The sequence below is a fragment of the Benincasa hispida genome, chromosome 1, assembly GCF_027475165.1.
Source record: "Benincasa hispida cultivar pf3 chromosome 1, pf3_genome.v1.1, whole genome shotgun sequence".
Lineage (NCBI taxonomy): Eukaryota > Viridiplantae > Streptophyta > Magnoliopsida > Cucurbitales > Cucurbitaceae > Benincasa > Benincasa hispida.
Window position 1 is genome coordinate 27,304,695 of NC_143478.1, and position 72,089 is coordinate 27,376,783.

General features: G+C 34.2%; 1 protein-coding gene and 1 non-coding gene across 2 annotated transcripts; one reads left to right on the plus strand and one right to left on the minus strand.

Annotated features, from left to right (window-relative positions):
- The first annotated feature begins 16,258 nt into the window (after positions 1 to 16,258).
- On the plus strand, positions 16,259 to 16,365 carry LOC120070366 (small nucleolar RNA R71). Its single transcript, XR_005479862.1, has one exon. It is a non-coding gene; the product is annotated as a small nucleolar RNA R71 (small nucleolar RNA).
- A 15,756-nt stretch (positions 16,366 to 32,121) lies between these two features.
- On the minus strand, positions 32,122 to 37,136 carry LOC120091296 (uncharacterized). The gene is made up of 2 exons (XM_039049271.2): positions 34,535 to 37,136; positions 32,122 to 32,659 (listed from the first exon to the last, which is right to left on the minus strand). The coding sequence occupies exons 1-2, from the start codon at positions 37,116 to 37,118 to the stop codon at positions 32,352 to 32,354; spliced, it is 2,892 nt and encodes a 963-aa protein (XP_038905199.1). The 5' UTR covers positions 37,119 to 37,136; the 3' UTR covers positions 32,122 to 32,351.
- Positions 37,137 to 72,089: the final 34,953 nt, after the last annotated feature.

Below are 72,089 nucleotides of genomic sequence, written 5' to 3' on the forward strand. Positions count from 1 at the left end.
TGGACAAGTCAGTGCATCTTAGTCAACGAGTTGAGGGTACCTCGATGTAGTGGGAGGAATGTATGACAGCCTAGCCATTATTTGAGTTTAGTGGAAACAAGAAGTTTTGTAAATAAGGTGCATTCCCTATATTGTTTTGAATCGAAGTCCGTTGTATACTAAAATGTTGCTGTATACTAATATGTTTACATCGATCCTCTCGGCTAAAGTGTTTGAGGATCACCTAGTGAGATTTGGACTACGGGTTGTATAACCTAGGGCAAGTGAAAGAAAAACTTATGAGTATGTGATACCTAGGGATGGGTATATGACACCTAAAGGCAAACCATGGGTATGTGATGCCCTAGTTCATTGTATTTCTCCATAGAACTTAAAAACTCAATGTATTCATATGTATGTTACCACTAGAGTTTTAGTCCAAGTGGGAGTTTGTTGGGTTTTATGTCCTAAAACTCATGGTGTGTAAACAATAAACTCATTTTGTAAATCGATAAAGTTTTTATTGAATATATGAATTACTTATTTTGTTTTAGAAATAAATCCAATAAACTAAAACATCCATGACTATTACATGAGTACTTGAACTTTATGTGGAGATATAAAAGTGGATCAAGTACGAGTAAATAGTCAAAATGATCTATAGTATAAGAATAAGGTTGTTCTGGTAACACTCTATAGTTGTTACAAGTAGTAGTAAAGTGCTACAAACGAAGTGATCCTGATTCATTCATGTGGTGACATGAAGAGTGGGGACGTCTGTTAGCTCTAAAAAAAAGCTATGTTTATGGCCTTAACTTTCCTATATTTGGGTAATTTTTGTGCTTTATTTGTCTTATTTTGTAGAAGAATTAACTCGGTGAAGCAAGTACGTTGTAAGGATGAAGAATCAAGTAAAAATGAAGGAAAAATTGGGAGTCAAACGCACCAAATCGAGCTGAGATGAAAAAGAACAATTTTGTCCTATTCTACTGTTGCAATGCTCTTCATAAGCCTAAGTCCAATGCTTATTCGACACTATAAAGCAGTAGCATCAAGTACAGGGCAGCGTTGATGCTGCCCCAAGCGTCACGATGCTCCAGAGTTGGATCATCGCCAGTGTTCCAATGTATCCCAACACTTGAACTTCAACACTAAAGTATATCACACTCAGCGTTGCAACGTCCTTCCAAGCGTTGCAATGCTACAATGATTGACGCAATTTTGTGCTACGCATGGCACAACCAAGCATTGGAGACATCATTGCAATGCCTCCTTGACGCTCTCCAATGTGCATCTCACCGTTGCAACGCTATGCGAAACCTATAAATAAGGTGCTCGGGGTCAACTTTCAAAAGATCTCATTCCTACTGCAATATACCTCCGAATAGAGTGAAATTTGAGAGTTTAGTATGGTTTTAGGAGCCATGGAAGTCAAATTGTTGAGCAATTTTCGCCATAGTCAGCCTCGATTCTCTTTTGATCATTGTAATTCCAATATGCCTTTTAGAGGCTAGGTAATTTTTCTTGGGATAGTTTGTATGTCTTAATTCTTGAAGGTTTACTAGGCTAATTTATTCAATTGTTGTGAACCCTTTGGGTGGATTTGTTTTATTATTAATAGAATTTTGATGAATATTCTGACAAATTAATTTGTTGAATTTCTTGTATGCAAAATCATTCTATCCTATGCATTATTGATTGATTAAGTTGCATGTATTAAGATCACATATTTAGGGTCTAGACTATTTCTAGCCAAATTCATGTATGCTCTAGTATAATCCTTCCCAAATAAATCATTCTATAAGATGTGGCTGTCTGACTTGTAGTATGTCTCAACAATTGAACCCTTTCTCATTGCTTTTTAGTTTTAACTTGTATATCGTTGAGAAAGAAAAGTTTTAAACTGAATTAGTGCTGGTTTGGATTTTTATCAAAATTGGCTAATTGGGCTATTAGAATTTCTAATAGGTTGAGGGGTTCACATAATTAGAGAAATTAATTAATACCTAATGATAGAAAATAAAAATCATACAAACTAATCCCAAGATATTCCCTCAATTTGATTCAACCTTTTTCTGTGCTAACTCCCATTTTCTCTGTTCGTTTGTCAATTTATTTTATAAAACAAAAACAAAAATCATCAAAACCCTTTTTTAAGTGGAATTCATAAATTGCCCTAAGTTGATTCAACAGCTTCTCTGTGGATTCGACCCCGATCTTACCACTTTACTGCTTTATGGTACAAGTCTTGAATCGGTGAAAATAAATTATCTTTGCTCGGGCCGAGGCAGTTACCACAACGCTAGTCCCAGAGTCTAAACAAAATTGGCGCCGTTTCCGAGGAGACTTGGCAATCAACCTAGGAAATTTTTTGGATTCTTTTTAATAATAATAATTAAAAAAAAGTGTTTTAGTTCCCTTTGGTTTATGACCCGCTCATCTGGGAGTGCAGATTTCGTTTTTCTTGTAGATATTGACCAAGAGGAGAGGAGAATCAAAAGGAGACACAGAGAATAAATTCCAGAAGAAGAAAATCCAGAAGTTGTTGACAACACAACAATGGGAGAGGCAGTTCGTGAGAACATCGTAAGGGAGCTGGCAGAACCTGACATGGACCAGCAACCCCTATGCATCGTATTTCCACCTACCACGGTGTTGTTCGAACTCAAACCAAGGTTGATCAATCTATTGAAAACCTTCAAAGGGCATGCAGGGGAGAAGTCCCACAAACACATCAAAGACTCCCATATGGTTTGTGTAGGTATGAGACCCCACGGAGTCACAGAAGATCAATTAAACCTTAGGGCATTTCTTTTTTCACTACAGGATGACGTCGAGGATTGTCTGTACTACTTGGCTTCAGTGTCAATCACTACATGGAATGAGCTTAAAAAAAAGTTCGTGAAAAAGATTTCTGGCTTTTAGAGCCCATTCTATAAGGAAAGATATTTATAGTATAAAACAGTTTGTGGGTGAGTCTTTGTCTGAGTATTGGGAACATTATAAACACTTATGTGCTAGTTTCCCCCATCACCTAATCTCTGACCAATTACTAATTCAATACTTCTATAGTGATTTTCTTACCAATGATAGGAACTCAATTGACTCGGCAACTGGAGGTGCTCTTCCTGACAAGACACCAAGGGAGGCCCAAGAATTGATATCACGCATGGTTGAGAATAACCAGAATTTTGGCACCAGGACCACTGAATCTAATTCAACTAGTAATTTTGAAGTTAAAGAATTAAAAGCTTAAATTACTAACTTAATTTCCCTTGTGACACAGTAGGCCCAAGGAGAAGTCGATCAAGTCAAGGCTTGTGGACCCTGCAGAATATTAGGACACACCTCTGAAGCATGTCCTCAAGCACAAGTCAACGCAATTGACGGTTATCAGAGGATGTATGACCCTCATGGCCCAGTATACAATCCAGGCTGGCGTGATCACCCTAATCTCAAATGGGGAGATCGAGGCCAAGGACAAGGGCATGACAATTTTAATCATTCCAATCGACTGTCGTCATCTTCCTCAGGTATGTCTTTAGAAGACATTGTCAAAACTTTGGCTGATAATTCCCTTAAAATTTCAACAGGAAATTCAGCAGCTGTGAAAGTACTTTTTCTAGCTATCCTAAGACACAAAGGCTTATCAGCAAGGCGAGCATGGCTAATCTAGGGACTCACGTCACACAGTTAGTTACTGCAGTGAGTCGAATAGAGAACAAGGGTTCAACGAAGTTGCTTGCCCAACCAAACCATGCCAATGTTAGTGCCATCACGTGAAGAAGTGGTAAAGAGCTTCCATCAGACAACCTATCTCCATCTGGTAAGTCCAACAAAGAAGCTGAGAACAATGAGGGTAAATCTGAAGCATAACCATCTACCCCCAAGGTAAGTACTCTTCCTTGACCTTCTGTTGAACCTTATATTCCTAAAGCTCCGTTTCCTAGTAGGCTAGCAAGACCAAAACAAGAACATAGGGACGAGAAGTTGATCGAGATGTTCAAAAAGGTTCAGATAGACATTCTTCTCTTGAACACAATACAACAAATCCCCAAGTATGCTAAATTCCGCAAGGAGCTATACACCAAAAAGAGAACAAATAAGGATAAAGAAAAGGTAGTGGTAAGTAAGAATGTATCGACTCTCCTGAAACATAATTTACCTGAAAAATGTCGAGATCAAGGTATGTTCACTTTGCCTTGCATTATTGGTAATAGAGTCGTCTGTCATGCCATGCTAGATCTATGAGCCTCTATTAATGTCATGCCCTATCATGTTTATGAGGATTTAAAGTTGAATGATTTACAAAAAAAATTGTTGTATGCATCCAACTAGTTGATAGATCTTATATCCAACCCTTAGAGATTGTTGAGGATGTACTGTTGCAAGTTAAGGACTTGATTTTCCCAGTCGATTTCTATATGTTAAAAATGGATGAAATTTCTACACCTTCATCTTTTACAATTTTGTTAGGTAGGCCCTTCATGAAAACTGCCAAGACAAAAATAAATATAGACAAGGGCTGTCTATCTATAGAATTTTATGGGGAAGTTATTTATTTTAACATATATGATGCCATGAAATTCCCTAAGGAATATCTGTCCTTGTGTTTGATTGAGGCGCATGATGTTATAGATGATATTGTGTTGCATGATGATGATAATAATTTTAACATGTTGGTTGCTCCATGCATTGATCTGGATTCGCATGATTTCCATGATTTATCTCTTTCTGTTGTTGATGTTACAAATTTAGAGGAACCTTCTTCTAACTTCGATATTCTTGATTTGCAGGTACAAGGGATTGAGCTAAAGGCTCTCTCTAACAATCTGAAATATGTGTACCTAGGAGAATGGAACATTTTTATACTAGGTTGTTCTTTGTTTTTGGACTATGTAATGTATTTAAATTTTATAATGTATGGATATTTCAAAAATCCTAAATAAAAAATGAGTTTAGTTATGTGATTTCCGCTGCGTTAGGGCTTTCATCCCTATAATTGATATCAGAGCCATCTCGTTGTATTAATTTAGACTTCTGAAATTTGCATTGGGCATTTGGTGGGATTATTTGCATTGTGAAAGTCAACTTTTGCGAATGAATGTTTTATGGTAGTTTATAGTCATAGATTTTCATGCTTTGATTCGATCAAATTTATAAAGGCCTCTGCATTTTTGGGCACTTATCATGAAATTTAAAGTCTTCTGTAAGTCCTTGTCTAGAATTAGGGTTGAATTCGATGAAGATCGAGACCAATTTTGGCCAAAACAAAGAACAGTTGAAGAATTGCCCAGAAATACAATATGGTGTTGCAACGTTGCGACGCTGCTCACAGCATTGCAACACTATGAAAATGCGATGCTAGGGCTACATTGCATGCGGTTTAATGGCTGGTTCAATCTAGTTCAGCTGGTTCAAAGTAGTTTGGTCCGGTTTAGCATTGGGTTGGCTCGATTCATGGTTTTAAGGTCTGATTCAAAGCGATTCCGATCGTTTCGAGTTGGTCTGGTCTAGTTCTAGAGCGACAGAAGCTTATTTTAGGATAAAATTTGCATAATTTTGTAATTTATTGCTTTATTTTATACTAGGGGCCAAAATTACCAGTTCATTTGCTATTTAAATGTTTTATGGATGTTATTTAGATAAATCTCACCATAGGTTAAGCATGATTTTTTAATATGTTATAAGTATTATAATGTATGATTTTAATGCATGTTGTGGATATGATTTCATGAGTTATTTAATATATTATGATATGTTAAATATATGAAATTGGAAAAGCATGATGCATGAAGTGACTTAGGTAAATATAAAGAGTTATATTTATTAATCTCTTGTATATGCTTGGTGGATTTTCATGAATTGTTTAATATAAGTGTTATATTAATAGAATTGAAAATCAATTTGCATTGAGCATGACAAATCGATAGTTTAATATAATTGTTATATTAAAGTCATGAAATGCATGTAATATGGTTTTCTAGTTAATTAGAATTTGATTGTTAGTCAAGTAAACCATAGAAAGCATGATTATAGGGCTAATAGTTAATTTTTTAATTGATCCTATTCATGGGGATTCCGTAAATATTCCATTCCAAAAAGAGAAAGTTCGAAACAAGTGGGATTTTTTTGGGAGATTTCTCGGTCACTCTTTGGGACGGAATGGAAGAAGGGAGGAGATTCTCGAACGAGGAAAAGGATCCAATGACTTCGAAAGAATTGAACAAGGAGTTGTATGAGGTGAAACTCTCACGTACGATTCTGTGGAGTGGTAGTAAGGGTGACTTATCTGTCCTTCTTTCTTTCTCACAGCAACAACCTTTACTTTCTTTCTGGCTTGTCATATTATTTGTATTTTCAAAGATAGAATTAGTAGTGATATGTTATCTACTGGTAGAAAGGAATCCTACTCCGACATCGGTTACAAAATTAATATTTAGTAACCTTCAACCTACAATAAAGAGTTCCATGTAAACTTAGGATCTTAGGAAATTAGATTTGATTTTATAATGTTTAAAATTAATCTAGACCTTAATCACATTAATTCAAATAAGATTAGAATTTCATCCTATTTGTTTAATATATTTAAAATACGACTAATAGGACAAACAGAACTTTAGGCTATAAGGGAACTCTACCAATGAAGTTCAGTCTAGGTTGGGAGTTCTTAAGATGACAGTTTACAGAATACCTCCTACCTGGGAACTGACCCGAAACTTGAGTTGAAATATCCTTAATCCTAATGCCACTAGGTTAATTAAATGGTTTAATTCACCTAAAAAATTAGAATAAAGAACTTATTATTAGAGTTATAATAGGCATAGGCTTAGATAGATTCATATCTAGAATTTAACTAAGTATAATAAAACCCTACAATAGTAGAACACTTTAGTGGGAGAACAATGGTACATGCGATATATCAATTTTTAACTCTCACATCCCTAAGAGATACCGTGAGATCCATGCTCGGCATCATGTCGTCCTGGGCACAGCCTCTCTTCAAAAAGTGTTTGCATGGGTTAATACTAAGGTGAATAGGGAAAGTTTTTATAGTAAGTAGGAGAAGGACGAGTGTCAACGTATCCTACTATCTCCTCCATTAGGTTGCACCATGAGATTTCTATGGTCCGCCTGTATGTCGTCCTACAGCGACCATCCCTTCAGAGGGTTTGATCGTAGGATTCAGAACAATGCAAGCTTCAGTAATGGGTAAGGTTTCTTAGGTTATTCCTCACTAGTTGTCTTTCCTTATAATAGCATGTTGAAACATACCATTGGGATCCAAAAATGGTAGGGTCACACTTACCAGATGAATTAAGCTAGTTAATGAATCCTTGACCGAAAAATGGTAGTTAAGAACTTTAGGAATAAGAGTTATTCTGGTATTAGTAATTAGCTGAGATTGTCTCAATCCAGGAGGAAGAGTAGTTGATCACCCTTCGATGGCTGTTGCTCTAAATCTCTGAAATATCGTTGCAAGAACTAAATCAATAGTTTAATTAGGGTGTGATTATTTGTCTTTGCTAAATTGATTGAATACTTATTTTTGTGTAATGAGGTGAGGCAAATATAACTAATATGGTCAATTATTTGTTATTCATTTTAGCACGTCTTCCACGATAATCTCCTTACTTAAGAATGAAAAACTAATTGGTGAAAGTTATGTGATGTGGAAATCTAACATGAATACGTTCTAGTGATAGATGATCTATGGTTCGTTTTAATAAAAAAATGTCCTCCAATCCCTTCTCCTAATGCATCCCAAGCATTAAGGGATGCTTATGACCACTAGATGAAAGCCGATAACAAGGCTTGTGTCTATATCTTGATAAGTCTATTTGACGTTCTTACCAAATAACACGAGGCCATGATCACTACACGTCAGATCATCAAATCCCTCTAATGTTTGGAAAACCATCCTTTAATATCTGGCATGAGGCCCTCAAGTATATAATGCGCGCATGAAGGAAGGTTGGTCAGTGAGAGAAGACGATGTTCTCGACCTAATGGTCCACTTCAATGTTGCTGAGATGAACGATGTGATCATTGATGAGCAAAGTCAAGTGTCCTTTATTTTCGAATCTCTTTCGAAGAATTTCCTCCAATTCTACTGCAATGCAATTATAAATAAAATAGAGTACACCATGACTGTCCTCCTGAATGAGATACAAACTTATCAATTGCTTATGAAATGTAAGGGACCAATATAAGGAGAGGCAAATGTTGCCCATCCCAAGAAGTTTCACAAGAGTTTATCCTCTAAAACTAAGTTTGTGCCCTCATCTTCTGGTTCTAAGAAAATCCAGAAAAAGAAAGGAGGGAAGGGGAAGGCTCCGACTGCTAGGAAAGGCAAGGGTAAGGCCAAGGTGGCAGACAAGAGCAAGAACTTCCACTACAATGCGGATGGTCACTGGAAACACAATTGTATCAAGTATCTCGGCGAGAAGAAGAAAGAGAAGGAAGGTAAATATGATTTACAGGTTCTAGAAACTTGTTTAGTGGAAAATGACCATAATGTCTAGATACTTGATTCGAGAACCACTAATCATGTTTGTTATTCTTTATAGGGAATTAGTTCATTCTAGTATCTCAAGAAGGGTGAAATGGTGCTCAAGGATGGAACGGGAGATGTCATTTCAGCTCGTGCAATGGAAGCTGCTAAGGTTTTTTTTTTTTTTTTTTTTTTTTAAGAAATAGATACTTAATTTTGAAAATTTTGTATATAATTCCCAAAATTAAGAGAAACCTTGTATTTATTTCTTGTTTAACTAAAAAATCTTATTTAGATTCTTTTTCATCTAATGAAGCATTCCTTTGAAAAATGGTATGACTATTTGTTCAACTAAACTAGAAAACAATTTATATGTGTTAGAATCAACTAAATCAAAAGCACTTTTAAATCATGAGATGTTTACTGTTAATACTCAAACAAAAAGGCAAAGAATTTTTCTGAGTAACAATAATACATATCTTTGGCATTTGAGATTAGTGATGTGTGGTTTTATGATGTAAAATTATGGATGAATTGCAATGATGAAAATGCATTGAGCACTCAAGTTTTCTCAGTGGAATCGAAATGTAGACCCCACTGAGTTCCTGGTAAGTCCAGGGTCGAACTCGAGGACTTGGGAAAATAGGTTACGGTGGTAATTTTTAGAAAACTTTACGGTAACCGATAATTCAATTAATTGTCAGTTTGTTTGTTGATTGCAGTAATGAAAAATAAACAAATGCGGTGGATTTGAGAAAAGTCTGATTGTGTGATAGATGCACTGAGTATGCGGATGAATGGATTGAGAAGGTCTTTAGCTAGCGTTACTTGGGAATGTCAGACTATGCGATCATGCTACAACCATGCACAACAAGTCATTTTCCAATGCAAATGTGATGCTCCTAAGTGTAGGACGCATGTGTTGAATATAAAAGTGTCTATAGAGCTTATTCCAAATGCAAATGTGAACAAATATAGAGAAGTAAATTCCATTTCTATAAATGAGTTGAATATAAAACAACAATGGAAGCTAAAGTTAGAGAGCCTAGTAGCAATCCCTTGCTAACCGAGGCTTTTACACTGGCAATCTCTATTCGGTTCAAAAGATATTCCTACTTCCACAGGGGTCGACCCTCTCTCTGATCTTGAAGCTTCTGAAACTCATCTAAGCTTGTTGGAACGATCTGTCGGCACAACCTCCTTCTCTCGCGTCCGCCTTAAAATAAAAGAAAATCTAAGAACAAGGCTAAATCTTCTAAGTTGATGAACAGGTGAACTTGTTAACTGATGGAACCCCTTTTCTGAAGATGCCTTCGGTATTTATAGAGCTTCTGGGGTGAAAGGCGGCTTCTCTCTTATGATTGCACAGATGGAATGGCTTTAATTCCCTGACTGATGCGTCGAATATTTGTCACCGAAAAGCTGAATGTACTTGTTATCGTTAGCGACTGTCAACTTAATTCGGATTCGACCGTCATCAACATTCTGTCTCATCGTGATTAATTATGCCTTTCACCCAGATGCGCCCACCAAGTTGCGCCGACTCTATGCGGCAATCCTTCTTGAGTGGATGTTTGCAAACACAATCACCGCAAAGCCTTGTGGTAATGCTGCGCTCGACCAATGATTTCTTATGATTGCTCTTTTCGCCTTGCGTCAACGCATATTCTGCATAAAAATAAAAAATAAAAAATCAACTATTTCTATGCGATGAACGCATGTGACCACAATCTTATGAATTTGATGCTTTTTGAACGTAATCTAACATATTTTATCAACGCAAGCTAACATTGTTTAAGAACTTAGCATTATGATAACGTGCATTTCTGCCCGTTATCACATCCCCAAATTTAAACAATGCTTGTCCTTAAGCATAAGCTAAAGATTTTCTTTAACAAGTCGACCGCAATGTTCTTTTCCTAGATTTCTCAAGGATACTTCGTTCAAATCCTATATACCAAACTTTCCTTAAGTCTTATTCAAGTCTCTTCTTAAAATATTTCTAAGACCTAGGGATCGCAAGCTTAACCTTCAAAAGTACTTTACTAAATTCTAGGACATCGAATGATTTATTTCAAAAAGAAAACTTTTCCATCGGGGTGTCAAATGATTTTATCCTTGCATATTTCTTAACATTATTATTTTTTTCTGACCTTGCACTGATCCAAGTGTCTTGCCTTCGTTTTGGCCTGTCCCCACGTGTGTCATGCGGACATCCAACTATGAGCAATGCGCTCTTCCTCAGACTAAACTTATACCTACTTGGCAGCGAAGTTGTGGTCATTTATTTATGCGTTGAACCTGGTGACTTACTTTCGTTTTGGCTTTCCCCCACGTGTGTCATGCGGACATCCAACTACGGGTAAGTGCCCTTCACAACTTAACACTTATCAACATGGGTTTCCCATTGCGTTGACAGTGGAGTTGTTATTTTCCTCTTTTCTTCTTTTTTTTCTTTTTTTTTTTCCAAAATAGCAAGGTCAAAAATAAATACCTCATCCCCAAATTAAAAATGTGGCAATGTCCTCATTGCCAAAAGATTGAAATAAGTCATGCGATGTTCTTAGAAAGCTTCGTAAAGAGAGTTTGAACGAAAGCTAGCAAACCCCTAACTTCTAAAAATATTTTATGAGGTGACTATCTTAAAGTTAAGTTGACTCTAGTATATAGGAAAGAAATAAAAGCATGTTTTTCATCATTGAAATCATAATTGGCAAAGAGACAGCATGAGATAACTTACTAAATTTATCAATATTAAATGATTGCGGTAATCAAAGAGGATGCAATGATAAAACTTTTAAGACTAAAATGTGATGCGATAGTGCAAAATTTGAAATAAAGTGAAGGAAGATTACAACCCCCACATTTGCATTGTCGCCTGCATTATGTATTGATGCATCATTCCTTGCAGTGATCTATCTTCTTTGGATTACGGTGATAGAGTAAGATAAGTTGCTTCTTCGTGTAACACCTCCGCAATTCTGTGCCTCGATCGTTGCAAGAAAAATAGTGAGAGGATCAAATGATTTTAAACAAAACAACATTCTTTTACCGCAGTTTTTTTTTTTTTAGAATGAAGTAGTAATAAGTAAAATGCAGATAGATAAATGATGATTAAAGTGTCGAAGAAATGAGATTTCAAGAACCAAACAAAGGATACTCTAGAAGGCTTGTGCCCTAGATGATGTTGCTTGCCAATGCAGGGGCCACTCCATTTTTCTCTATTCTGGGTTTTTCAGATCCATAGAGGTCTTTTCTAGCTGAAAATCACCTCTACAATATGCCTTAGCTCACTATCGATTAACCTTAAATGTAAGACTTCCATCCTCAATGATCAGCTCCATCGTACCATGTTGGAATATTTCTTTGATGATGAAGGGTTTGGACCAGCGCGATTTTAATTTTCCAGGGAAAAGTCGTAGTCATGAGTTGAATTGTAAGACCCTCTGCCCAACTTGGAGGTTGTTACCACATATGTGTTTGTCGTGCCAGTGCTTTGTGCACTCCTTGTAAATCTTTGCGTTCTCATATGCGTTAACCCTTTTTCTAGCTCGACCAGTTGAAGTTTTCTCGCTTATCCTGCTTTCTTAAGATCAAAGTTTAATTTCTTCACCGCCCACAATGCCTTGTATTCCTGCTCCAGAGGCAAATGACACACCTTACCAAAGACCAACGCATATGGGGACATACCTATGGGTGTTTTAAATGCAGTCTGATACGCCCACAATGCATCATCGAGCTTTGCTGCCTAATCTTTTCGTGAAAGGCTAACCACCTTCTCAAGTATCAGATTAATCTTCTGATTGGACACCTTGGCCTGACCATTCGTTTGCGGATGGTAACTGGTGACCACTTTATGGAGAATGTTATATTTGCGCAGTTATTCCTTGACAGTATGATTGACAAAGTGAGACCCCTTATCACTTATTATGGCACGTGGGGTGCCAAAACAAGTGAAAATGTTTTTCTTCAGGAATTGAGAGACTACCGCCGCATTGCTTGTGACGCACGCCACTGCCTCTACCCACTTGGATACATAGTCGACAGCCAGCAAAATATAATTTTTAGCATTCGAAGGAGGGAATGGCCCCATGAAGTCGATACCCTATACATCGAACAACTCAAGCTCCAAGAGGATGTTCACTGGCATTGCATGTTTCCATGAAATGTTACTTGTGCGTTGGCACCAATCACACTTCCTGGCATAGTTAGCTGCATCCTTAAACAATGTTGGCCAAAAGAATCCACTCTGTAAAATCTTGGTTGCGGTCCGCTGTCCTCCAAAGTGCCCACAATATGGTGAGTCGTGACGTTGCGATAATATGCGTTATTGAGCAGCATTTAGTACGCATAGTCACAGAATCTTGTCTTCCCCCTTTTTATACAAATTTGGCTCATCCCAATAATAATATATGCATTCATGTTTGAGCTTCCTCTGTTGGTGGTAGGTATAATCTTCAGGAAATTGCTCGCAAACCAGATAGTTGACCATGTCTGCATACCGCGGTAGTTCTTCAATCTGAAACAGCTACTCATCTGGGAACACCGCACTCACCTCTGACTCATTGTGGTCAACCTCAAGATTTTCCAATCTGGAAAAGTGATCCGCAACTTGTTTCTCCGAACCCTTTCGATCAATTATTTCTATGTCAAATTCTTGAAGGAGGAGAACCCATCTGATCAACCACAGGCGTCCTTCTTTGTCATTAAGTACTTTATCGCTGAATCATCAGTATGGATGAGTACCTTCATCCCCAACAGATATGCTCAAAATTTTTCCAATGCAAAAATTACCCACTTGCATCGTACATTATTTCAAAAGGAAGTGTCCAGTCAGGTGCAATTAACACGGGTGCGGTAATCAGTGCATTCTTCAAAATTCTAAATGCGTTGAGGCAATTATCTTCAAAGTCAAATTTTTTGTCAGCCTCCAACAACGCACTTAGTGGTCGTGCTATTTTCGAAAAGTCTTTGACAAAGCATCCATAGAATCCAACATGCCCCGAGAAACTTCGTACAGCCTTCACGCTTGTTGGAGGTGGAAGTGTTTCAATTGCTTCTATTTTTGCTTTATCCACCACCAACCTGTCCCGAGATACCTTGTGCCCCAACACGATGCCCTCCTTAACCATAAAATGGCATTTTTCCCAATTAAGAACCAGATTCGTCTCTTCGCATCTCTTCAGTATCTTCTCCAGGTTGGCTAGACAGACTTCATAGGTGTGCCCATAAATAGAGAAGTCGCCCATAAAGATTTCAACAAAGTCCTTAAGATAGTCTGAAAAGATAGCCATCATGCACCTCTGGAATGTATTTGGCACATTGCAGGGGCCGAACAACATGCGGCGAAAAGCAAAGGTCCCATATGGGCAGGTGAATGTGGTCTTGTCTTGGTCTTCTGGAGCTATCATAATCTAGTTATGTCGGGCATAGCCATCCAAAAAGCAGTAAAAGTTATTTCCAACAAGACGGTCTAGCATTTGATCAATGAATGGTAGAGGGAATGATCTTTCTTTGTAGCCGTATTCAGCTTGTGGTAGTCCATGCAAATGCGCCACCCAGTGATAGTCCATCGCGGTATTAGCTCAATATTTTCATTCGGGACTACCGTCATGCCACCCTTTTTCAGCACACACTGCACGGGGTTGACCCACGTGCTATCTGCTATAGGATAAATAATGCCCGCATCTAACCATTTAATGATCTCCTTTTTAACAACCTCTTTCATCGCAGGGTTGAGTCTGCCCTGATGTACGATCTTTGCTTTGTGGTCTTCTTCAAGAAGAATTCGGTGCATACAATACGCTGGGCTGATCCCTCGAATGTCAGCGAGCGTCCAGCCAATTTCTCCCATATGTTTCCTCAGAATACTCATCAACGCATTCTTCTTGTCTTCATTAAGTTTGGAGGAAATAATTACTGGCAGCTTCTCGTTCTGCCCCAAAAACGCGTACTTTAAATGATTTGGCAGGGTCTTTAATTCCAATCTTGGTGGTTTTACTAGGGACGGTTGCGTTGTTTTTCTTTCTTCTTTTTCTATTGGCTCTTCTTCTTGGTTTGCGATCATTTCTTCTTCCTTGCTTGTTTTTGTTATGATCGCATTACAGGCAGCAATGGATGTGCTTGCATCCTCTTCTTCATTCTCTTCGTCAAACTTTTCTTCTTCAATTGAATTCTGGTCATCGTCTGAGTCATGCAGGTCTTCTTCGTCAGGAAACTTCATGGCACGAATTATGTTGAACTTGAGCTTCTGTCCATTTATGCTCAAAGTGATCTCCCCTTTATGCACATCAATCTGGGCACGACCTTTTAATAAAAATGGTCGCCCGAAGATGATGGGCACATCTTTGTCGGCCTCGTAATCCAAGATGATGAAGTCGGCTAGTAAGATAAATTTTTTTATTGTAATCAGCACGTTCTTCACCTTCCCATCTGGATGCACCAAAGATCTATCTGCAATTGGAGAGTCACGGTCATGGGTGCAAGTTGCCCCACATTCAGCTGCTTAAAGATCGACAGAGGCAACAAGTTGATGTTGGCTCCAAGGTCACACAAGGTCCATTGTACAATCATCATATGAAGCAGGGTATAGTAAAGCTCCCAGGATCGCTCATCTTCGGTGGAATTATTTATTTCGAACTTTTCGTTAAAGCCACCGTGGCAAACTTAGCAGTACCCCTCTTCTGGTTACCATTTCCTTCAGAAACTTCGCATATGCAGGCATCTCCTCAATCGCTTCACTAAATGGAATATTAATATGTAATTTTTTTAACATAGACAGGAAGTGTTGGCACTGTACCTCTTCATTCTTTTTCTTTCTTAGTCTCTGGGGGAAAAGTGATAATTGCACTCTCATGGTCCCCTTCTCTGTTGGCTTTGAGGTGGACGCAACTTCTGGCTCTATTACTTCTTTTTATCCTTCTTCTTCTTGTGTCACTGCAATTTTAGGTTCCAACGCAATAGGAGTAATCCGGCTGGGCTTCTTTCTTTCTCCCTCCACAGTTTTTCCACTTCGTAACGTTACAACCTGACATTGCTCTTTACCTGATCCCCCCAGGTTGCGTGGGAGTTGTGTTCAACTCGGCAGAGCTCCTTGCGGTCTGTTCTTTAGCTCACTTGTAATCTGGCCCATCTGTAATTCTAGATTGCAGATGGACGTAGCCTGACTTTGAAGCACAGTTTCGTTTTTCTCTATATACTACTTCAATAGGCTCTCCAAGGAGGATGATTGTGGTGGTTGCGAGCTACTAGCTTGATTGCTTTTCTGACCGTTATTACAGGTGGCCCTTCTTTCTGTGTCACAGATTGGAAATTCTGCTGTTGATTCTTCCATACAAAATTGGGGTGGTTTCTCCACCCAGGATTTTAGGTATTCGAAAAGGGATTATTTTTTACAAAGTAAACAGACTGTGGATTCTGCGGGAATTCTTCCATTGCGTGCCCATCACCGTAAGTCGCAACCTTGCGGTGTTTTGACTGATTGCGTTGACTTGCCCATTTTGCGGTATTAGGCTGCTGATCGCAATTCCCTAAATTAAGTTCATCATTGTGGTCATCTGATTCTGTAGTGAAGCAATAGCACCATTACTTGCGTCGTTACCCTTAATTCTCTATCTTTGATCACTCTCTCTACAATCCTCGTGGTTTTTAGAGATGCGATCCAAGATGTTCTTAGCCTCGTCATATGTTGTTTTAGGTAGACCACCAGTGGCTGCCACATTGGCAGTGGTCTGCAAAGCGGGATTTAAACCATGATAAAAGATTTCCATTTAAAGGCAGTCTGGCAAACCATTGTATGGACAGTCCCTGACCAACCTCCTAAATCTCTCCCAAGCATCACTGAACGATTCGTCCATGTCTTGTTCAAAATTAGTTATGAGTTTCCTTCGTTTAGCATTCTCAGTAGGCGGAAAATATTTCTTCATGAACTTCTCTACAACCTGCTCCCATGAAGTGATCTCTCCCTGCTCGACGGAATACGCCCATTTTCTTTCCTGATCACAAGAGAAAATGGGAACAAAGTTAGTCAAACTTCTTCGACAGAGATGTTCGGGAATGAAAAGTATTGCAGATTTCGATAAAGCTACGGAGGTGAGCGTGCAGATCCTCACCATGTCGGCCTCCGAATTGTCTTACAGTTTGGATCATCTGCAGCATCACCGGTTTCATTTCAAATTGGCTTCCATCAAGGGCAGGCCTCATCATTCCTGGGGAGAAATCATAGAGGTTTAACGATGATAGTCCCTTATGGATCTATTGCGATCATTAGCCAGAAGGATTCGATTCGCCATGACGTTGTTTTCGTTTGGTGCTCCGTTTCCAGGTTGCTCCGCCATCTCTTCTTTATCTGACTGTTATTGTTGACAGTCTCTTAATCTCGTTCTGAACGTCCTCTCAATCTTCGGGTCGTAATTCACCAGAGATTTAAAGTCTACAAAGCATTCAGAAAAATTACCGTTAGCACACTATTTTGTCGAAGTCCTTGGCAACGGCGCCAAAAACATGATGTGTGGTTTTATGATGTGAAATTATGGATGAATTGCGATGATGAAAATGCATTGAGCACTCAAGTTTTCTCAGTGGAATTCAATTGTAACCCCACTGAGTTCCTGGTAAGTCTAGGGTCGAACTCAGAGACTTGAGAAAACAGGTTGTGATGGTAATTTTTAGAAAACTTTGCGGTAACCAGTAACTCAATTAATTGTTGGTTGTTTGTTGATTGTGGTAATGAAAAATAAACAAGTGCGGCGGATTTGAGAAAAGTCTTATTGTGTGATAGATGCACTGAGTATGTGGATGAACGAGTTGAGAAGGTCTTTAGCTAGCGTTACTTGGGACTGCGTCAGACTACACGATCATGCTGCAATCATGCACAACAAGTCATTTTCCAATGCAAATGCGATGCTTCTAAGTCTAGGACGCATGTGTTGAATGCAAAAGTGTCCATAGAGCTTATTTCTAAGTCTCTACTCTTTTCCTATGCGATGATGCAAGATGCACAAAGGCAAGGTGACCACACACAATCATATCCTATCTCTAGGATGCATGCGATGTGTTAATAGAAAACAGTACTTATTCCTAAGCTCCTATCTCTTGATTATGCATTCTAATCTGACACTCCCGAGCCTAGATTCTGATCTGACCTTCCCAAGCATAGATCCTTTCCTTAGACTACCCTCCCGAGTATATTTAATGGATGAATGAAGCATACATAATACAAGATAATCGCATAGAATGAAGATCCCTAGTTAAGCTAGCTAAGTGCTTCTCAACCCATTTAGATTTAGCTACTCATGCGTAAATAACAGAGAGTGAACAGATATAGAGAAGTAAATTCCATTTCTATAAATGAGTTGAATACAAAACAACAATGGAAGATAAAGGTAGAGAGTCTGGTAGCCATTCCTTGCTGACCGAGGCTTTTACATTGACAATCTCTATTCGGTTTAAAAGATATTCCTACTTCCGCAGGGGTCGACCCTCTCTCTGATCTTGAAGCTTTCGACGCTCTCCCAAGCTTACTGGAACGATCTTTCGGCACAACCTCCTTCTCTCGCGTCCACCTTAAAATAAAAGAAAATCTAAGAACAAGGCTAAACCTCCTAAGTTGGTGAACAGGTGAACTTATTAACTGGTGGAACCCCTTTTATGAAGGATGCCTTCGGTATTTATAGAGTTTCTGGGGGAAAGGTGGCTTCTCTCTTATGATTGCACAGATGGGATGGCTTTAATTCCCTGACTGATGCGTCAAATATTTGTCACTGAAAAGCTGAATGTACTTGTTATCGTTAGCGGCTGTCAACTTAATTCGGATTCGACCGTCATCAACTTTCTGTCACATCGTGATTAATTATGCCTTTCACCCAAATGCGCCCACCAAGTTGCGCCGACTCTATGCAGCAATCCTTCTTGAGCGGATGTTTGCGAACACAATCATCGCAAAGCCGTACGGTAATGCTACGCTCGACCAATGATTCCTTATGATCGCTCTTTTCGCTTTGCGTCAACGCATATTCTGCATAAAAATAAAAAAATCAACTGTTTCTATACGATGAACGCATGTGACCACAATCTTGTGAATTTGATATTTTTTGGACGCAATCTAACATATTTTATCAATGCAGGCCAGCATTGTTTAAGAACTTAGCACTATGATAACGTGCGTTTCTGCCCGTTGTCAATTAGGTCACATAAATCCCGATGGGATCATGACTAGTAAAGAATGGACTTCTAAGCGAGTTAGAAGATGTTCATTACCTACGTGTGAATCCTTTCTTGAAGGAAAAATGACTAAAAGACCTTTTAGTGGAAAAGGTTATATAGTCACATAGCCCTAAAAGCTCATAATTCAGATCTTTATGATCCAATAAATTTAAAAGTTCAAGGAGGGTACGAATACTTCATCTCCTTCATAGTTGATTAGACAAGTTGATTAGACAAGGTATGGTTACTTATACCTAATGGAATACAAGTCTGAAGCCCTTGAAAAGTTCAAAGAGTATAAAGCTAAAGTTGAAAACCCATTAGGAAAACTATTGAAACAATTTGACCGGATCGGGGTGGAGAGTACATGGTTTTAGCATTCCAAGACTATATGATAGAATTGAAGGACTGGAAGGTCCAATGTGGAAGCAGGGATCGTTCTCAATTTTCAAAATCATAGAATTAAAATATAGAGAATATAAATTGTACATATCTCAGACAATATTTTACAGTATGCTTTATAAGAACGAATTAAGGATTTGGATCAACTTAACTTTGAAGCCAAAACCTTCACGAATTCCCTCCTTGATCTGGTCACGAACTCTTCAAAGAAACTCGACCAAAAATTGCAACACAACTTTGGACACCACCACAAGAGAGTCTCATGTATTCTCCTTACGGGTTGAAAATCAAAGGAATGTGTGGGCTATGTGTTCTAAATTTTATTAAAAGGGGAGAGGAAGGATTTGAGGGAAAATTTTGATAGAAATTGTTCTTTTTAGGGAGAGGCCTTTTTGGATCACAAACTCACTATAACATTTGGAAGAAAGAAGAATATCATTCCTAACCTCCCATTTCCCACATATCTATTAAAAGAGAAACAAAGGGAGGGAGTTATGTAACTCCCTCCTCAATTAAATTCAAATAATAGGTACTTAAATTGAAACTATTTTAATTTAATGAATATTATATAATTATTTAATAAATAAATTAATATATATATATAATATATTTATATATATATATATATATATATATATATATTTATATATATAATATAAGAATCACCTTATCATATAGTATATATTAAACTATATGTTATATCGAATATAAAACATAACCTATAGTTTTTATATTGTATCAAATACAATAAGACCTATAGTTTGAATTCTCTTAATTATTTATGATATTTAATATAAATCAAATAATTATTAAATTTGATTATATGAATCTAATCCATATAATTAATATTTGAATCACATCCAAATATTTATTTCCTCTCAAAATAAACTTTATATTATAATATATCAAATACATTATATTAATTATATCATATATAATTACTTCCTTCGATTAATTTGAACAATTCAAGTTACCCAAAAATTAATTCTCAATAATCCCAGCTGAGCTATAGAGTGGACCTTATGGATATGTAGATTGAAGCTCCAACGGTGCTTGAATAATTAATTAAACTCCTTTAATTAAATTACTCAACATCCATTAACTGTCGGTCACTCCACTAAAGACCGACAGTTGCACTCTTCGCACTACATATATATTTTTGTGTCTATTAGATATAACCAATCAACAGTTTATTAGAATACCGCTCACATGTCTCTACATGAATGATCAGGATCAGATCATTTATAGCACTTTACAACAATTGTCACAACTACAAAGCGGGTCATATCCATAATGTCACTAGGATAAGATACCCAACTTGATCCATCTACTGCAGAACATTTAGATTATCACTTAAACATGATCCACTTACATGTCTCTACATTCATGTTTAAGCAACAAAAGATAACCTTGGATATTAGCTTATTGGTTTTATGGGTTGATGCTACTAAATGTCAACTAAAATACCTCACATTTTATTAAATAAATAAAACGTTGTACATTATAATTAAAAACTACAAGACCCATGAGATTTAAGGCATAAACCTCAACAATCTTTCACTTGTCGTAAAGCTAGTGGTGTTTGGTTATATGTCCTAAAAATCGCAGGAACTCAGAGGAACTCGATGTAATTTCTAGAGATTTCTTAGTTTAGGGATTCGAAGGAACTCGATAAGGTTTTGGTTTAGGGACTCGGTAAGGTTTTGGTTTCTTAGTTTAGGGATTCGGAGGAACTCGATGTAATTACCTTGTAATATTTTACACATATTTATAACTTAATCCCAATGGAAACAATAGGTTCATTAGGAAGAAAGGATTGGAGAAAAACCATATTGATTGTTTAAGTAGACGTTGGAAGTTAAACACTCATCTTTGCATAATCCCTAGCTATTAATGTGATTCGTTAATGTGTATAGAGTGGATTTGTTTTCTTTGCATTTTGATTAATTAGATAATTAGGACCATTGGTTGGGATTCCAATCAATTGGGCTAAGCACAAACAAGAAGTTTAAGTCATAAATTGTTTCAATGATCTAAATTACATTAGGTGAATTCGTTCCTCTAAGCTATGATATCTCGATTAATTGCGCTTTTACCTTTTATTTTCTTGCACTTTATTTTATACAATTTCAATTATCCATCCATACCAACCCTCCCCCCCCCCTCCCCCTCTAATTTATCTCTTTAACTAAAAACGAGCTTCGATAAACTCATCTTCCACGCTTCCCTAAGGTTCGACACCGGACTTGCCGCTTGTACTACGAGTTAGTATAAGTAGTTTGTTTGGTGATTTATAAATATTATTTGCGTAGGTGAGGGTTTACGAACGACGGTAAATTCGAGCCTACCAACCTTCCCATCAATACCTCGTTTTCTCTTGTAGATACATTTGCAACCTATAGGTTTAACCCTATCAGATTGATCTACAAGATCCCAAACAGAATTGAAGTACATAAACGCTATTTTGAGATCTATGGCATTGAACCCTTCATCTTTGTCAACATCTTCCATTGTCTTCTTGTAAGACAATGAATCATCAACATCTTCGTCAGCTAGGATAACTAGGGTTTCTGTTAAACCCATGTAACGAATAGACGAAATCGCAACCCTCCCACTACGTCGAGGCTTCCTCAATGTTTGAGGTAGATGTGACCTACTAGATGAACCAACTTCAACAACTCTTGTTGAAGTTTCAGTAGTTTCGCTGGAAAGTTCATTTAACACTATCTTACTACGAGACTTATGTTCCTTTATATGGTTCTCTTCTAATAAGGTAGCGTTTTTTGACACAAACACTTTATTATCTTTAGAATCATAGAAGTAACCACCTTTTGTCATTTTAAGGTAACCTATAAGTAGGCACAATTTTGAATGAGATTCCAATTTTATAGGATTTGCCTCAAGCACATATACTAGGCAACCTCAGATCCTAAAATGGTGTAAACTACCTCTACGACCATTCCATAATTCCAAAAATGTTCCAGTAACACTTTTAGAAGGAACGCAATTCAAAATGTAAGCTGCAACCTATCCTGTATAACCCCGAAACGAGTCACATAAGGAAGCATAACTCATCATAGACCGAACCATGTCCAACAAGGTTTGATTTCTCCTTTCTGATACACCATTTGCTGATGTGTACCAGATGCTGAGATTTGAGATACAATTTCATATTCTATCAATAGTCTTGGAATTTTAGGTCCATATACATCCACCTCGATCAAATCAAAATGTTTTAATGGTTTTAATTAATCCATTTTCAATTTTAGCCTTGTACTCCTTGAACTTTTTAAGGGCTTTAGACTTATTTTGCATTAAATAAACATATTCATATCTAGAATAATCATCAATAAAAGTGATGAAATATTCAAACCCTCCTCTTACTTTAAAATTCATCGGATCACAGAGGTCTGAATGTACACATTCTAAGGGTTGTTTGGCCCTATGACCTTTTCCAATAAAAGATCTTTTAGTCATTTTGCCTTCAAGGCATGACTCATATACAGGTAAAGAATTTTCCTCTAACTCGCTTAGAAGTCCATTCTTGACCAATCTCTCAATCCATTGAGATTTATGTGTCCTAATCTTAGGTACCAAAGATGGACATTTTCTTTAGGAGAAATTTTCTGTCTTTTATTCCGAGTTACTGCAGTTTTAAACAGTTCAGTATTAAGGAGAGCTTTAGTTGCTAACGGTCTTAGCACATAAAGAGTATCTTCAAGATTTTCGAACAAACTTGTAAGCAAACACCTTATTTACATTAAAATTTAAAGAGTAGAAAATATTTTACAGAAATAAGGTTTCTTTCAAGCCTGGAACCACATATACATTATCTAATAAAATATATGATTTCTATAAACAAAGTCGAAGTCCTCTCACTACCGTAACTGAGACAATGTGCTCAGTTCCTATACGCATCGTCATCTCCCGAGCCTCCAGTTTCTGCTAGGAACTAATTCCTTGATATGAAGAACTGATGACATGCAGAAATGCATGTCATCTTATGCCTTTTATTTAGAATTATGAGGGCTGTTAAGCAGAATATGCGGCAATTATGTTAGGAATTCATGAGAAAATGAGTTTACGTTGTTCAGCATCAATAATCTCGGCTAACTCACTATTATACGTTATTATGCGTTGAATTGTCTATTTTTGTAGCTAATGTAGGAAGTGGATGCAGACACAGAAGCCGAACTACCGCATAGACAACCGCATGCAGAGAAACTCTCCATCGTAAAGGCGAATGCATACGATCAATGCATGGGTGTTGCGACCGCATGTGTCCATCGCATAGGAGTTGCGATTGTCAAGCGATTGCGGTCATCGTGTAGAAGTTGTGGTAATCAAGCAAATGCGGTCACTGCACAATTACGGCTACATGATAACCATAAAAGTGGGATGAATGCAAGGTTGATGGAATGGACGCATCAACACATCTCTCGGGAAAATCAAAAGATGATGTTGACATTTCACCTACCACGCCGTTAGCAGCAGAGATTCAGAAAAGGACTAACGCACCTCGAGCGTCAAGCGTAGAGGCACAACGTTGAGTTAACGCTCACTTGCGCATACGTAGGGCATCTACGTCTCAATATTTGTAGTGTTGCAATGCTACCCTACACCTTTGCATTCTGCCTTCAAGCGTCAGATGAGCATTGAAGCTAGGCAAATCACGAGCGTTGCGATGCTCTAACAAGGGCATTTTGGTCTTTTTAACTCCTTTGAAGCTAAGATGCTCAAATCAACTCCAATTTGCTTCAAATTAACCTGGTTCAGCTCCAAATTGCCAATTCTACCTCTTGATTGCTTGATACCTACAAAATAGGATAATAAACACATAAAATCCAATAACAAGTCCGAATTAAGCTAGGAATAATAACTCTTTTTAAAAGTTATCAAAGATCCAATGGTACTTAAATAATTAATTAAACTTCTTTAAATAAATTACTCAACATCCATTAACTATCGATCACTCCATTAAAAACCAACAGCTACACTCTTCGCACTACAAACCCCTTTGTATAGAAAAGCCTCGCTCACATATATCTACTGTTGGGCTTGATGCCTAAATCGCATAGGGTTTTGTAGTTTGTAATTGTGTTGTACAACTATGTTATTTATTTAATAAAACATGAGATGATTTATTTGATATTTAGTAGCATTAAACCCACAAACCAATAAACTAACATCCAAGGTTATCATTTGTAGCTTAAACATGTATGTAGAGACATACAGGTGGATCATGTTAAGTGATAACCTAAACGGTCTATAGTAGATGGATAAGGTCGGATAACTTATCCTAGGGACAATATGAATACGACACTCTTTGTTGATGTTACAATTATTGTAAAGTGCTACAAATGATCTAATCATGATCATTCATATGGAGATATGTGATCGGGAGTATTCTATACAAATGAGTCGTTTGTATAAAACCAGACCACGAAATGACTAGTCTCATTATATAACGCCGTTCATAATAAAGATTTATATTTCACCAGGATGACCATAGGTGACATGACTTGAATCCTAAGTGAGTTGTGAACTCCTGCCTATGAAGGCAGTCATTTGATTAGTATAGGTGAGAGTGGCTAGATCACTGACTCAATAAGCCTACCATTTTAGGTATTCATCTGATTATGGAGCTCAGAATACAGCTACACAAGACAAAATTCACTCCTTCCCCGACGTTGGGGTAAGTAGATAAAATGCTCCCTTAAGGGCTAATTCCGGGACTTGAACAATGTGGTGCCACATCATCTTCTGGCCGGAGAGTGGTTTGGTCATAGTTGGACTATGACTTATTATTCATTAGAGGGATTAGTGGTACTTAAGAAGTTAGATGTAACTATAAGGGCAAAATGGTAATTTTGGCCTAGTGTACTTACGAGCAATTTGGGAAGGGACATCACATTGTTGACTGGTTATATCTAATGAATACAAAAACATATCTATAGTATGAAGAGTGCAGCTGTCGGTCTTTAGTAGAGTGCCAACAATTAATGGATGTTAAATAATTTAATTAAAGAAGTTTAATTAATTATTCAAGTACCATTGGAGCTTTAAGCTATTGGTCCATGAGATCCTCTCTGTAGCTCAACAGGGATTTAATGAGAATCAATTTTAGATTAATTTGAATTGTGGGAATTAATTATATGTGATGTAATTAATTTAATTTAATTATATATGATATAATTATTATAATGTATTTCATACATTATAATATAAAGTTTATTTGAGAGGATGTAAATATTTGAATATGATTTAAATATTAATTATGTGAATTGGAATTAAAACTAAAGGTTATATTGTATATGATACAATATTAAACCATAGGTTATATGTTATATATGATATAATTATGGTTATATATACATATATACATATATACATATATATACATACGTACATATATATACATACATACATATACATACATACATGTATACATACATATACATACATACATGTATACATACATATACATACATACATGTATACATACATATATATATATATATATATAAAAGTTAGTTAGTTAGTTATTATTATTATTATTATTATTATTATTATTATTATTATTATAATATAATAGATTTACGTTAAATTAAAATTAATTTATTTATTATTTTAATTTTAATTTTGAATTAAAGGGAGAGAAATAACTTCCCTTCTCTTATCTCTCTCAACCTTTTACGTGTGTGGGTGGTTATGATTGGGTGATTTTCTTCTTCTTCATAGAAGAAATTGCAGCTTTTGCAACCTGAGTCTGACACAGAAAAACTCCCAATAAATTCTTCTCCTCTCAATCTCTCCCTCTCTTCCAAATATCTAAGAGCCCAAAAACTCCTTAGTGATTCTCATCCCAAAAAAGAATACAATAGGCTCCAATTAATGGTGGCCATTTTGGATTGATCATTTTGTTCGTGACATTTTGGAAGAAAGAATTCGTGAAGAAAAGTTCTTCAAGGGTAAGTCTTATCTAATCTTTTTCTTAGTTTTTTACATGCTGTAAATTTTAATTGACTGCATAATTTGTATTTTGTATTGTGTGATTCTGTAGAAATAAAATTGGGACGATCTCCATGTTTTCGCTTAGGACCTTAATAGGTTCCTTCATCTACATGAATGATCAGGATCAGATCATTTGTAACACTTTACAACGATTGTAACAACCACTAAGCGGGTCGTATTCGTAGTGTCACCAGGATAAGGTACCCAGCCTTATCCATCTACTACAGATCATTTACGTTATCAATTAAATATGATACACCTGTATGTCTCTACGTTCATGTTTAAGCAACAAAAGATAACCTCGAATGTTAGTTTATTGGTTTTATGGGTTGATGCTACTAAATGTCAAATAAAATACATCATATTTTATTAATAAATAAAACATTTGTACATTACAATTACAAACTACAGGACCTACGAGATTTAGGACATCAACCCCAACAGATAAAACATGGAATCCAATCCCAAGTTTAAGCACCTGGTACACCATAGCAGAATGATGTATTAGAAAGGAGAAATAGAACCTTCTTAGACATGGTTCATTCTATGATGAGCTATGGTCAATTGACTAGCTTATTTTGGGGATATACAGTAGAAACGACAATTCATATCTTGAATAGTGTTCCCTAGAGTGTTTCTGAAATACTCTTCGATATATGAAGGGGGTGTAAACCTAGTTTACATTACTTCAGAATCTCGGGTTGTCCTACATATGTGCTAATGACTAATCTGAAGAAGTTGGAACCTTATTCAAGGTTATGTCATTTTTTTGGTTACCCTAAGGAAACGAGAGGTGGTCTGTTCTATTAAGGTATTTGTATCAACAAATGCTACATTCTTGAAGGAATGCCACATGAGAGATCATAAACCATGGATCAAATTAGTATTAAATGAAGCTACTGAAGAATCAACAAGGGTCATTGGTGCAGCTGGTCCTTCATCAAGAGTTAAAGAAGAAACCAACACTTTAGGTTAGTCTCGTTCTTCCCAATCGTTGAGAATGCCTCAATGCAATGAGAGGGTTGTATCACAACCTGATCGTTACTTAAGTTTAATTGAAACTCAGGTTGTCATACCAGATGATGGCATTGAGGATCCATTGTCCTATAAGCAGGCAATGAATGTCATAGACAAGGACTAATGGGTCAAAGCCATGGACCTTGAAATGGAGTCCATGTACTTCAATTAAGTATGGGAACTTGTAGATCTACCTGAAGGGATTAAACCCATATGGTGTAAATGAATCTATAAAAGAAAGAGAGATGTAGTTGGAAAGGTACAAATTTTCAAAGCTAGACTGCAAAGGGTTAAACCTAGAGGGAAGGGGTTGACTATGAGGAAATTTTTTCCCTGTTATTATGCTTAAGTCTATAAGGATTCTCTAATCCATAGCCACATATTATGACTATGATATATGGAAAATGAATATCAAGATTGACTTTTTGAATGAAAATCTTGAAGAGAGCATATTTATGTCTCAGCCCGAGGGGTTCGTAGCCCATGGTCAGGAGTAAAAAGTTTGCAAGCTGAATCGATTCATTTATTGGTTGAAGCAGGCATCTAGATTTTGAAACATTAGATTTAATACTGCTATCAAATCTTTTGGTTTTGATCAGAACGTTGATGAACCTTGTGTCTACAAGAAAATCATCAATGGTAAAGTAGCTTTCTTAGTACTTTATGTGGACGATATTTTACTGAAGCATAGTTCATTACTCTATTTGAGGCAGTCAAGGAAGGCCATGGCTAAGAGGTTTATTACAAAACTATGGTATCACACAAACAACAGTAAAGATTTTTTTGTGATAACCAGAGTACCATACATCTTTCTAAAAATCCACAATATCACAATCGTACAAAACACATAGATGTAAAATACCACTTAATCATGGAGCAAATGGAAGAGGGAAAGATTGAACTTATCAAAGTTCATACCTCTGATAATGCCTCAGACATGCTGACAAAGATAGTCCTTCAGCTCAAGCTTCGAAAGTGTCTTGATATCATCAAGTTTGAGCTACCTGAAAAAGGTTAGAAGAAAAGAGATCAGAAAGGAGAAGCTGTGTGAAACCTGAATCTCAATTTCCCTACTTAAGCAGGTACTTAAGGGAATTAATTAAGTATAAGTTAAATCCTATGTTGAAGAGAAGGAAAGTTCTAAGTGTTGAATAGATTTTCCTTGAGTAGCTTTGAGTTGAGCCTTAACTAGTGAAATTTGACTAAGTATGAAGTAAAAAAGAAACCATATGTGTGGTGTTAGGATACATTAAATGCATGAGATGAGGCTAAGTTTGTAGAGGTTAAAAGGAGTTAAGCATTGAAGCTAAGGACAACCATGTGTTGAGCTTGTGAGGTTTGAACGCATGTTGGCCGATGCGTTGGAAAGAGGCATTGCCCAAAGGTTGCTCATGCGTTGAGGATACGTGAGCGAGAGCGAGAGAGCTAGACAATGAGCACAAGGCGTTGGGCGGACGGTTGCGTAGCTACATGGTGCTAAATGATGCACTAAACGATAGCACTACACGATCAATATAAGCGCTAGACGATAGCACTAGACGATAGTGCTAAACGATGAGCTTGGGTTCTAAAAGATAAACGTTGACACTAGACAATGCGATAAGCGCGAAAGCTAGGTGATAGATGCAAGCACTACATAATGGCGCTACACGATGAGCATGAGCGCTACATGATAGGCGAAGTGCTAGACGATGGGCATTGTGCAATAGAAGTAGACGCTACAATGGCGCTACATGATAAGTGGACGCGCTAAACAATGGGCGTAATGCATTAGATGATAGGCATCAGTGCTACACGATAAGCGACAGTGAAAGCTACACAATAGGCGTAGGAGCTATGCAATAGGCTATGCGTTAGACGATAAGCGACAACGAGATCGTTAATAGTGATAGATCATTAGATAATGGAGCTATGCGATGGGGCGTAGACGTTATGCGATGGGCACAGACACTAGACGATTGGCAACAGCGAGAGGGCTGGATGATGAACAACAACAAGAGGGCTGGATGTTAAGCGATAGCAAGAGATTAACTAAACGATGGAGCTAGATGAGTACAAGAGCCATATAATGGACTAGATGATTGGCTAAGTGTTTATGCGGTGTTGAGGCTTGGGTTAAGCAACCCTGATGAATTCATCAGAATAAGTGGCTGAACCGAGAGGAGGTTGAGCTTGAGTTAAAAGAAGGTGGACAAATAGAGTTTCATGCAAGGAAGACTTATTCATGAGGAAGACAACTCAAACATCATGCAAGTAGGTGAGTGGCATCGAAGTAGGTGAATAGCAAGGAAGTAGGTGGTGGCACAGCTTAGTGTAAACACTCCAAAAGTTGCTAAAGTAGGAGGTGTCTTGCATTAGAAGCCTTAAGAAATGAGAAGGATCGGTTCTTTTGGCCTATAAATACCACCTCAAAGTGACTCTTCAGCTCATAACACAAATTCTCTTCAAAGAACAATAGGAAGAGTGTTTGAGAGCAGATTCGGAGGAAAACCATGCGTTTCCAAGAGGAGGAGATGCTATCGGATAGTGAGGTTTGGAAGTAGCATCAACTTGGGATGAGGAGTTCTCCCAGACTACTTGTGCATTTTGAGTGATTCCAAAGCCACCTGAAAACTCTGAAAGTCTAGTTTTCAAGGTAGGGCTGCCAGAGAATAAGCTACAAGGAATCAAGCTGGAGAATGAGGAAAAGACAGAATGGTCGAGCTCTCGGGTAAGCTTAGGCCAGTCTTGATGATTTGAGAATTTCGGCCAAACCACGAGGAGTTATGATCTAAGAAATTAAGGTAAGCTTTCTAAGACATTTTAGAGCATGTTTGTAAAGGAAGTATCTCGAAATAAGGCTTGAAACTATGAGTAATCTGAGATTAAAATTGAATCTAGAATTTAGGGTTAAAAAGGGAGCCCGAGGAAATCAAAGAACTTCTAAAAAGAAAGGTTCATACCTTACCAAGGTGAGTGGTAATTTCCTTTAAGTCTTAAGCATATCTTTTAGAGCATATGTATATGCTTATGTTGAATGAGTAATTAGCATGAGATTGAGAATATGTGATCGGAATGGTCAGGGGGTCAATAGACCTAATTCCTGAGCCCTAAGCGGGACCTCACGGGATGGTCAGGGAACCAAGATGTCTAGTTTCTGAGCCTGTGGGAGGAACCTCGTATGGGATGGTCAGAGGGCCAATAGGCCTAGCTTCTGAGCCCATAGGCGGGGATCTATGTGCACATAGGAAACATAGGGAATGCAAGAGAGTAAACGTTTATGACTAATATCAGTTTAACTATCTACCGTGCGTGTAGATAGAGTTGAGAACAAACTCATTCAAGGCTGAGGTTTGAATGTTAACCTTGTATTTGTGATATGCTTTATTACTATGAGTTGAAATAGACTCTAGAAGTTGCTTACACTCATTGAGCTTCTTGAAGCTCATTCTTTATTTTTATATTTTTCTTCCCAGGTAGCAAAAGGTGAGAAGTTCTAGGGTTCTGCTAAGGTCAAGGTCTGCCACAGCCATAGTCACACTTCTGATTTTAGAGTTGTTAATGTAAACTTTGTAGTTAAGCCTGAGAGTTATATAAATATTGTACTGTTTATAATAAAATGAGCTTAATCAAACAGTTGTTGTTTACATCTTTGGCTTAAAGTTTTATGAGAGTAAAGAGTTCAAATGGGCAATAGGTATCACAAAAGGGTGGTATCTATGGTTCTTCACGCCTCTCCTCGAGCTCAAAAGGCGGGCTCGGGGTGGGGTGTGACAAACTGAGTATTAATCAACAAAATGTTAATTTCAAGATGGAGAATTGTAAAGCAGAAGATATTACTGTGAAATCAACCAATTATTTTTTTACAGTTAAAAACTCTTAATAACATGTAAATCTTATATATAAAGGATATTAAAATCTATGAGTGTAATCAGAGAGATAGAAACGTATCTGCTTTCATTTAGCCCTGTATTTTCTCCAAGTAATCATCAATGACAGCTCCTTTCATGGACCTAGGCTTAATTGGCTGAACCATGTTAAAACCTTGGTCTTTTCTTCCTCTTTCTGATCTTGCATGCTTTAAAACTCCAAAGAATTACCTTGATCCTCATCCTCTTTTCTTCTTTCTACTTGCTAGAACATTTTCGTACAGAGAGAGTTGAGTGAGAGAAGTAATTTTGGGATTCTGATCAGATTGAAATCGATTGATAGAGAGAAAGTTTTCTACTTTACGTGTTGCAGCTTCTTTGATTCGAGGCCATCTCAAGTTCACACATTGCAGTAGACAATCTCCCCTCAATTTGGTCAGACTTGCTTTTGAGCCTCAGCGAATTGAAACAAAGCCCAACAAGATGTTTTCACAAAGGCTTTATCATCCAAAGTTTTTCTTCCTTTGATGTCCAAGATGGGTGTGATGAATATTCACTCTCTATATTGACGGAGAGTATTACGGGTGTATAAGGGATACAAGGATATTGTTGTACTTTTATTTCTATTGTAATCTTGGTGTATAAGGTCGTATTGTACTCTTCAATATTGAGTATATATATATTATTTGACTGGTTAGTTTGATCATTGACCCAAGTTATTTACTTTTGGTTGGGTTATTTGTAAGTTCTGGTATTTAATTTAAAAAGAGACAGTTAAGAAAGAAGTTTATCGTAGAACATGGGTTCTATATTAAAACTAATTAGTAATGAGAGGAACAAAGAGTGTAAACTATTTCAATTTTTATAAAGTGTGATTCTCAATATGCCTTTAAGGTTGTCTATTTCTTTGGCTACCACAATTCTCGTATTTGATTTGCTTCATAGACCAAATACCCATAGACTCTAATATTATATTAGATAACATGAAGTTTCATCTTGAAACTAATTAAGCATGGAAGAGGAAATTAAATAGGTAGTTAAAATAATTTACCTAATCAATTCTTTAAAAAAAAATTAATTATTTCAATTTTTAAAGTGTTTTTTATTATTAAAAAATTGTAAAATGAAAAATGATAATCTAAAATCACTCAATAAATATTTATTGGATTGGATGCACTTTATATTATTATTATTATTATTATTATTAGAACATCAAAATCTACAAATTGCACTTCTATACAACAAATTTTCAAGGTACACTCAAAAGTTGAAACTGAGTACATAGTTAAAAACATTCACTGCAAAATTCATTGAATGTAAGTTTGGCCTTCCAACTTGACACATTCTTTCTACAAAGGATACATATACAATCTACATGGAATGCATGAGATGTATTAACAAACTGCAGCGTGCATTTCTAGCAACCGATTCACATTGTACATTGTTGGTCGTGATTGCGGGTTCGTTTGCACACACGAGATCGCTAGATTCATTATCAAAGATAGTTCGTTTATGATCTTTTGCATTTGAGGAAACGGTAGACGAGAGTCTAAAATGTCTTTTAGATCAATGTTGTTTCCTGATGAAGAATGCAACGTAAGAATGAAATCTTTTGTATACTTTCCTACTAATACTTCAAGTGCTACAACACCGAAACTATAGACATCGCATTTTTCAGTTGCCATCGTCGTATATGTAAGCTCTGCATATCAAATTTATAATATATGAATAGTTATTATTTGAAGAATAGTGTCTTGGAGTAACATGTGGAAAAAAATGCTTTTTAAATAAAATCGTCCATGAGTTCTTCTGGAAAAATTAATAATTTGAAGTGTTTTCGGTATAGTTTGTCTAATATTTTAGATGATAAAAAATATTTTTTTAAAAAAAATAATAAATAAGTAGACCACTATATAAAATTTGGATTAATGTAAAAGCTATTTTTGAAGAAACTCGTGAGAAGTAGATTGTTAAAAAATGACTATTTAAATTAATCTTTAGTTTCTTAAGTTATTTTATATTTAGGGTAATTCTTTTAAATGTCAAAATTATTCAAAATATTTTTAAATATGAAAAAATGTTATCTAGATAGTCATAGATGTATATCATTATCTATCATTGATAGGCACATTTTACTATATTTATAAATAAATTGACTCATTTTTCTATATTAAAAAAAATATTTTTATTTAAAATAGTTTTAAAAAAACAAAAAGAAAACACTTTTATTAATCTAAAGCCACTTTAGGAGCTATTCTAAGCAAACTTAGAATTATTTCTTTTTCTTTAAGATATTTATAGAAAAATTTAAAACCAAATTTATTCAAATAAGTTATGATCTATTAGACAATTACTTATAAACATGTTCTTAATATTAATTTTTTTCACTATAAGTAGGTGTATCTGTAAATTTCTATTTAGCTATGCTCAAATTCAGTCATATTTTTATTTTTTATACTAAATATATTTCGAGGAATGTCATTTAATCGCCTTAAATTTATTTATTTTTAAGAATCAACCCTCTAGTGTTTGTTCAGAAAGGTTTTTAAATTAATCCAATTTGTTGGAGCACTTTTTATTTATTACAATTTCTTAGAAAACTACTTTTCACCGACCAAAATTATTCAAATAAACTATACTAAATACACTTCAAGTTATTAATTATTAAAAAAAATATATGAGTGGTAGAATTAAAATTGAACACATTTAGTTTTTTTTTTTTTTTTTTTTTTTTGACAATTTTGAACTAATTTAGTTTTAAACACAACAATTAAGCATAGTCATGGCTTTCAAATAGGAAATAATCTTTTCATATTTCCATACTAAATGTAGACTTCTTAAACCATGTGAATTCTTTGAGCTCTCATTTTGTGACTATTTGGTTTTTGGTTTTTGGTTTTGAAAATTAAGTCTATAAACACTATTGTACCTCCAAATTTCTTCATTTGTTATCTACTCTTCAACAATGGTTTAAAAATCCAAGCCAAATTATAAAAGCTAAAAAAAGTAGGCCCCGTTTGGAACAATTTTATTATTATTTTTTTTTAGTTTTTAAAATTATGTCTATAGAAACATTACTTTCACCTCCAAATTTATTTTTTTTGTTATATACTTTCTACCAATTATTTAAAAAATCAAGTAAAATTTTGGAAACTAAAAAAGTAGTTTTAAAATATTTTTTTTTGTTTTTGGAATTTAGCTAAGAATTCAACTATTATACATGATGCAAATCATAGTAATAAATGGAGAGAAGATAGACTTAATTTTAAAAAAAATAAAAACTAAAAACTAAATGGTTACAAAATAGTTTGTTTTTGTTTTTGAAATTTGGTTAAGAGTTCAACCAATCGTACTTAAGAAGATGCAAATCGTTGTAAGAAATAAGAAGTAAATAAACTTAATTTTCAAAGACCAAAAACAAAAAAAACGAAATAATTATGAAATGGAGCTAAATAGTTTTAAAGAGGAGTAAAATCCTTCCAAATATAAAAATTTTAACTAAGTTTCAAAGCATTGAAAGTTCATATGATTCAATTGAAAACTTGTAGATGCAAAGCCTATGTGAGATCATACACACCTGGAGCGATGTAGCCACTCGTGCCTGAAACCATGGTCGAGTTCGACGGATTGACCTTAAACAACGTTGCAGTCGCGAAATCCGAAACGCGGGGTTCAAATTTCGTGTCGATTAAGACGTTGTTGCTCGTTAAATTTTGATGTATAATCGGAGGCTTACAATTGTGATGCAGAAACGAAAGCGCCCGGGCTGTGCCTTTCACTGCTTGGATCCTGTTTAACCAATCTAGCTCTATTGCTTCTTTTGCATTGCTCAGTATATGAGCTAAACTTCCTCTATTTTCAATGTAATCATAAACCAAAAATGTATGAACCTTTTTACAACAAAATCCCAAAAGTCTCACAATGTTCCCATGTCTTATTTCTGTTAGACCCCTTGCTTCCTTTCTAAAACTATTCCAATTCTCGATCCCGGTCATTTCATCGTCGTCCAATGAGTAATATAGCTTCTTCACTGCAAATACCGCACCGCCGGACATTTCAGCTTTGTAAACCTTCCCTGATCCTCCCTCTCTTATGCAATACTCATCATCAAAATCCTTTGTAGCTTCAACTATGTTGGAATACACAGCTTTACCATTGAAGAAATACCATACGTCTCGAAACCTCGTTGTCGTCCTCTCCTTCACTAACGTCGTGTTCCAATCCGAGATGTGCTCCGTTTTCTTACATAGGACATAAGTAACAGTTCCATAAAGTACTAAACAAATCAACACTGCTCCTACTAAAGTAAGAATGAGGATTGTTACGAGCTTCTTCTCTTGCGTAGTTCCCCCATTGTCGTCCGATTCGTTGTGATCATCGTTGCAACTCGGCAACCCTTCGATATTGTTTCCACATAAGCCTTTGTTGTTACTAAATGCAGATGCATTAGCTCTACTAAAGATGCCTTCATCAGGAAGAGGGCCTTCAAGATTGTTATATGAAAGATCAATGGAAACCAAACTGACCATTGTGCCTAAGGAGTTTGGAACAGAGCCAGAGAGATTGTTATGAGACAAATTCAAATTCTCTAAGCATTTGAGATTCCCTAAACTTGAAGGAATTTCACCACTTAGTGAATTAGTACTCAAATCTAACCTTGTTTGTATACTATCAAGGATCCCAATGCTATATGGGATTGAACCATTAAACTGATTCCCTCTCAAGCTTAAATATTGCAGCCTAGAAAGATCAGCTATTTCAGAAGGAATGGATCCACTTAACATATTCTTGGAAAGTTCAAGAGATTGAAGATTGCTCAAGCTTCCTATTCCGGTAGGTAGCGACCCGGAAAACCGATTGTGGCTTAGTCCAAGCACCGATAGTTTCGACAAATTCCCGATACTTTTCGGTATGAATCCAGAGAGATTATTGAAAGAGAGTTCAAGTTCAACTAAATTCTTCAACTTAGTTATCTCTTCAGGAATCTCACCACTTATCTTATTACCATCAATCCTCAAAAGGGTCAAGTTCTTGTTATCTCCCCAGTTAGGAGATAGCCTTCCTTCCAACTGATTGTAGCCTAAATCAATGTAATTAAGACTCGGGTAAACTCCGAAATCTCGATCCAACAATCCGGTTAAGCTGTTGTTTTGCATCAAAACTCTGAACAAACTAGTACAATTTTTCAAACTTGAAGGAATAGGACCTGAAAACCTATTGTGTGCTGTTGAGAAATTAACAAGTTTTCCTCCTTTACATATTTCTGGTGGTAAATTACCATGGAAAAAATTCTGAGCAAAATGAACAACCGTTAAAGATGACACATATCCCAAATTTTGTGGCACTTCACCAGATAAATCATTGATGAACAAACGTAAATCAGTTAAGTTCCTCAAATCTCCAATACTTTTAGGGATTTCACCATAGAAATAATTAACATTTAAACGAAGAACGTTTAAATTACTTAAATTCCCTATTGATTGAGGTATTTCACCAGAGAATTGGCTTCTATCGAAAGCAATCAAATTCAAAGACTTCACATTCCCAATTTCTTCAGGTACTTTGCCTTGAAGCAGAGTATCTTGAAGCAAGAAATTCTTTAAACTTTTCAACCCAATATTTGAATTACTAAACCCATCTGGGAAAAGACGAGAATCCAAAGACCCAGTAATGAAATTTCGAGATAAATCAAGTTCAAGAAGTTGAGTAAGATTTGCAAGAGAAAGAGGAATAGTTGAATTGAAACAATTAGTGGAAAGATCAAGATATTGAAGCTTTGAAAGAACTCCAATGGAAGATGGTATCAAACCAGAGAGTTTATTTACTTTGAGATCAAGAATGATTAGGCTTGAAAAACAAGAGAAATTCAATTTCTCAAGAGTACCTGTTAAACCAGTGTAAGCCAAATCAATTTCATTCACATTCCCTTCATTATTGCATATGATTCCTTTCCATTGACATGGGTTCAAAACAGAGGAATTTTGAGTTGAAGTTTCATCAACCCATGAATCTAAAATTGCTTGTTGTGGAAGGCTTTGTTTCCATCTCAAAAGAGCCTCAGCTTCCATTGATGAACCTTCAATGGTTTTGAAAAGAGAAAGAAGAAGCAAAAATGTAGTTTTAAATGAAACAGAGAGCAATTGTTTCTTTTGGTTTGCCATGTTATGATTTTTCTTGGGATTTTGGATCAAAATTGTAAGATCATATAGGAGAATGAAATGGACCCAATTGTTATTTGTTAATGAATTTTTGTTTAAACTAATGAAATTGTAGCTTTCAAAGCTATATTGAAATAAAATTTTTGCATCAACTACTTGTTTTTGGCCTTTTTTCAGTTACATATTCAAACTTCTACCTAAAATAGTGATGGATGGTTTATTTATTAAGTTATGTTCGGATCGGTTGTTTTTAACGTTATTATCCAGTTTTTGCTTTTTTGTTTTGTCATCTATATTTAAATTATTTGTTCATATGTTTACTTTCAAAAAGACTACAATTATGCACTCTAAAATCTTGATCTATCGAACAATTTTAACTATCCATCATCAACTACAAACTCAACTGTACTTTTAGAATCATACAAAATTATTAATGAGATAATTGTTTTATTTATATTTATTAGAGTTTTTCATTTCTTACCTAACTATTATGTGACTTTATATATTTTTCTAACTGATTGTGTTATACTATTTTTGCAAAATATATTATCACACAATCAAGGATTAAAATATCGATGTCAATATCAATATCGAGATTTCAATTTTATGGTGGATATATCGATAAAATATCGATATCGATGGATATTTTTATAAGTCACGAAATTTATAAAATTTATTTAGATTAATAATAATGTTATTTTTACTATAAAACTAAGTTATTGATATTGTTATTAGTAAATATTCCTATTGAATTAAATAGATGACATTTTTTTATATTTTGCGAGCATCTATAAAGGATATTAGAGATATTCATAGATATTTAATATCAATATCGAATCTCTTGATTTACAGATATATCGATGGATATATCAATATATCTATAAATATTTTAATCCTTTCACACCGTGCATCTACTATAATTTTAGCTTTTGTGCGTGACTTTCAAAGAAAGGGTTTGAGATTGCTTTTGCATAGATGAGAAACAAATATACATGAAACAACCTTAACTTTTGGTAAGACTAACTGTTTTTTTTTTTAATTATTATTATTACTAACTGTTTTTATATTATCATTATTATTAACTGTTTTTTATTTTTATTATTATTATTATTATTTTACCTCTAAATAAAAAAGTTGAATTGCTTGCCTCATTTCAGAAACAAAAACATAATAATAATAATTATTATTATTATTATTTAGTTTTCAAAACCTAACTTGCTTTCTGAAACTATTAGTAAATGGTAATAACAAAACAAGATATTTAAAGGTAAAAAGAGTATTTATAGACTTAATTTTCAAAAACTAAAAATAAAATAATTATCAAATGAGATTTAAAAAATTATCAAACATGGTCCTATTTCTCAGGTTTAAATTTAAAATTTACCTAATACTGATTTACTTTAAGTTCATGTTAATGATAAGTTAGAATTATTTTTAAAGTATAACAACCTTAATGTAATCAAGGTTTTCTTTTTTTATTATTATTATTTGAGTATAATAAGAAAGGAAATTTCAACCACAAACTTTTTACTTATTAATACATATTATATATTAGATTGAATTTAAAATTTGTGGTTTTTATAGTATGAGAAATTTTGGCCACTTGCAGCTTCCGAGGGCTTTTAAATTTCTCCAAATAAATGAATTAAAAAAAAAAACATTGAGAATAAAGTGAGGTACGAGGGGCTTACTCATGTCGGTCTTAGTCAAAGTCTCTCCTAAATACAAACTAAATTCGTATATTGTTTTAATGTCTCAAACATCTTTGTCGAAACAAATATACATATATATCAACGTCAGTTCTATTAATATTTCAATTAATAATACACATATCTTGACATTTATATATTCATATACTTTCTATAGGAAACGTATGTCTAGTCAAATAATATAAGCTATGTATTAGGTAACCTAGAGTTGAAATTTTGGCTTTTTATGGCCTGTCCTTGGAATATAGCTATTTATCTATCTATGTTTATTTATCTATTCTATATATTATTTGAAAGGGGTTAATAATAGAAGAAATTTTTATTTTATATTAGGTAAGTTAACTTATAAATTTGTAATTTATTAATTTCAAAATATTATATACATGGATCTTCATTAAAAAGAATTGATTTTAGTTTTTATTATTCCTTAAATAAGATCGAATTAAATTAAGATTTCAATATAAAATTTTCCTACAAATTCAATCAATTACACTCCCAAGATTTTCCATCTACTTGAGTATCTCTTGTTCTTTCTTTTCTCTTTTTTTCCTATTTTGTTATCAACGTTTTTTATTAAAAAAAAAAAAAAAAAAAAAACATACTTACACAACATTTAAGAAATACAAATCTCTTTAACACAATAACTATACTACTATTACACTACTATTTCTTGCATCTTTTGTTAGATTTAATATTATCATTAATATGGTTCAGGTGACTATTCTATCTTTTAGGTCTATTATTTTATTTTATCAATTAAATAAAAGATAATTCTCTAACTAAACACGTCGATGAGAGATATCTATATAAAGATAAAACCCTAGAGATTGATAATCTCTACTAGTTCTTTTGTCACAGTCAAAAAACCTAATTAAGTTGTAAAGAAAAATCAAGATCATCATAGATTATTCTAACTTATATTGTTTATGAAAATTATCTAGTTCAAATACCTTGATATTAATTATTTTATATAATTTTAGAGTTTTATGGTATAATCATAAAATTAAAACTTCCCCGTGATATTAGAGCTTAATTTAGAAGGGATGATTTTCCATTGATGGTTTATTATACGAGCTTTATGTTTCCGCTGATAATTATGTTTTATTGTGATTCATGAAATTTTTTAATCAAAACTATATATGTGCACCGATAATGAAGATGACAATTGGATTGTCATTTAAGGGTTTATTGCACTTTCGGTATATCAATTGGATTATTATTCAAGGGATTATGCATTGATCTTTCCATATTTCATACTCAAATATCACTGAATTTTTAATTACATATATATTGCTCCATTATTAATATTTATGTCTTGTTTTGATCAAATGTTCATATAAGTCACCATAGGAAAAACGTAGTAGGGTGATTCATTTTGACTTTTATTTCTCTTATTATTTTCCAATAACTTTGTTTATGTTTATGTATATAGACATATCTTTAGTTTCTGCATTATGTAAGGTTAAATTTCATTAAGTTTAATAACACAAATAATGAATTTGATTACTTATTGTAATTTTAGTTACACAATTTGTATAAAGTTTTTATATATTCTATTGATAAAATAATTTGGAACATTAATATTTTACAAATGATGTGATTTAAATTACTTGGAATTATGTTAATTGATATGTTTATGTTAGGAATAATTTTACCAAAGTGGCCAAATTACTAAGTTCTATATAGATATCAAATGAAAGTTAATTCATGAAGACAAAGAAGTTTTAGAAATTGAAGGAAATTTTTTTATCTTCCCATTAAAAAAAAAAAGGAAGATAAAGATAATCAAAAGATAATCACACTCTCAACTCTTTAGAATTCATATTATTACTTATATTGAATTCATAATTCTTAGATTAAAGTTATGCAAGATTTAATTATGTTCTTTAAGTGATTCATTAATGTTCTTGTATTTTTCATGATTGGGTTAGTCTATTGAGTTAGAAGATAATAAATCATGCCTGTTTAAATTCCATAAACTTTGGTATAATGAATTATGTATATTTATTATCTTTTATGTGTTATGTATATATCACATGAATAATTTAAAGTATGTATTTATTTGTTATTATTTTATTATGATATCTATAGTATAAATAATTTGTTAATTATCAAAGTGGCCAAATTAATAAACGTAAATTCTATAGATATCAAACTAAAGTTAACTCAAATTCTTAATGTTTATGATTGTTTTATTGTGATATATCTATGTTATGAATAATTTGTTAGTCACTAAAGTGGCCAAAATAGTAAGTTTTATAGATATTCTATTGATAATGTTTTGCAAATTAAGGTGATAAATTATTTGTGATTATTTTATTATGATATCTATATTATAAATAATTTTTAAGTCATCAAAGTGGCCGAATTAGCAAGTACGATAGATATAAAATTAGAGTTAACTAAAGTACTCATATTTATGTGATGATAATGAAGGAGATGATATATGAAACGTTAAAGATATACCATGAGTATATTGATTTTCGTTATTATTAGAGAAAATTTTGAATAGCCCAAAGGCTAATTATTAGTTTTATAATTTTGAATCTTATCGTGGTTAATTGAGGTATTTGGTTAGTTATTTTTAATATATCCAAAGATAACTAATGTATCTAATTTAAGTATTTGAATTACCAATTATATGAAATCAATTTAGTATCAATTATGCATAAATGTCGTATGTTGTTGTATCTTCCCAAGAAGAACTTCAACATATGTTTAATGATTATTTAATGTTATCTGAATCTACATTATATATTTGAGTTTATTTCTCAAAGCAATAATATATAAGCATATTTATTCTGTATTTGCAAGTATCTGCTTCTACTTCTGCTTCTCTTCATTCGCAAACTAGGTTTATAATCAAGTTTAATTAACTCAATTTCTCTAACTAGTATAAACAAATTTGATTTCGTCTTTATATTTTGGATCTTGATTGCATTTTAAGAGAGAAACCTGCCTCACTTACTAATGCTACAAGTGTTGAGAACAAATCTTTCTATAAAGTTTGGGAAAGACCAAATAGATTGAGTCTAATATTTATGCGAATGACTGTAAAAAATAATATTAAGTCTACAATTACAAAACTAAAATTGTTAAGGAGTTTATGGAATTTGTGGAAATTGTTCTCATTCTGAGTCAACTGGCAAGTCACTTACTGGAACACTAACGAGTACCTTAATCATCATTAAATTTGATGGTTCTTGAATTATGTATGACTATATCTAAACAAAGAATTGAAAAATTGGTAAAGAATGAAATTCTTCCAAATTTGATTTTTACTAATCTTGGAACTTGTATGGATTGTATTAAGGGAAACAAACAAAACAGATAGTTAATAAAGTAGCTACTAGAAGCTCACAACTCCTTGAAATTATACACATTGATATTTGTGGGCCGTTTGATGTTCCATCTTTTGTTGGAGAAAATTCTTTCATTACCTTTATTGATGATTTTTCACGGTGTGGATATATCTACTTGTTGCATGAAAAATCTCAAGCGAAAGATGCCTTAAAGGTATTTATCAATGAAGTTGAAAGACAATTAGATAGAAAGGTGAAAATTGTTAGGTTTGATAGAGGTAGTGATTTTTATATAAAATATAATGAGAATGGGCAGTGCCCTGGCCCATTTGCTAAATTCAAAAAGTCATGACATATGTGCTCAATATACAATGGCAGGAACACCACAACAAAATAGTGTTGTAGAAAGGCATATTCGTACATTAATAAACATGGATAGGAGTATGTTAATTAATTCATCTTTACCCATATCAGTTGGGAATGTCCTAAACCCATAATTCGTAAATATGGTTAACATATTCTATTTATCAATAAAAATATCATTGAGTATTTTATAATTATTGTTGATATTGCATTCTGTTATAAAATGCAATAAACGAATCCATGACTATAATATGAATACTTTAACTTTATGTGGTGATATAAAAGAGGATCAAGTTTTAGTATATAACCAAAATTGTCTATAAGTATATGGGTTAGATTGAGTACCTCATCCTGGTGACACTATTAGATGCGGCCCATTTTGTACACTGATACAAAGAGTTTCATCAAACGGATGTGAAAATTATTTTTCTAAATAGAAATTTAGATGAAGAAGTGTTCATGAATCATCCAAAAGGTTTTTTGATTGAAGGAAAGAAACATATGATGTGTAAACTAAAGAGATTAATATATGGACTTCAACAAGCTTTCTGACAATGGTATCTTAAGTTTAATGATACCATCACATATTTTGGATTTAAAGAAAATGTTGTTGATTGATATATATATCTAAAGATCAGTCGAAGTAAATATATTATCTGAATCTACATTATATATTGAAGGCTTTGTTTCTATCTTAGAAGAACTTCTGCCTACGAAGGCAATCCTTTGTTTTGTATGAGTGAGTGTTGCCTATTTTGCTGACTCACTATGCCTACTATTTTGGGGATTCACCTGATTAAGGAGTTGAGAATACAGCTACACAGGAAAGAATTCACTCTTTCTTTATAGTTAGAGACTGTAGATAAATTAATCCATTAAGAGCTGATTTTAGGGCTTGGATAATATGGTGCCACACCCCTTCCTGGCCCGATAGAGGTTTGGTCATAGTTGAACTATGACTTATTGTTCATTAGAGGGATCAGTAATACATAAGGAGTTAGACCAACTATACTTATGAATAATATGTGAAGGGCCAACGTGCCGTTGATTGGTTATGTCCAATGGACACAAAAATATATTTGTAGTACGAAGAATGTAGTTGTCAGTCTTTAGTGGAGTGACCGACAATTAATGAAAGTTGATTAATTTAATCAAAAAGTTTGATTAATTAATCGAGTACTATTGAAGCTTCAAACTATAGGTCCATATGATCTGCTTGTAGCTCAAATGGGATAAAAATGACAATCGAATTAATTCGGATTAATTTGAATTGTTAAAATTAATAAATAGAATTATTTATATAAAAGTATATGAAATATATTTTGAGAAAAAAATATCAAACTTAATATAAATTTGATTCATATTAAATAATTGAGAGAGTTTTGTTATAATATTAAATTAAAGTATATATATAAATTAAATAAAAAGTACTTTTATTTAATTACGTGTATGTTTTTAGTTACATAATATAGGTTATTAATTAAAGTACATATCAATTAAATGGAAATTAGTTTTATTTAATTAAATGTACTGTTTAATTACATAAACCTTTCATTTTCTTCCAATAACTTATAAATTTTTCATTTTCTTTCATAAATTCTCTCATTATTATTTAAAAGATGAAAAGAAAAGTTCTTTCATCTTCCACTTGCACTTTTATAAATACTAGTGTTATATAAACTCTCTAACCCTAGAGACGTTGTTTGTGTATTCGTAAAATATTCTCTCTGCTCCGTAGATGACATAGTTAACACATCGTTAATGAGTCACGTATATCTATATGTCGATTCTTTTACGTTCTTTTATATTCTTTAATTACTAATTTTGTAATAGAAAATAGAAAGAAAAGGTAAAAATATAGTTTGAAATGAAACAGAGAGCAATTGTTTCGTTTGGTTTGCCATGATGGTTTTTCTTGGGAATTTGGATCAAAATTGTAAGATCATAAAGGAGAATGAAATGGATCCCATTGTTATTTGTTAATGTACATTTGTTTAAACTAATGAAATTGAAGCTTTCAAAGCTATATTGAAACAAATTTTTTTGCATCAACTACTTGTTTTTGGCCTTTTTGTCTTTTTAGTTACAACTTCAAACTTCTACTTAAAATAGTGGTGGATGGTTTATTTATTAAACTATGTTCAGATTGGACCTTATTATCCATTTTTTTTATTTCATCATCTATATTTAAATTATTTTTTCATACGTTTACTTCAAAAAAAAGTACGATTATGTACTTTAAATCTTGGATCTATCGAATAAATTTTAACTATTGATCGTCAACTGTCAAAATATCTAAATCTTTTAAAATCGAATGTTCAACAACTTGTCCTTATTGTATATATCATTGATAGTGATTAAAGACAACAAACTCTCATGACTCTGTTTTCGGAATCGTACGAAAGACCTGCATTAATGAGATAATTATCTTTACTTATATTTTATAGATTTTTCCCCTTCTTAATTAATATGACTTTATATGTTTTTCTAACTGGTTTGTGTTGTACTATTTTTGCAAAATATATTTTCACACAATGCATCTACTATAATTTTGGCTTTTGTGTGTGACTTTCAAAGAATGGTAGGTTTGAGATTGCTTTTGCATACATAAGAAACAATTATACATGAAAAAACCTTAACTTTTGGTAAGATTAACTTTTTATTAGTATTATTTTTAATTTAGCTCAAATTATATTTCAATTTATTCTTATGTGAAATTAATCACGTAGATGGTGAGGTTTGGAATACACTAGATATATGTCACTATCTTTAACAAAATTCTTATAATGATCTACATTTTTTTATATAAAAGAGTTAGAATTTCTAACCACATTTTAAATAAAAAGTAAGTTTTTCAAAAATATGGTTTTTAGTTTTCTTTTTGAAAATATTAATAAAAAGTAATGACAAAAATAAGAAATTTAGAGGTAAAAAGAATGTTTATAGACTTAATTTTCAAAAACTAAAAATCAAATGGTTATCAAATGAGGTCTAAAAATTATCAAACCATGTCTTATTTCTCAATTTTAAATTTTAAATTTACCTTAATACTAAATTACTTTAAGTTCATGTTATTGCAAAGAATTATTTTAAAAGTATAACAATCTTAATGTAATCAAGGTTTTATTATTTGTATTTGAGTATAATAAAGGGTTAGGAAATTCAAATCACGGACCTCTTGCTCTTTAATATATATTGTATATCAATTCAACTATGTTCATTTTGATAATGCAATAAATCTTTAAAAGATGGTGGTTTTGTAGTATGAAAAATTAGCTACTTGCTACTTCGGAAGGCTTCAAGTTTCTTTAAATATATATATATATATATAAAAATATAAAAAAAAAACATTTGTTTTTACAAAAAAAAAAAAAAAAACAACAACAAAACAAAACATTGAGGAAAGGAGGTATGAGGGGCTTACTCATGTCGGTCTTAGTCAAAGTCTCTCCTAAATACAAACTAAATTCGTATATTGTTTTAATGTCTCAAACATCTTTGTCGAAACAAATATACATATATATCAACGTCAGTTCTATTAATATTTCAATTAATAATACACATATCTTGACATTTATATATTTATATACTTTCTATAGGAAATGTATGTCTACTCAAATAATATAAGCTATGTATTAGGTAACCTAGAGTTGAAATTTTGGCTTTTTATGGCCTGTCCTTGGAATATAGCTATTTATCTATCTATGTTTATTTATCTATTCTATATATTATTTGAAAGGGGTTAATAATAGAAGAAATTTTTATTTTATATTAGGTAAGTTAACTTATAAATTTGTAATTTATTAATTTCAAAACATTATATACATGGATCTTCAATAAAAAGAATTGATTTTAGTTTTTATTTTTTTAATAAGTTTAAATTAAATTAAGATTTGAATATAAAATTTTCCTATAAATTCCGTCAATTACACCCCAAAATTTTCCATCTACATAAGTATCTCTTTTTCTTTATTTTCTCTTTTTTTCTCCCTATTTTGTTAACAACGTTTAAAAAAAATCATACATATACAACATTTAGGAAATACAAATCTGTGTTAGCACAATAACTATACTACTATTTCATACATCCTTTGCATAATAATTGCAAAATTTATTGTTTTTTCTTTTCCTAGCAAAAAGAGAGTTCAAAGTCTTCCATAAAGAATAAAAATTTAAAGTGTTTATCCTTTTGTATCTAAATAATTTCTTTTAGTTACTGGATAGAGACTTACTATATCAATCTCAAAGATTGCAGTTCAATCTCTAACCCTACCCTATTATCAAAAAGAGAGTGTGGATTGAATTATTATTAGTTTTTTGTCTCATATATAACAAATAACAACCTCAATAATAGGATATAATGTTAGATTATAGAAATGTTCATTTTTTCTTTTAGCTTAATCAAGATTATGTATCTAAACAATTTCTTTTTGTTTTATTTTTTAATTTTAAGAAGATAATATTATTTTCTAATTACTTGAAAACACATATAAATATTATTAAAAAAAAAAAAAAACTAGAGTTTTTTCATCTAAACAATGGTAGACAAGCTATTTGATAATATTATTTTGAACATTTGAGTTTTTTCTAACAAATCATGATTTTGTATATAAATAATTCTATTTAGTTTATTTTTATTTAAATTTCATTCAAAGTATATTTATTTAAAAATTTATCTCAAAAGATTTTTAACCACATGCATTGGATTGTCCTCTAGTAGTTGGAAAAATATCACAAAAAAAATCTTAAATTTATATATCAAGCTGTATTTTTTTTTAGTGCAAATATGGCAAAAAATAAGTATTTTTTTTTTATTATTCCAATTGTATTCTCATTGGGGTATTAACTACCAACATGAATATTAGTAGTTTATATAATATATTTTATATTTGGTATAGTAATTGACTAAAATTTTATCACCTGTCAAAAATTTTAGTATATTTTAAAGTCATGTATATCAGAATTATATTTTATATACTTTATAAAGTTATATTTACGGGGTAGTCACAAGAATAGAAAAAAAAAAATCTAAAATTTGTAAATTTAGTAATGGTTAACTAAATTTTAAAAATATAGCAAAAAATATAAGATCTGATTTTTATTTTCTATTATTCCAATTTTACCCTCTTTTGGTGTATTAATAGGTATATCAGTAATATATCTAATATAGATTATGTTTAGTATATCGATCAACTAATAAATTTTTTATTTGATAGAGCAGCCAATTATACAATTGATATATCTAATTTATCCTTCATTATATTGAGCTTATTTTTCAACGAGAGCTCATTCATTTGTTATTATTTATGAACTTAATTAATTTGAATTGCTATTCATTTGTTTCAAAGTAATATTTTTCTATTACATCATCAACATATAATGGTTAAATTTGTCCTTTCAGTAACAAGTTCTGAATGTATGTTGATAAACTATTGATACGCACACTAATATCAGACTTGAAATTGAATTTTGAGCGAGTGGTTAATTATCTATCTATTATGAATATATTGAAACAAATGTAATTTTGAAAAGTATCGATATACCAATGATACACAATGTTCTACTTGAAATGAATTTTGAATTGACGTAAAAATACTACTAATATGATAATATTATACTTGAAACTTTAATTAAGAATGAATGTAGTTGATATATTATTGATATACCAATGTTATACTTGAAATGAATTTAGAACCTATGCTTGATATTCCAGTGATAGTACACAATGATATACTTCAAATGAATTTTTAATGATTATTAATAAACTAATGATACACCACTATTACATTCTAAATGAATTTTGGATGAGTGCTAATAAACTATTGATACACTAATATAATAATTAAAATTGTATTTTGAACAAATAATGATATATTATTGATATTCTACTAATATGTTTGAAATGCATTTTAAATTAATACTATTATAAAATTGAAATATCAATTTTGTACATTAAGTATATCGTTTGAAATGACATACTCCATATATAGTATATCAATAATATCATTGATATAATTTTCTTTCTCTTTAAATCTACAAATCTACTCATATACGAAATATGAAGTATATACACTCTACTGTTGACATACCAAATTAAACGTAATTTACATGTCACATTAAAATCATATCAAAATTTTGAAAATATAACAAATTAATTGATATATCTCATATTATTATATAAGTTGACATAATTAATGAAAATAAGATATACCACCAAAATCAAATAAAAAAACCCGAAAACATAAGAAAACTAATGTTAAAATCTAAATCATACCATTGAAATCAAACTAACTAAATGAAAATAACTCGATATCAAAACAAAACAATGAACAACAAATTTCACAATGACACATAAAATATGGAGTTGTCGAATGGATGACCCAAATTGATTGGGGGAGGGGGAGAATGAGATTTGCCCCACTTTTGAAAATGAGGTTTTTTTACCGCCTTGATAACGTCAAATTTGAGTGAAATTATCGAAAAGGAACTTCACGTATGAGGAATGCGAATTAGAGCTATCAAAATGCAAACAAAAAACCCAATCAAAACAAGAGGTGCTTTGCAAAGATTATACTAAAACAAATAGAAATCTACAATTACCTGATGAACTAGATTTCAAACACAGTAGAAAATGTTTTTATTAAAGACGAGTATTTGGAAGAACAAATTCTCGAACTAAACAAAATCTATTTAGATCTCATTAGTCATGACACTGCCAGTACTTACTTTATTGACATTCTGTCTATGTATGGTCCTTTTGTAGTTATGTAGGTCAGATGTAGAAGATCCCCTACTTGCTGCATCAAAAACTAAATTACAAGCTTCTGATAAAAAACGAGCAGTTCTAGTAAGATTTATAATATGAATACTTTACGTTTTGCAGAGATATAAGATGTCATTCTAAGATTCCAGATTGCTCTCCTTTCTCCATTTCTCTCATGATATTGGTCTCTCACTCTTGCTCTTATACTCTCGCTCTCTTAGTCTCACTCTTTTGTTCTCGCTCTGCAACCCAAACTGAATAGAGGGAGAGAAGAAGAAGGAGACAGTCGAAGCTACTCGTGTGGACTCGTCAGATCTGGTGCGTGGTCTCGTCGAAATTGGTCACTTTGAAAGAGAAAAAAGAAAAAGAAATAAGAATAATTATGTAAAATTGTTTGATGATGAGGTATGCAAAAGGTCAAAATTCTTAAATTTTAAAAAATAAGACAAAAATCATCTCGGACCTTGAAAATGATTCTTTTAATCGATTTTTTCTTAAAATCATGATATATCAGTTACATATATTTCTATATAGTATATCTGTTGACAAATATATCAAAAATAAAATATACTAAATATAAAATATATCTAATATACTCATTGATACACAATTGAGGGTAATACACAATGGAGTTAAAGATTAGAATAAAAATAAAGAAATTCAAATTTTTTTTTCTTTATTTACAATTTTGGAAAATCGTTGCTAGATTTGTAAATTCCCATCACAATTTCTCTTATATTTATATACACTAGTGAACAAACTGTAAAATATAGAAATTAAACAATTATTTTTTATTATTATGTTTTTATTTCATTGTGGAGTCAAAATATGGTTAATTTCTTTGAGACAATACAGGTGATGTATACTACAACAACTACGTTCTTTCTTTCTTTCAAACAACCCAACTTTAATATTTTACGTTTGAACGCTACATGGTTTGTCCACCAAAACTTTTTATAGACTATTCATTTGGGCGTTTCTCAATCAACCTTTTGGACTTCGATTAATTGATTTGTAGTTATTGTGATTAAAAAAAACAAGACATTTGTTGGTATATATATTTTGTATATTTGTTCATATAAATTTCAACTTTCATTAGATCACATACATTATTTCAATTGAATTACAGTTCCTTGGCCATGATCAGTATTAGCTGATTTACTGATAGCTCATTTTAAATTGTAATTAAAGTAAAGGTCACTTTATAATTAATGAATTGTATTTTAACCTTCTTTGAGCAGTAAAATTGTCACATTTATTTGTGAAAAGGTCAATAAAAATGTAATGGGGTGAACGCTTATCTTAACAAGTAGGGTAACATTTAACAACAAAAAAATCTTTAATCCAACAAGTGCTCTCCGAATCAAGTTAGATAGTTTTCTATTGGTCTATCACTAGACTCACAAACCAACCTCACACTTTGATTTGATTATTCCTAGTTTTTTTTTAAAAAAAAAAATATATAAATTTTAAAATATAAGTGAAAATATAGTTATAAGTAACTAATTTCGAAATACGGTGTGCATGAATTAATTATAGAAATCTTGAAATTTTATTTAAAAGTTAAAATTAAACTTTTGAAACAATCTAATATATTTAATTTTATCTATAGTATAATAAAACCTAGTTCTAGTTTGATAACCAATTAAGCTTTTGGTTTTTAATTTTGAAATTTGTGCTTGTATTCTTACAACTTATTTACAGTAGTTTAAAATAACATTTATGACTTTAGGTTTCAAAAATAGAAAATCATATGATCGTTGGTCCTATTGTATAAGAAAGTTCAGCCAATCAAATTTCGTCACATCATCACAACGAAAGCCCATTTTATCAAATTTAGGGCCAATTAATAATTATTGTGTCACTACCTTAAAAATTGGAGGCAAATAATGACAAACTAAAAGATGTTGCGTGTTTTCTTTCTAAATATCTAATCATAATGATAGGTTTATCGAATTCAAGGATGATTAAATGTAGATCACGGTCAATAAATTTGGCTAGTACAATTGGGTTTGAAATTTTAAATTGAATTGGGCTAAGTAGTTAAAAGTCACACAGGTCCAAAGTCCAATCAATTCAAGGCCATGAAGAATGTTTGAGCCAAAAGAAAGATTGAGGCCAAGCCTAATCTTTAACCCAAGCTCAAGCCCAATTTTTGTGCCCAAACCCATATAAGACATATGAAAACTCTATAAATAGAGGCATTACCTTCATTTTTAAGCGGAGATTGGAAGAACTGAAGATTGAAGTTTTGAAGATCGAAATTTTGAAGTTTTGGAGATTGAATCTCTAAATATCAAAAGAACACAACTCTCCTTAAGCTTTGAAGCTCAAAAGACTTTAAGAATATCAGAAGGTTGACTAAAACTTTTGAAGTCAGAAACCCCAAAGAAGATCTAGAGCAGAAGTCGAAGCTCCAATGAAAATTATGAAAAGAATTAAAAAACCAAAACCCTCTCTAAACTCTTGAGAATTAAACATGCCTTAAATACCAAAAACACTTCAAAGATCAGATGATTTTCAAACTCAAAAACTATAGCATTCAAGAACAAGCTAAAAACGCCTGAGACAACTCAACATTAAGAACAAGGTGTAAAACTTTGAACACAAATTTACCTTTTGAGAGAAAGTATGAAATGAACAAATATTAGAGATTGTATTTACTATGCTAAATAAATACGAAGTTCACTTTCAACGATGAAATTTCTTCAAAAATCTCGTCAAATACTTGCTATATTAAATTAAGTGCGAGTATGTGCGCATCAAGATATAAAGATATCATATGGAAAACATTAATTTCTTAGTTACACAAGATATACTTTTTCATTATTTGATTTAGTTTTATTATATTTCCTTCCTGTTATAATTGATCTCGATCATAACTTCAAACTCTGGTTTAGATTTTTCTCACTCGTAAGACAGTTGCTCATGAGTTCTCGCCTATCATGCTTGACCAAATTAGATGGACGGAAGTTTATAATTCATTAGATTTTTTATTAACAAATTTTATTGATTTTAATTAAAAGCTACTTCATTGGTACTAATAACCGATTTTATCTTAATCCTTCCAATAAATTTTCTCCAAACTAAGATTTTTCATGGATCCTAACTTCTTCTTTCTTTTTCCTTTTTTTTATTTCTTTAATGTTTAGATTACACTCTAGGGTAATGATTAGACATGTTCATAAGACAAATGAGATGGGATGACTCTTCTGTCTTTATCCCTATTTGTCATTTCATTCACCGTCCTGACGAAATTCTTCATTAAAAATTCGTGGAGATCGAGTTATACATGGAGGTTTTTTTTAAAAAAATAATAATAAATAAAGATACCGTATTTAGTCCCCTCGATTTTTATTTAAATAATTTGTGTTGTATTTTCACTAATTTTATGTTATTTATTACTGGAGAGGTAAGAATGAGATTTGAAATACTTTTAATTTTTTTAAAAAGGGGAAACATACAGAAAAAGAAGAAAAATCAGAAAATTTCTAAAAATCTTGCCCACTTTCTTGAGTCCTCCATTTTTTCAATTCTTTCAGTACCCACCAAGCACATTTTCCTCCTTCTTTTATGCCTCTATTTTCATCAAATTTCTTGTATAAATTAAACATCCCATTGGAGAAGAAAGGTGAACAAATGACTAGCTAGATAGAATGCAAGTTTGAGAAATTATCATTCCCCATTGTAAAGAAACTTTCCAGCGGGCATACGCATTTTGGTGATTTCAACTCTACATTCACCATCATCTTCTTCCTCAAGCTTAAGCCATCGACTACCATCCACCCCGAAAACTCTCAGACTAACGAACCGAGGAAGTACGACATCCCAGCACCTCTGCAGACCACCATAGAAACATCCACGAACGTGTCCGGCGAAACATCACGCAGCAAATCCGACGAACCTCACGCACATCATCCGGTTCCGACGAGCACTCGAGCGCCTCCGGCCACAATCCTCCGGTACGGAGACCGTGCAGTTTCACAGCCCAAACAACAGCAACATCCCACTGCAAAGAAGAAGCAGAAGAAGGAGTTGTTGGCGGGTCGCACCAAGTCCTTCCTTGGACATAAATTTAGTTTGGCAACAATTAGTATAGTAATTCAAATTCAAATTAGACAAGATTTAATTAAATTGACTTGAATTTTGCAAATAAATCTCAAATTGATTTCTAATTTAGAATTTTAAAATAAATCTAATCTAACTTTGATTTTGAATTTTATATTTAGTTTAATTTGGAGATCCTAAATTAAATTTTAATTGGGTTAATTTGGAGTTTGGAAAATGATTTTAATTTTAATTTTAATTCAATTCCAAACTGACTCTCTAATTTGATTTAATGTTAATATTTCTGAACGATTTCAAATTCAATTAGTTTCAATTTTGATGGAAAATTCTAATTTGTTTAGTTTTAATTTGAAAAATTCAAAAACATTTCAAATTAATCTTAGTCGAAAAATTCAATTTAATTCTGATACAGAGTTTTTTTTTTTTTATTATTATTATTAAAATTTCAAGCTCTAAATTTTGTGCAACTAAAACTAAATTCAATTTTTTTTTTCCACATTTGCTTTGTTTTTCTGACCCTAACTAAATTGGTTACTTTAACCAAACTAACATAAAAGTTAAAAAGAGATTAAAATTAGCATAAAAAGGGTGGAAAACCATCAAATTAAAATTAACAATATTAAGACAAATTAAATTAATAATTATATATATGACAAAAGTAGGTGGCTACACTAGAAATACATGAAACTCTCCAAAATTTAATTGTTTTAAACAAACATTTGTTTTAGGAAATTTAGTAATATTCTCTTTTTAGGATAATCATCCTAGAGATACATAAAATTTCCCTAAAAAGAATTTGATAATGTGATTTTCTAATTTTCTTGAGTGAGAAAATTATCTTGAAATTCAAGGTAAGTCCTAAGACTTTTCTAATAGCCTAGAGCCACTCATGATTATTGAAGCATATTTTGTTAGGAAATGTGAATTAATATCATTAGGACATTCAGAAGTAAAATTAAAAAATATTTTCCTATTTGAGACCAAAGAATATAAGATAATTTTAAAATAAAATGTGGTAACTATTTTTCAAAATGGGTGTTGTAGGAGTGCTAACACCTTCCCTGCAATCAACCAACTCTCGAGCTTTAAATCTAGTTTTGTAGACCATTTTTATTTTAAATGAGTGACCAATCACACCTCAAAGATGATTGGTGGTGACTTCAAACCTCTCACCTCGAAAGAGTCTCCTAGGGAAAGACGCCGACCGCTCCGCGTTGCGATGACGTTGCGAAAGCTATTATGAAAAAGTTTTAATTGATAATAGTCAAATTTCTCACCATTTTTTTATATGATTAGTTCCACATGGATATTAGAATTTAAAGAGAAATTACTCACACTTTTTAGTAAAAAAGGAAATAGTTACCTATCAAATATCCACAAATATAATCCAAATTTAGAATTTAAATATATCTATTTTTTATACTAATTCAAACATATTCATTATCTTAACCATTATACAATAAAATTTGAATGTTAATTATAATATTTAAATAATAATACTAATAAGCAACAAAATATTAAAGCCCGTTTGGTAACAGTTTTGTTTTTGAAAATTAAGCATATATCATCCATATTTCTTACCATGATTTGCATCTTTCTTGAGTACAATGTTTCAATTCTTAGCCAAATTCAAAATACAAAAACAACTTTTTGAAAGCGTTACTTTTTTTAGTTTGTAAAATCTGGCTTAGTTTTTTAAACCATTGGTGAAAAGTAGATGCAAGAAAAAATTTGGAGGTGGAAGTAGTGTCCATAAGTTTAATTTTCAAAAACAAAACTAAAAAACAAAATGGTTACCAAACAGGCTCTAAATTATTACAATAAATAAATCTAAGAAAATAAGCTAACGGCCAGGAACAGAGAATGTATTCCCCATACCCATTTCCATTTAATTTTTGAGAAATATTTTTCTCCCTACATCCTTCCTCATTTCCCACCTAAACGGGAAATCCTCGCCTTGTTAGGAGTTGTTTCCCATAGAAAAAGGTGGAAATTTATTGCTACTGATTAGGTATAATCTAGTTGCACATATATCAAGCATCATTTTTGTGTAACATAGTAATTAATTTTAATAATTTGATTTTTTAAAATAATTGTCACATGAAAAATTATCATTGAATAATTGGTTGAACGACACAAAAATAGGTACAACTCAAGTAGCACACAAGTTTTTTCCACTCTTTATTGGATTGTACTCCAATCATTTTAGTATTTTACGTTTTTATTTCTTTATTCTTTTCTTTAATTTATTTCATTATACTTTGGGTGTAATTTTTTTCACTATATCCATTTTATGAAGAAACCATGGTATTTCAATCTAGTTCCATGCACCCATTTTTTACGCCTTCGATTTACATACATTGTTTTTTTCTCCAATGTCCTATGATAAGAGGTTAATTAGGTTAACGAGTTTAGCCCGTTAATTTCGAATTGTTGAACCTCATAATTTGTAGGTCCATTTGGTCCCCCTACTAGCTCATATCGGAATAAACCTTAAGATAGTGTAATGAGTGAGTTTCAAGTGTTCATATCTGAATTAGGGATCAAGCGTTAGATATATGTGATATATTTAACGTGGCATTCAATTGGGATTTGAATGATAAAGAGAGTTTGAGATATTTAAATAGGATTTAAATATCAAAACTATGGATAAGGATTCATCGAGATTAGTGTTGGATTTAATAATTGAATATTAAAGTAAATTAATTAAATTGTTTAATTAATTATTTAATATTAATTTAATTTAAAATAAATTATTTGAATTAATTTTTAATTAAATGGAATTAATCAAAATTGGTCAAAGTCAAATGTTGACTTCACCTAGCTTTGAAGGTCAAAGATCAAAAGTTGACTTCATTAAGTGGGAATTCTAAAATAAGTTTTGAATTAAAATTGTATTTAATTAAAAATTGACTAAGTCAAATGTTGACTTCAAAATAGTCAAAAGTCAAAATGTTGACTTCACTTAGTGGAAAGATCCAAGAATGATTTTTAGTGGAAAAATCTAACTTTTAGTGAATTCGTGAGTAATTCATTTGACAAAGTGTTGATTCCACAAAATGTCACTTATCCTACTAAATTGAGTGTATTTTGAAGTGTCAAAATTTGGTTAACTGAATTTTTATGAATTGAATATAATTGCTCTATAAATTAAATGCTTTGATAAAGATTAAAGCTTCTTGGCTATTTGATGAAATTCAAGTTAGTTGAAGAACAAATTCTTCTTGGCAACTTAGAGATTCTAAAAGGAGTTTTAGAAATTAAGTCCTCAATTCTCTCTCAATTTCTATGCTAAAATCACCCCTATTTTTGTCATTCATCGGATCCCACCATCCTGTTCTAAGGTTGGAGAATAGTCGGAAAGACTCTTGTGGTGGTTTAAAGCCGGTTTGTGAGGAGATTGGAGTAGAATTGGTGGTCAATTTAGAGTTACAAAGGTTGTATTCTGTAACTTTTATTTTACATTTATTTGCATGCTTATTCCTTATAAATTAGCATAATTAGAGTACTAAAGATCGTGTTACTTCCACTATGCGTATGCACATTCCAATAGTTATATAGTGAGACTATTCATTTCATGGTTTGGTCTTATACAAATCATTTTGTATAGAACGCCCTCGCTCACATGTCTCCACATGAATGATCAGGATCAAATCATTTATAGAACTTTACAACAGTAACATCTAGAAAGCGGGACCGTATTCGTAGTGTCACCAGGATAAGATACCCAGTCTTATCCATCTACTATGGACTATTTAGGTTATCACTTAAATATGATCCACTCCACATAAATGTTTAAGTTACAAAAGATAACCTTGGATACTTGTTTTTTGGTTTTGTGAGTTAATGCTACTAAATGTCAAATAAAATACCTAAGATTTTATTAAATAAATAAACTATTTATACCATATAATTATAAACTACAAAATCTACGAGATTTAGGGCATCAACCCCAACATGAACAACCGTCCTCATCTGTCAGGCACGACGCTCTCAAATATGTTTACAATTCACGTATGAAGGAAGGAACTTCTATTAGAGAACATGTTCTAGATATGATGGTCTATTTCAACATAACGAAGGTAAACGTTGTTGTCATTGATGAGAAAATTTAGGTTAATTTCATCATAGAATTCTTTCGAAGAGTTTCCTACAGTTTCGCACAAATGCAATGATGAACGAGATTGAGTACAATCTAACTGCACTCTTGAACGAGCTCCAGACATACTAGTCTCTTATTAAGACTAAGGACAAGAAGGGAAGTAAATGTTGCTACCTCAAAGAAGTTCCAAAAGGGATCATCCTCAAGAATTAAGTCTGGACCTTCCACTTCAAAGAATAAAAGTATTCAAATGAAAAAGAAGGAAAAAGGGAAAGGTAAGGTGATGGGAGGAAAATGGAGAGTAAATATGCGTTCATCTTATGATATGCATTCGTTCTCCATGTGTCGATGGTCATGCGTTGGGCAAGAAATATGCAATATGTGTTTAAGAATATACGATGACCATGCGTTCCTGCCACAAGTTTTCTTGCTCACTCGCCAAGTATAACGAGATCGCAAGTTTCTCAGGGTGATCCGAGGTCGAACTCAGGGACTTGTAACTAAATGCTACGAAGTGATATGTTTACGGCGATGAATAAAATAATAATGAAGTTAAAGGACAATGCGTTACTCCTAACTAAACAGATTAAGCAATGGAAGTATGACTATGAGAGTTGATAGAGATGTGACAACTGTTAACTCGTAATAAGATGCATGGAAAAATAGATAAAATAGTGGAGGGGATAACTTCACTACATCATTAAGCTTGATTGCAAGGGTGACCCCAGCCAACACAAGTTATGTGATCATGCTATACACAAATATATGCATGCGATGCATATGCGAAAATGTCGATAGAGCTTATGTCTAAGTCTCTATTCTTGCTTATGCGATCTAACACACATAAGACAAGGTGACCGCATACCACCACATCCTATTTCTAGGGTGCATGCGATGTGTAAATAATAATAGAACTTATGTCTAAGTTTCTACTTCTTGCTTATACGATTTTAATTCGACTCTCTCAAGTCTAGATTCTATCTTTAGACTACTTTCTCAAGTATGTCCAAAGGGTGAATGATGCATTCATAAGACAAGATGATCACATAAAGCATGGTTGAACATAAGATTATTCCTATCTCTAGGAACACTGCTTACTTTTCTTAGTCAGTTCCACTACTTACCCTCTCGAGTAGTTAGTTAGCTCATAGACAAGCGTTGCTATAGCCTCACACTAAGAAAAGAGGATTTACTCACTATACTCGCGCAACACACACCTATCGGTGGTTTACTACATGCTTCATATGTCTATGCTGCATGACTGAGTATGCGATACTTTCACAATCTTACTTCGTTGCAATGAAAGTAAGGAATGATAAAGAAGAAGTTAATGAAGATGGAGTCGAAGAAAATAAAGAGATGCATTGATTACAAAATGTATTAATGTCTTAAACCAAAATGTAATACAATACAGAGATAGAAGAGAGATGGAAGGCTAGATGTAAGCAATCTCTTGCTTGCATCACATGTGTGTCAAGGCTGCCAGTGGTGCCATGGAAGGATGGTGGAGTAGTCTCTCTCGAGATCTATGTCCGGCAAAGCTCCGGTTGTCACTCAGAATGGGTGAAGGAATGAAGAATTCTCAAACAATGTCTTCTCACGCTCTCATCTGTGATCACAAGGATCTACCTTAAGGCAAAAGCTCGGATGCCTTGAATTTTGGCTCCAAGGCTTTATATTTATAGAGCTCAATCGCCGACAGCATTAATTGTCTTACTTAGAATCTCTGCCACTAATGGCGTGATGGTCCAGCTCTGAACCTCTGCCACTAACGGCGCGGTAGGTGAAATGTCAACATCATATTTTCGGTACTCCCAAGGTATGCATTCATGCTCGTTTTTGCCGAAGTATCGTTGCATTCCACCAACCTTGCGATCACCCTTCTATCATGGTTATTACTTTGTAGCCACAACATCCATGTGATCAACATACGCGATCACCCTTGCGATGGTCTAGGATTCACCACATGCAATCGATTCCTGCGATAGCTACAAAAATAGACATTTCGACGCAGAATAACGCATAATATTGGGTTAGCAGAAATTTCCTATGCCGATGAATTCATAGTATAATCACCGCATATTCTACTTGTTAGCCCTCATAATTCTAAATAAGAGGCTACAATAACTTGTATTTCTACCAGTTATCACACCCCCAAACTTAGAATCATGCTTGTCCTTAAGCATGCCTTATACGTAGGAAATTCAAAATTCATCCCCAAGCTTTCCCTTTGTGATGACCAGCTTCTCAAAACATAATTCACCTGTACCTCTAAACTTGGCAGCACCGCTTTCCTCAACTTTGGTTACTTCTTCAAAGGGATATTTTCTAAGTTTAAATATGGTAAGCCTCTGCATTCCTGGCAACTTTGCGTTTATCTTTTTACAATGCGTTCATTTAAAAAAATTCAAAGCTTTGCAATATACTATTAAAATGCAGCGTTGAACCTGGCTACGCTCTTCGTTTTGGCTTGCCCCCACGGGTGTCATGTGATAACGGGCAGAAACGAACATTATTACAATGCTAAGTTATTAAACAATGCAAGTTTGCGTTGATAAAATATATAAGATTGCATCCAAAAAGCATTAAGTTTGTAACATTACGGTCGCATGCGTTCACCGCATAAAAACAATTAACTTTTGTATTTTTATACAGAATATGCGTTGACGCAAAGCGAAAAGTGCGATCACAAGAAAGCAATGGTTGAGCGCAGCGTTACCGCAAGACTTTGCGATGATTTGTGCTCGCAAACATCTACTCAAGAAGGATTGCCGCATAGAGCCAGCTCAACTTGGTGGGCGCATCTGGGTGAAAAGCATAATTAATCATGATGGGACAGAAAGCTAATGACGGTTGAGTCCGAATTAAGTTGACAAGCCACTAATGATAGCAAGTATACTCAGCTTTTCGGTGAAAAATATTCGACGCATCAGTCAGAGAATTAAAGTCATCCCATCAGTGTAATCATAAGAGAGAAGCCACCTTTCACCCTGAAGCTCTATAAATACCAAACGCAACCTTCAGCAAAGAAGTTCGGATAGTTCGGATACTTGGATAATTTTCTCCTTAGATAGATAGATTAGCTTTGTTAGGTTTTTCTTTAAGGCGGAAGCGAGAGAAGCGAGATTGTGCCGATAGATCGTTCTAGTGAACTTTGAAGAGTGCCAGAAGCGTCGAGATCAGAGAGAGGGTCAGCTCCTGCGGAAGCAGGAATATCTTTTGAACATAATAGAGTTGACAGTGTAAAAGCCTTGGAAAGCAAGGGATTGCTGCCAGGCTCTCTATCTTTACCTTCCATTGTTATTTTGTACTTAAACTTATCTATCGAAATGGAATTTACTTCTTTATATTTTTCCACTTTGTTTATTACGCATGAGTAGCTAAATCTATCGAATAGGTTGAGAAGTACTTAGCTAGCATAACTGGGGACATTCATTCTATGCGATTATCTTGTATTATGTATGCATCATTCGTCCATTAGAGATACTAGGGAGGATATTCTAAGGACAGGATCTAGACTTGGAAAAGTTAGGTTAGAATCTAGTCTCGGGAGATTCAGATTAGAACGCATAATCAAGAGATAGGAGCTTAGGAATAAGCACTGTTTGCTATTAACGCAGCGCATGCATCCTAGAGATAAGATATGATTGTGTGCGGTCACCTTGTCTTGTGTGCATCTTGCATCATCGCATAGGAAAAGAGCAGAGACTTAGGAATAAGCTCTATGGACATTTTTGCATTCAACACATGCATCCTAGAACTAAGAGCACCGCATTTGCATTGGAAAATGACTTGTTGTCGCATGAGTGTAGCATGATCGCATAGTTTGACGCATTCTCGAGAAACGCTAGCTAAGGACCTTCTCAACCTGTTCCTCCGCATACTGAGTGTATTTCTGCATAATCGATCTTTTCTCAAATTCGCCGCATTTGTTTATTTTATTACCGCAAACAACAACCCAAAACAACTATTGATTATTTGGTTACCGCAAAGTCTTCTTGAAAATTACCACCAGATACCGTTTTCCCTAGTCCCTGAGCGACCCTGGACTTACCAGGAAACTCAGTGGGGTTTCTACTTGGATTCCGTTAAGAAAACTTGTTGCTCAACGCATTTTCATCACCACATTTCATTCCATAAAATAACGCATCAAGTTTTTGGCGTCGTTGCTGGGGATTTCGGAAAATCAGTGTGCTAACGGTAATTTTTCTGATTTTTTTATAGCTCTCAATCTCTGGTGCCGGAGATTGAGAGGACATTCCAACGGAGACTAAGAGATAGCCGCCAGCAATAATAGCCAGATAAAGATGATATCGCGGAGTAGCCTGGAAACGGAGCACCAAACGAGTCATGGCGAATCCAATCCTACTGGCAAACGATCGTAATAAGCCCATTCAAGACTATGCATCGCCAAAACTCTATGATTTCACTCCAGGAATCATGAGGCCTACTCTTGATGGATCCCAATTCGAAATGAAACCGGTGATGCTGTAGATGATCTAGACTGCTGGACAATTTAGAAGAAGACATGGCGAGAACCCGCACGCTCACCTCCGAAGCTTCATAGAAATCTGCAATACTTTTGTGTTCCCGAATATCTCTATCGAAGAAGTTCGACTAACTCTGTTTCCCTTTTCTTTGTGTGATCAGGCAAGAAAATGGGCTTATTCTCTCGAACCGGGAGAGATCACTTCGTGGGAACAAGTGGTGAAAAAGTTTATGAAGAAGTATTTCCCACCAACCGAGAATGCCAGGAGAAGGAAATTAATAACAAATTTTGAACAAGAAACTGATGAATCGCTCAACGATGCCTGGGCGAGGTTTAAGAAGTTGGTAAGGGATTGTCCACACAACGGATTACCAGACTGCTTGCAAATGGAGATCTTTTATCACGGATTAAATACCTCTTCGCAGACTGCTACCAATGCGGTAGCCGCTGTTGGTTTGCTAGACAAAACGTATGATGAGGCCAAGAGCATCCTGGATTGCACTCTAAAAATCACGAGGACTGGAGAGAGAGCGATCAGAGATTAAGAATAAAAGATAATGATGCAAACAATGGTGTCATCGCATCCCTTCAGAACCAATGATTGTGATGATGAGTTTGATACAAGGCATCACAATTAATAGCACGGGAGCGAAGAGAGGGCAGGTCAATGCAATTGCTCAAACGACCGCAAGTTGTGTCATCTGTGGAGATGCTCATCCGATGGAAGAATGCCCAGAAAATCTGCAATCAGTATGCTTCATAAACAATAATCCCTACTCCGATACATACAACCCCGGGTGGAGAAACCACCCAAATTTCACTTGGAAAAATCAACAACAAAGATTTCAACCAGTAGTGCAAAAAAGAGGGCCACTTGGATTTTTCTCGCAAACAAACGGTCCAATGCCTAACCAAGTGAGTAGCTCGCAGACATCACAATCTTCGTCCTTAGAGAGCTTGTTGAAGCAGTACATTGAGAAGAATGAATCAGTGCTTCAGAATCAAGCAACATCCATTCGAAACCTCGAAATTCAGTTGGGACAAATTGCGGGCGAGTTCGAAAATAGACCATAAGGAGCGTTTCCGAGCTCAACTGAGCTTCCTCGCAACGTTGAGGGTACGGGGAAGGAACAATGCTTAGCAGTCTCCTTGCTAAGCGACAAAATAACTGCAGAAGTAGGGGAGCAACCTATCACGACCAACTTGAATGCGGTAACAACTAAGGACCCGTTGGCTTGTAATTCAGAAGAGCCCGAGCAAATGAAACCAGAAGTTGCATCTATCCTCAAGCCTCAAGATCATGAGATAGAAAAAGTCCAGCTACCACTATCTTCGCAAAGATTGAAAAAGAAGCAGAATGATGAAGAAAAGATCGCGACAGTGGCAGTAACGCAAAATGCGATGATCCCACCAAAAATGTGCGACTTAGGAATCTTCACAATACCATGCTCCATTGGAGGGGTCTATAGTGGCCAAGCACTATGCGATCTTAGGGCGAGTATAAACATAATGCCGCTATCAATCTTCAAATGATTGAATATTGGCACACTCATGCCCACAACAGAGACTCTCATACTTACGGACAGATTCCGAATATATCCTGAGGGAGAGTTGAAGGATGCCGCAATCTCAATTGATAAATTCATCTTGCCGGCAGACTTCATCATTTTGGATTATAAAGCAGACGAAGATGTGTCCATCATATTGGGACGACCATTTCTCTCGTCTAGTCACGTTCAAATTAATGTGCACAAGGGGAAATCATAATGAACATCAATAGGAAAAAGCTCCGGATTAAGGCAGTCAAGATTCTGGAAGAACGAGAAAAAAAGAAAAAGCCACCATGGACGTTACTTAGAAATTGATCTTCTGTCACATAACGCATGGATGCATATGATGCAAGGTTCAAGTCTAGTGATACTACTTCTAGATATGCGTTAATTAACAATGTTCTTGTAGTATGCTGTGCGTTGTCACAAGTTTTCTTGCGTTGAAACCAAGTATAATTTCACCGCAAGTTTCTCGGTGTGATCCGAGGTCGAACACAGGGATTGTTTGAGGTTATTGCGTTATACTTGTGATACATGCGACCAGGGGTTTTCAATTAATAAAAGTTTTTGTGTACAAGAATATAAACATGCGATAAAATAAAGTAAAGCGGTAAAGATGTGATAATAAAATAATTGCGTTAAAGTAAATCTAAACTAAGATGATACAAGATACATGTTTCATGATACAAGATACTGAGGTCAAGGCTGGCTGTGAAGATTATGCAAAGATCGTGTAATGTGGTGACAAGTCTTATGTACGAAGCAGAAACAAAAAAGATAATTAATACATACATCGCAAGTTTCCTAATTGAGCTAAAGGTATAAGTACAGTTCCGCTTTTCCCTTGGCGTACACCTCTCGATGATCGGCCGCACTCCCACATCTCTGTGATGAAACAGGGAAAAACGTAATGAACACAAGATTTCTTCCATCTCTGGAAGTACTTCTCGCTTTAGTTAACGCATTTTTCTAATCTTCTCTCGACAGATCAGAATGTCATCTTCACTTCTGCTCTCACAGGTGAAGATGTCGTCTAGCCCGCTTTAGCTAAACACATTTATTTCTTTAGCACTGAGTAAGTTACTTGTTTAATTCATATTAATTACCAAGGGATTAAGAAGACTTTATGAGGAAAGCGATAAACGGAGGAATGAAAATAGACAGAGAAGGGAATATGAAATTGATCGAGGCATTCAATATTTCTATTCAGCGTCTGATACATGATTTGTGAATGAAGAGATTGAGAAGGTGAAATACAATTGGTGAAAATAGTGTTAGAAGCAAATACAAATGAGCGCCAACATCTTAACGCCGATCTGGATGGAGATTTACTTGCCGATGTGGATGGATCGTGCGGAAGGATGAGCTTCCCTCTCAGGCTTGCTCAATCGGTAGCAGGGATCTAAGCACAGAGCTTCCCGGCAGGGATCTGACAGATTCGCACTGAGACTCACCTCTCAGCTTTGTCTTTTTTCTTCCCGGATTTCTTCCGATCAGTACTTAACTCACCCCCTCTCTCAGTAATTTAGCAGCAATTAGCCCTCGTATCAATTATACTCATATCAAGTATATCTTCTGTGAATTCTATGGGGGTATTTATAGGTGAAAAGCTTTTACTCTTGGCTGTGGACCGCACTTCTTGTTATGGAAATTTCGAAGATGGAGGAATAAATATTCCTTCTATTATGCAATCAGACCGTCAAATCTGCATAACGGTTAGTTGTACACGTGTCGCAATCCTCCGCCTTTACATTGCTCATTTGCATTTTTCGATTGGTTGCTTGCATGCGGTGTTGTTTTTATTACCGCATGCAGTTGAAATTCAGCTCGGGATCGACTGTCGCATTGCGCCGTCATTGCGTTAATTGTCTCTTCATTATTGATTGACGGGCGTAATGTAACAGAGATGCGTTGTTCAGTTTCTCGTTGAGCCTTGATCGCAAGCGGTGACTTGGTTTCCTGCAAACCAGAGTAAAAATATCCTCTTCTACCATCTTGACGATGTTAGTGTGTGTAATTGCGTTAATTCATAATTATTGTATTTCTAAGCTAATTTTCATACAATCAATGCATATTCCTTCTCTTTTGGTTGCAATATCTAAATAAGGCAGCATAAATAACTTGTATTTCTACAAGTTATCAATGTGAAAAGCCCAGCTTGGAATAAGCAGTCCCTGAGTTATTATGTGACTCAACTTCATCAGGACGCAAACCTTTTGAATATCCTTTTTCTACATCAATACTTCATGAACTTTCATCATCTTATTATTATCTATTATCGCATATCTATTTCTGTGTTTAACAAAAAAAAAAAAAAGCGATCGTGCTGAACGATTGCGGTAAAAGATTTTGTTTTGATCCTCTCAATGTTCTTCTTGCAACGATCGCGGTGAACGATTGCGGAGGCGCTACACAAAGTTGTAACTACTTTATCCCATCACCGCAATCCAAAGGAGGTCGATCACAGTAAAGCAGGATGCGTCATTAAACAATGCGGGAGACATTGCAAATTTGGGGGTTGTATTCTTCCTTGACTTTATTCCAAATTCTGCACTATCCATCGCATTTTAATTTTAAAAGTTTTATCACTACATCCTCTTTGATTACCGCAATCATTTAACATTGATAAATTTAATAAGTCACTGCATGTTTTCTCTTTGCCAATTATGATTTCAATGATGAAACACATGCTTCTATTTTTTTTGTATATACTAGAGTCAACTTAATTTTAGGATAGTCACCTCATCTAAAAGTTAGTGGTCTGCTAGCTTTCTTTCAAACTGACCTTTTACCAAACGTCCTAAGAACATCGCATGACTTCTTTCACTCTATTGACAATGAGGACATTGCCGCATTTTAAATTTGGAGGTGAGGTATTTATTTTCGACATTGCTATTTTTAGCTCTTAAAAAAAAGAAAAAGAAAAAAGGGGGAAAATTTTGAGAATAACAACTCCACTTTCAACGCAATGGGGAAACCCATGTTGATAAGAGTTAAGTTGTGAACGGCACTTAGCCATAGTTGGATGCCCGCATGACTCACGTGGAGGCAAGCCAAAATGAAAGTAAGTCGTTAGGATCAACGCATAAATAAACTCGTATTTAGACTGAGAAAAAGCGCCTTGCTTGCAGTAGGATGTCCGCATGACACACGTGGGGGCAAACCAAAATGAAGGCGAGGTACTTGGATCAGCACAAGGTCAGAGAAAAATAACAATGTCAAGAATATGCAAGGATTAAAAAAAAATCAATTAACACCCTAGTGAAAAAAAAAGTTTTTCTGAAATAAATCAAATGATGTCCTGGAATCTAGTAAAGTTCTTTTTGAAGGTTAAACTTGCAGTCCCTAGGTGTTAGAAATATTCTAAGAAGAGACTTGAATAAAAATTAAGGAAATTTTGGTGTATAGGATTTCAATGAAGTATCCTTGAGAAATCTAGGAAAATAAATTGCGGTCGACTTTCTAAAGGAAATCTTTAGCTTATGCTTGAGAACAAGTATTCTTTAAATTTGGGGGTGTGATAACGGGCAGAAACACACGTTATTATAGTGTTAAGTTATTAAACAATGCAGGTTTGCGTTGATAAAATATATAAGATTACGTCTAAAAAGCATTAAGTTTATAACATTGGGTCGCATGCTTTCACCGCATAAAAACAGTTAACTTTTGTATTTTTGTGCAGAATATGCGTTGACGCAAAGCGAAAAATGCAATCACAAGAAAGCAATGATCGAGCGCAGTGTTACCGCAAGGCTTTGTGGTGATTTGTGCTCGCAAATATCTACTAAAAAAGGATTGCCGCATAGAGCCGGCGCAACTTGGTGGGCGCATCTGGGTGAAAAGCATAATTAATCACGATGGGATAGAAAGCTGATGACGGTCGAGTCCGAATTAGGTTGATAAGTCGTTAACGATAGCAAGTATACTCAGCTTTTCGGTGACAAATATTCGGTGTATCAGTTAGAGAATTAAAGCCATCCCATCAGTGCAATCATAAGAGAGAAGCCGCCTTTCACCCCGAAGCTCTATAAATACTGAAGGCAACCTTCAGCAAAGAAGTTCAGATAGTTCGGATACTTAGATAATTTTCTCCTTAGATAGATAGATTAGCTTTGTTCTTAGTTTTTCTTTAAGGAGGAAGCGAAAGAAGCGAGATTGTGCCGATAGATCGTTTCGGTGAACTTCGAAGAGTGCCAAGCGTTGAGATCAGAGAGAGGGCCAGCTCCTGCGAAAGTAGGAATATCTTTTGAACATAATAGAGTTGACAGTGTAAAAGCCTTGGGAAGTAAAGGATTGCTGCCAGGCTTTCTATCTTTACCTTTCATTGTCATTTTGTAGTTAAACTTATCTATCGAAATGGAATTTACTTCTTTATATCTGTTCACTCTCTATTTATTACGCATGAGTAGCTAAATCTGTCGAATGGGTTGAGAAGTACTTAGCTAGCATAACTGGGGATATCCATTCTATGTGATTATCTTGTATTATGTATGCATCATTCGTCCATTAGAGATACTCGAGAGGGTAGTCTAAGGACAGGATCTAGGCTTGGAAAAGTCAGGTTAGAATCTAGGCTCAGGAGAGTTAGATTAGAACGCATAATCAAGAGATAAGAGCTTAGGAATATGCACTGTTTGCTATTAACGCATCACATGCATTCTAGAGATAGGATATGATTGTGTGCGGTCACCTTGTCTTGTGTACATCTTGCATCATCGCATAGAAAAAGAGTAGAGACTTAGGAAGAAGCTCTATAGACATTTTTGCATTCAACACATGCATCCTAAAACTAGGAGCACCACATTTGCATTGGAAAATGACTTGCTGTCGCATGAGTGTAGCATGATCGCATAGTTTGATGTATTCCTGAGAAACGCTAGCTAAGGACCTTCTCAACCCGTTTCTCCGCATACTCAGTGTATCTCCACATAATCGATCTTTTCTCAAATCCACCGGATTCGATAATTTTATTACTGCAAACAACAACCCAAAACAACTATTGATTATTTGGTTACCGCAAAGTCTTCTTGAAAATTACCACCGCATACCGTTATTCCTAGTCCCTGAGTTTGACCTTGGACTTACCAGGAAATTCAGTGGAGTTTATACTTGGATTCCACTAAGAAAACTTGTTACTCAACGCATTTTTATCAAAACATTTCATTCCATAATTTCATCACATAAAATAACGCATTAAGTTTTTGGTGCCGTTGCTGGGGACTTCGGCAAATCAGTGTCCTAACTGTAATTTTTCTGATTTCTTTACAGCTCTCAATCTTTGGCGAATTATGACCTAGAGATTGAGAGGATATTCCGATGGAGACTAAGAGATAGCCGCCAACAACAATAGCTAGATAAAGACGATATGGTGGAGCAGTCTGGAAACGGAGCACCAAACGAAAACAATGTCATGGCGAATCAAATCCTACTTGCAAACGATCGCAATAGGCCCACTCAGGACTATGCATCGCCAAACCTCTACGATTTCTCTCTAGAAATCATGAGGCTTGTCTTTGATGGATCCCGATTCGAAATGAAACCGGTGATGCTGCAGATGATCTAGACTACTGGACAATTTGGAAGAAGGTGTGGCGAGGACCCACACGCTCACCTCGGGAGCTTCATAGAAATCTGCAATACTTTTGTGTTCCCGAACATCTCTACTGAAGAAGTTCAACTAACTCTGTTTCCATTTTCTTTGTGTGATCAGGCAAGAAAATGGGCGTATTCTCTCGAACCAGGAGACATCACTTTGTGGGAACAAGTGATGGAAAAGCTTATGAAGAAGTATTTACCACCATCCGAGAATGTCAGGAGAAGGAAATTAATAACGAAGTTTGAATAAGAAATTGGAAAATCGCTCAGTGATGCCTGGGCGAGGTTTAAGAAGCTGGTAAGGGATTGTCTACACAATGGATTACCAGACTGCTTGGAAATGGAGATCTTTTATCACGAATTAAATCTCTTTTTGCAGACTGCTGCCAATGAGGCAGCCGCTGGTGGTCTGCTAGACAAAACGGATGTCGAGGCCAAAAGCATCCTGGATCGCATCTCTAAAAATCACGAGGACTGAAGAGAGAGCGATCAGAGGAGTTGTTCCTATGCGTTTATCTTGGCCATTTACTTTTGTTTTGGCTTATCTGCACGGGTGTCATGCAAAATATCAAGCTACAGTTAGTGCTGTTCACAACTTTAACTCTTATTAGCATGGGTTTCCCCTTTGCGCTAACAGTGGAGTTTTTATTACCATTTTTTTCGAGCATCGCAATATGATGGATGCATTTGCCCAGACCATTGCCACCCCCAAACTTAGAAAGTGGTACCGCTCTTGCCGAAAATCTAAAAACAAACTCATAAGGAATGCGGTAACAAATGTTTGAGCAGACGTTTACACATGATAAAACTTAGACTGTCAAACCTTAAAGAAGCTATTAAAGTGAGGTGAGCCTTGCGATGTTTAGTTAGCGAATGTAGTGAATTATAAGTATCATCATGTATACGAATTTATCAACGCAAAGGTAGGCAAGCTGACAAAAGAGAATTTCAAAAGGATAATGCATAAAAGATAACAGGAAAAGAACCTTCGAGTAGAATAACACTTGCGACCATACTTTAGAATTCATGCGGTCATAGCCATGCGTTGAATGATGGAGAGGATTCTTTCGTTGAAACTATGCACCGAGGAGAATTATTATCGCACCTACAAGGAGCAAATGCACACCACATTCAAGAAAGCAACCGCAAATCCAAAATAACAATAATCAAATAAATAAACTAAACTAGGAAAGCAAGGTAAAGATAGAGTAGAAGACGTCCCTGGAGAAATTGGAGTGAAGCCACCACAAGGAGTCTTCCATGCAGGAGATTGATCTCAACTGCTTAAGTCAAGAGACTTGTCCTGACCATTGGAACTTTCGACAATTGTTGGTCGCATATTGGTTGACACACGCCTATAACTACTCTCAGCTCATGCGACAGATAGCCTTTCTATCTCGGGTTCAATACTGGCTTTTGGCACATCGCCTACACTTCAAAGATTGTTTGCAACTTGGTTGCACAAGCTACAATACACCCATGATAAAAAGCGTGCCTACGAAAACACAAAACTCAACAAACTATTAGCTGCCAAGTCCCCGGCAACGATGCCAAAAACTTGGTGCGTGAAATTGTGATGTGTTATGGTGTGAGTTGCAGTGACTTATGTTATGCGATGAACAAGCAAGTTTTCCTAACAAGGCCTAAGTATAAACCTTCCTAGGTTTCCTGGTAAGTCTAGGGTCAAACACAGGGACTACTAAGTAAATATGCGACAGACTCTTTGATTCTATTGCGGTGATAAACAAATGAAGTGGGTAGTGTTTGAGTAAGATTTTTCCCATGCGACGGAGTTGAACGCAGAGTGATGATAGCATGGGGTTACAATGAGTATGCGATGAAGGGGTTGAGAAGGGGTTTAGCTAACATTTCCTAAGATTGTGCACAAGTTATGCGATCATACTACACACAAATAACAACATGTCATTTCTCAATGCAGAATGCCATAATTCCTATTTCTAGGACACATGCGATGGGTATGCGAAACAGTCGATAGGACTTATTTCTAAGCATCTACTCTTACCTATGAAATGATAAATGATGCACACATAAAACAAGGTGACCGCATACAATCACTCATATTTCTAGGGCGTATGCGATGTGTAAATAGCAATAGAACTTATGTTTAAGTCTCTATTTCTTGCTTATGCGATTCTAATCCGACTCTCTCAAGCCTAGATTCTATCTTTAGACCACTCTCTCAAGTATGTCCAAATGATGAATGATGAATACATAAGACAAGATGATCGCATAAAATGTAAATCTTAAGTCATGCTAGCTAAGTACTTCTCAATCCATTAAAAAATTTAACTACTCATGTGAGGTATGGAGAGATTGAACATAGATTGAAATGAGATTTTCATTTTCTGTAAATAAAGTATTGAATACAAAATAACAAATGGAATTGAGAGATAAGAAGCCCGGTAAGCAATGTCTTGCTTCCCGCGGCCTTTTACATTGCTTTTTTTCACTCCAACTCTGTTCTAGATGTGTATTCTTGCTCTTGCAATGTTGGCCTTCTCCCTTTTGCGTTGCTTTCCGGCAGTCTCTCGATCTATCTGGGAATGATCTCTCGACTTCCTCCTCTCTTTGCTCTTTTTCGACCTCTAAGTATATGTATGAGTATGTGCATTAACAGATTAACTGATTAACTCTCTTACTCGCTAAGCTCCCGTTACACTGGTGGCCTTCGGTATTTATAGATTTCAAGGTGAAGCAGCCTTTCTTGCTAATGATTGCAATGATGAACGACATTAATTCCCCTGCTCTCATGCGTCGATTAATGGTCACCGAAAGTTGAGTGTACTTGCTACAGTGTGACTTTTAACGTTTGTCAACTAAATTCGAAATCAACCGTTATCAGCTTTCTGTCCTATCATGATTTATTATGTTGTCACCTTGATACACAATCTTTATGCGACCACCTTTTTAAGAAGCTTCTCACGATCGCATAACTTGCGATTGCAATCTTCAAGCGCGTTAACACATTGTGTCTTTGGATCGTAATTTCATTTACGCCATTGCATTATTTCT

Bases quoted from the DNA above. Each gene is read 5' to 3' on its own strand.
- LOC120091296 (XM_039049271.2), bottom strand. From the start codon at position 37,118: ATGGCAAACCAAAAGAAACAATTGCTCTCTGTTTCATTTAAAACTACA. The intron at 32,660-34,534 runs GTGTGTATGATC...TTTGATATGCAG, and splicing joins GAGTGGCTACATCGCTCCAG to AGCTTACATATACGACGATG.